General features: G+C 48.4%; 2 protein-coding genes across 2 annotated transcripts; both read right to left on the bottom strand.

Annotated features, from left to right (window-relative positions):
- Positions 1-2,036: 2,036 nt before the first annotated feature.
- LOC134400391 (C-C motif chemokine 19-like) lies at positions 2,037-11,126 on the bottom strand. The gene is made up of 4 exons (XM_063128722.1): positions 11,054-11,126; positions 7,912-8,035; positions 3,207-3,303; positions 2,037-2,274 (listed from the first exon to the last, which is right to left on the bottom strand). The coding sequence occupies exons 1-4, from the start codon at positions 11,112-11,114 to the stop codon at positions 2,251-2,253; spliced, it is 306 nt and encodes a 101-aa protein (XP_062984792.1). The 5' UTR covers positions 11,115-11,126; the 3' UTR covers positions 2,037-2,250.
- A 12,201-nt stretch (positions 11,127-23,327) lies between these two features.
- LOC134400105 (C-C motif chemokine 21b-like) lies at positions 23,328-27,930 on the bottom strand. The gene is made up of 4 exons (XM_063128391.1): positions 27,796-27,930; positions 26,757-26,886; positions 25,435-25,555; positions 23,328-23,978 (listed from the first exon to the last, which is right to left on the bottom strand). The coding sequence occupies exons 1-3, from the start codon at positions 27,860-27,862 to the stop codon at positions 25,438-25,440; spliced, it is 315 nt and encodes a 104-aa protein (XP_062984461.1). The 5' UTR covers positions 27,863-27,930; the 3' UTR covers positions 23,328-23,978; positions 25,435-25,437.
- Positions 27,931-71,090: the final 43,160 nt, after the last annotated feature.

Here is a 71,090-nt window from a genome sequence, read left to right on the forward strand (position 1 = left end):
AACCTATTGGCTGCATCTGCTGCCAACCAGTGCTACCATAGAGGCCACTCAGGCGGCCTGTGAGCCAGCCAGCCCAGCCCGAGGATTCAGCTGGGCCTGGGCAGGCAAGATGGTGCCCCGCCCAGCCGAAGCGAAGCCAGGGACGCTGGGATGGGGGTGGGGTGGCTCCACGTTTGGACTTCCACTTGGAATCCGCCCTCCCAAAGCCACTCTAGCCACCTGGAAGCTGCCCTCCTAGAGCCGGGAGGCTGCCACCAGAAGAAGAAGAAAAAGCATGTGGCGAGCTCGACCTTGGCTCAAGCCAGCCTCTGCCTTACTCCCGAGGAAAGGGCACCGGGTCACCTCGCCTCTCTCCTCAAACAGGCCACGATGTCCAGGCAGGCGAGCAAGCGGGACTCCCTCTCCCTTCCCCCAGGAAAGCGAGGGACTTGTGGACTCCTCGCAAGGCAAACTCTCGCAAGGCTTCCCGATGCTGCGCACGTGGATCAACGGGACTTGCATCCGAGAAAGCGTTGCACCGGGAGGCACCAGTGCGGCCCAATCCGCCTATGCCTCCTTACTCGGAAGCCTTATTCCCCCGAGTAAACGTGCGGAGGGGATCGGGACGCCAGGCTACATAGCGGGTTGCATTCACACGGAAGTAAGTCCTGGTGAATTCCAGACGGCTCGGTCCCAAATCGAAGTGAGCCAGTCCCAGCTCTCCACTCAGAGCACACGTTCGGACTTTCGTACAATTTGGGGTGTGTGTGTGCAAGTAGCTCGCCTTGCCTAGGGCGCAAAATAGTCTGGCACCGGCCCTGCAATCAGAGCATGAAAATACCGGGCTTGGTTGCTGGCTCGGTATCTCAAATGCTCAGACTTGGCAGGAGGCAGTTTCTCCCACGGTGGGAGAATTTCTGCAGGCGTTTTTATAAGGAAGGGGCTGAACGCACAGGCCTATTTGCAGTGTATGGTGATTTATATGGACTTTTTTTAAAAAAGAAAAATTGTAAACTGTGTGCACATGTGTAGTTGCAATGTGCTATATGTTTCATCAGACAAGACATTGTTATTATAATAATGTGTTGTTGTTTCCCTTTAAATTTATTTATTTATTACATTTATATACCGCCCCACAGCCGAAGCTCTCTGGGCGGTTCACAACAGCCAAAAATGGCAAACATTAAAAAGTATACAAAATTTAAGAACCATCAGAAACATAAAACAACAGTTTTATTTTAAGAAGGTCTTAAAATGAAAAGGTCGATACGCGTTGGGATTTTCACAATAATTTTTTTGTTCCAGTGTCCTGAGATGCTTCTCCCTTTTGTGTGTGGGGGGGTCTATACTGGATATTTTTGTACCTCCAGATGTTTTGAACTACAGCTGCTGCTTGGGACTGATGGAAACTGAAGTCCAAAAGTTCTGGAGGGCACCATGTTGGAGAAGGCTGGTTTAAAGTATTGATCTGCATTCTCCTCCTCCTCCTCTTGGCCAGAGCGTCATCTCTGATAGCCTCTTCCATGCTGGACTGAGCATTACTGACTTGTTTCCACCACACCAAATTTTTATTTACTTATTTATTTAATTCATACCCCCACTTTTCCATCAAAATAGGCACCCAAATCAGCTAACAATAACATACTGATTGAAAGCAATATATTAAAACGTAAACAAAAACAAACATTTGAAACACAATTAAAAACACACAATAAAAGAAATAAACAGCCGTCCATCAGCCAAACCACAGACCACCAGGCACATCCTCCGCAGCACAACTGCAGGAGTAGAAATGAAGAAAACAAACAGCCCTCGCAAAAGGTCATGAGCGTCCCTGAGACGGAAGGCCACCCGAAGCTCCCTTTCCTTGCAGGGGGGCAGATTGTGACATGATGCAGGAGGTTTGGAAGGAAAAGGAGGAAGGCAGCAATCGCAACCCTGCAGGGGGATTTATGATAAACTCCTGAAAAAATGAGAAGGAGTTTTGACGTTCTGGAAACTGGCACCTTTTCCTAGGAGCTGCCGGGAAAACCAGGATCAGCCAATCCAACCAGTCATTTTCAAACACAGACCACACAGGAGGGACATTACGGATGTCAAAGGGAAAAGATCCTGAAACGGCTCAGCCACGCGGGCAAACTGCTTGCATGTAAGAACGTAAGAGCTGCCTTGCTGGATGAGACCATTGGTCCATCTTGGGGAACCCACAAGTTGCAGGAAGCTGATTATCTGAGGCCCTTCTTCCAGGAGGCAAGCTGGTCAGCCGGCAGTTTAAGGGAAAGTCCCGGATGATTTCTAAGAGATTAGAAAAAGCAATGTCAATCAATCAGCAACTGCATCCTGCCACAGCTCAGCTGCCACCAAAGCCGACCACTGATACACTTCCCTAGATGACAGCCCCAGCCTATCACAAGGGCGCAGGGCAGGTTGCGACCAGATCCACCGTTTTAGGGTCAGAAGAAGTAGGTGGACCATCTCTAGTCCCCCCCCCCTCCATGCCCTGGTTGGGCTTCATGGCTCAACTGGGTCTAGTTTTGCCACGTCTCTCCCGAGTCCAAAACCAACACCGCAGTCGCTGTATTGCTCCAGGAGGGAGCCGTTCCGGAGTCAAGGTCAAGGAAGTCTCTGTCCTCCCCTCTCCGTTGGGCAAAAGCCAAATGGGCATGCAACGATCAAGGGGATCCCCAAAAAGCAGCATTGTGAGGGTGAATAACAGGAGGGTTGCAAAGAAAGAAAGAAAGAGCTTGAAGAGGAAGAACAAACGGTGTGATCCAGTGGGGAAAAGTACTGCCAGCACAGCCTTCCCCCAACCTGATGCCCTCCAGATGTCTTGGGCTGCAACTCCGATCACAGCCATCATGCTTGCTGGGAATGATGGAATTGCAGTCCTGGAGGGCATCGGGTTGGGGGCAGCGGTGCTAGATTGCCAAAGGGGGATGTAAATCTGCTGAGACAGATAGAGGAGGACTCTGGTCTATGAGCAGAATATGTGTCTTCATGGATCCAGGCTGCACTGAAGGGAGCTCCCTGCCATGGCAAACGGGTGGACTCAGGGCACTCTTGCTTCTCTGTCACAGTTGTAGCCCCCCCCCTTCTGCCAAGGAGCTCGGGGTGACACTCCTTTTTTTCCCTTCGCTCCCCCCCCCCCCAGAAACCTGTATGGGGCTTAGAGCACGCCGCACTCATGCCAGGGTTGAGGGAGCCCTGTGGGGTTTCTTCGCTCTCACCTTGTGGTGGTGCCGGCGGTCCAGCATCCTTTTCAGGTGCTTCACCCATCTAGCAGAGGGAGGGGCGCAGAGCTGCTTCCCTCGCACCGTGATTAAACTGGAACCAAAAAAAAAGAGGCAGAAATTAAGACCAGAGTAGCCCTGCTGCCTTTGCAGCCTCAGCCACCAATTCAGAGCAGCCTCCCCCAGCCTGGGGTCTTCCAGATGTTTTAGACTTCAACTCCCATCAGCCCCAGCCAGCAGGCTCAATGGTCAGGAATGCCAGGAAATGTAGTCCGAAACAGCTGGAGAGCTCAGCCAGGTCCAAGAAAGCTGCTCTAGGTAGGCAGAAAACATGGTACGTTCCAAGCACCTCCTGAAAAGAGCACGTCCCCCCACCCCACCCCACCCCCAAGGCCTTCCCTGACTTGTCAACCCTTGCAGGTCATTGTGCTCCACCTCACTCTGATCCTTGAATTGTTTAGTATTGTTATTGTAGTTTGAAATTGTTTTTAATAGTGTCAAAATGTTTTTAATACTGTTTTAATAGTATTTTTAAATGCAATTTTTAATATTTATATGTGAAGATATATATATATATATATATATATATATATATATATATATATATATAAAGCAGGGTATGCATATTATTAATAACTACATAGAATAGCAAGCTGGAAGGGGCCTTCAAGGCCATCGAGTCCAACCCCCTGCTCAATGCAGAAATCCACCCTAAAGCATCCCTGACAGATGGTTGTCCAGCTGCCTCTTGAATGCCTCTAGTGTGGGAGAGCCCACAACCTCCCTAGGTAACTGATTCCATTGTCGTACTGCTCTAACAAGTCAGGAAGTTTTTCCTGATGTCCAGCTGGAATCTGGCTTCCTTTAACTTGAGCCTGTTATTCCGTGTCCTGCACTCTGGGAGGATCGAGAAGAGATCTTGGCCCTCCTCTGTGTGACAGCCTTTTAAGTATTTGAAGAGTGCTCTCATGTCTCTCCTCAATCTTCTCTTCTCCAGGCTAAACATGCCCAGTTCTTTCAGTCTCTCTTCATAGGGCTTTGTTTCCAGACCCCTGATCCTCCTGCTTGCCCTCCTCTGAACACGCTCCAGCTTGTCTGCGTCCTTCTTGAATTGTGGAGCCCAGAACTGGACACAATACTCTAGATGAGGCCTAACCAGCCTAAAAATAGCATTTGCCTTTCTTGCAGCCATATCGCACTGTTGTCTCACATTCAGCTTGTGATCTACAACACCTCCAAGATCTTTCTTGTTTGTAGTATAATAAATAAACATGTGGTCATGCGCCCTGGAACTTTGGAGCATTGTTTCACTGTTCTCTGCATCAGGACCTCACTCATCTTTCCATTGCATGAAGCTAGGATAAACAGGGGCAGAGGAAGGGGGCATCTGGGGGTATGTTCTAATCCCCTGGCTGTGCAATCAATACCTTTGCAACCCTCCTTTCTTTGCACTGTGTTCTAAAGCAGGGACAGACCACTTGATGCCCTCCAGAAGCAGTCCAGGTGTTTGGGGCTACAACTCTCATGACCCCTGATCGTCAGCCATGCTGACTGGGGCTTATGGAAACTGCCATCCAAAACATCTGGAGGGCGCCTGGCTGGCTGCCTACCCCTCTTCTAAAGTCAGCAGTGGCTGAGTTGGTGCCAAAGGAGCAAAGATACCAAGTGTGTGTGTGGGGGGAGGGGGGACAATCTCTTTCATGTAGTGCCAAGATGCCTGAAGCCAAAAAGAGGAGCTTTGCAATGTCACAGAGCCGTTACTGAGTAGGATCTCTGGTGAAACGGTCCATGAAATTCAAACATTTGCTGATCCCTGAACCAACCTGACTTTTTTCAAAAAGGTATCACTTTACCTCCTTTGTCCCTCCCTTTCACAACTTAGCATCATGCCAGTGAAATCACTGTGCAGGGTCTTCTGGCCCCCCATAGGCCATGCTTTGGCTGCAAGCCACAGGCCACTGGACTTACTTTAGGTGCACAGAAGTTAATCAGATTATGTGCATGGATGGTAGCATGGAAGGGCAGTGAATTGTTCTGTTATGCTGAGGTGGGGGCATGGGGGCATTTTGCTCTTCCGCACTCGCACTCGCACTCGCACTCGCACTCGCACACTCTCTCTCTCTCTCTCTCTCTCTCTCTCTCACACACACACACACACACACACACACACACACACACACTCACTCACTCACTCACTCACTCACTCACTCACTCACTCTCACATGAAATTCTCCTGCTGTGGGTTTTTCAGAACAAAGAGTGAACTAAGGACCCCAGATTATTAAAAATAAATAAATCCAGGAACTGCAAGAATTATGGGGCATCCAGGTCAGAGGCTGCCACCAGAGGTTCCTGGTTAAATGTGATTTCCTTAAAAAAAAACCCAAAAAAACCCCACCTCTTTTGAAAGTTTTTAAACTGGATAGAAAAAAGACACAGCTTTAACTCCCCAAAGCCTCCAAATCTTCCTGAAACAGTCTTTCCTAACTTAGTACTCTCCAGATGAGGTGGACTACAACTCCCATGCTGGCTGAGAGATGCTGGGAGTTGTAGTCCAATACATCTGGAGGGTACCAGGTTGGGGAATGCAGCCCAAGACATTTTACTGCCTGAGGTGAAGAACAAGATGGAGCCCTCTCCCACACCATGTGCAAAAGCTGCATGGACTGGCACATGAAGGCTGTCTTGATGGCACAGCGTCCTCCTCAGCACCTGAGGGGAGCAGGCTAATTTCGGGGGCACGGAACAGGCTGTGCGGCACACAGGCCTCTCCTCAAACACCTTGCAGCCGTCTTGCAACATCTGCTGCCTGTGGCGAATGCTTCACTATTCCAAATGGTAGGGCCGGCCCTGCCGAGGACAATCTGAAAGTGAGACCACAAAGTGTGGCTTCATCTCATTTTTTAAAAAAATATCATTTCACTTTTTAAACACTATAGATGATCTCAGACAGCAGCAGACAACCAGACGGGGGAAAGAAAGTCGTGGTGCGAAAGCCTGGAGGGGCACTTGGACAAAGCGTAAGTCCCCAGGTACCCCCTCCCCCTCCCTGACAGTCTTGTGGAAATCAGTCGAACGTATCAGATCCCTGAAAATTCCCCGGTGCACACAAATGAATCCCTCACGTCAGGTGTGGCTACATTTTCTCGCCCTGCTGCAAGCCCAATCTAGCAGCAGCAGGCAGCCCGCGGAGAGCAGCGTCTTCACGCTCCAGGAGAAGCACACGGTGGTCCAGGCTGTTTACACGGCCAAGTGACTCCTGAAACAGTGCTGTCACAAAAGGGCCCACTCCAGGCCTCTTTCACGCCCGGCTGCTGTTCCAGCAGGAACCGCGGGCGTCTCGTGTTCACAGCTGCCATGAATTCAGCGCAACCCAGGAGAGGAATTGGAACTAAAGGGACGCAGCCACAGTGCCATGGCGTGGAAGGAGGGAGGAGGGAGGGAGGCCAGCAGCTCCTGAAACGGAGTGCAAAGGAGGCACATCGCAGAGAAGCGCAGGCCGGGCGGGCAGGCGCAAATTGTCTGCCGAGAAGCCAAGAGGGGGGGGGTGCATCTGAGGCACCAGATTTGCTCCATCCTTGCGTTAATGATGCGCCACTTGGCAAAGGCTGCTCAGTCCTGGGTCTTCTCCTCTGGGCTGCTCCCGTTGGATCTGATTGTGGCTCTTCCAGGCAGGATTTGGGGGGGGGGGCACTGGGCATGTGCTCATGTGACAGCTGCAAGCCGTGGAGAGGCTGTCCTGCTAGTCCCGCTGTTGTTCCCCCCGACCCCAGTTCACCCAGCAGACTGGAGGATTCGCTGGATTAGTAAGAGGACCCAGTCCCCAAACCCAGGGCGACTTTGCACTGGGACCTGCTTCCTATTTAGCCTCGTCTGCTCTGGATACACCCCCAGGGAGGTCCAGGCTGCCCAAGCAACAACATCCTCACCCGACACCCCTCCTCCTTGGCTGTTGCAGGTGTTTCTAGCCAGTGGCTTTGCTCCGCACCAGTGCCTGGTCATCCGGCTGCTGGTAACGCCAGGGCAGTGCCCCTTCCACCAGGCAGCGAGGGAAGGGAACGTGTTCAGTGCTGTGCTTCTGAAAGGCCGGAAGGGCCCAGGGTGGTCCAAAGGCCATGTAGACAGGGGGAGAGACATGTCTTCCTCCCTTCCCTCTGAGTGAGCCCGGCAAGGTATCCTACTGCTCCCACCAGGGAAACAGCCCTGGAGGCTTCCTGTGCCATGCAAAACTGTGCCAGACATGTCCATCCCGGAACTCTGACCTCAAACGCAGGCCTTCAGAGGTCTTCCCCTACTGCCCCTGCCAATTGCCACGTGGCTTTGTTCCCGAAAACATCACAGGTAGCTCAGGCAATCCGTTAGCAAGCCCACCGCCTTGTCCCTGTTAGTGCTCCTTCTCCGTATTACGTAGCACTGAAATGAAACAGGCCCTAACTTTATCATGAGGTTTTGGAACCATAGTTTAGGTGAACATTTGGAATGACCCTCTTGCCTGCCACCCACCCACCTACCCTTCTTCTGCACCAGCTTCTGGGAGTCCTATAGTACGAAGCCATCTACTCCACAATCCCCAAACCTTCATTTCTACATTTTGTCCTTCTCTGTATCCTTGCACAGTCCCTGGCTAAGGCAATCCCCCACTGAAAGCCCACATGGCTTCCCCACCTTTTGGGGGCCATGCAAAGTCGAGACCACAACCTACACCACAGCATGGACAGGGCAGCCTTCTTGGATACGCTGTTCCCGGTAATTGCGGACCAACTTGTGGGGGAAGGGAACTGGGCTGGTGCGCAAGCAGCAGTCCATGACCTGGTGATCGCCAGACACTGGGGGAGAAAAGGAGAAAGCCGTATTAAGGGAAGGAAGCAGCAGCTCGGGGTTCCCCCACTCTCAGCCTCCTCAGTGACCTGGGTGACAAGGGAGAATCGCTCTGCTGCGGAGGCAACTTCTCTGCAGTAGTGAAAAGAGTCCAGCCACAGCAGTCAGAATCGGTGGATGGTCCATCCTAGGTGGCCTTCTGGGAGATGGGAAAGATTGTGGGCTCTCCCACACTAGAGGGCTTCAAGAGGCAGCTGGACAACTGTCTGTCAGGGATGCTGTAGGGTGGATTCCTGCATTGAGCAAGGGGTTGGACTCGATGGCCTTGTAGGCCCCTTCCAACTCTACTATTCTACAATTCTATGATTGGAAGGATGCTTTGGAAGGATGCCCTGAGATGGACACTCCGGGGCTCCAGAAGTCTCCGTGGAGGGCACAGTCCCATGTACAACCTGCTCCATGCAGGGAAGAGAAGATCAAGTGCATGGGAGATTTGGTCTAGAACCCGAGAAGGCCTGCTTTGACTGGGCTGATTGAGGCAGACCGCGGTGGGGAGATTTCAGCAGTGAGGGAGCTTGTTGCAGGGTCTTCCCACGATGCTGACTGCAGAGGTGACTGCTTCAACATGGAGCGTCAGCACTCAACAACAACAGCCGTGCCCAGATGGTACATGTGGTCTAGGCATGGCACAGACAGCCCCAGTCTGGACTGCAGCTGGGGCACAGATCATGCAGGGAGGGAGAAGAAACTGCAGGTGGGCCAGAGCTCCCCAAAGGCACAGGGATGTAGATCAGTTGAGGAATTATCTTCAAGGATCTCGCTGTTCACTCCAAGCACGCTGCTGGTGGCTTTGCAATGGAACAAGAGATGGCAGAACAAGGACCAGCAGCAGGACATGAGATTACGCCACAGCAGCTTCCACACCACAGACGTTGATGCTCTAGAATTGGCTGGACTCAGAATGATCACAGCACTTCACAGAGCGCAATGTGACCCAGCCGGATCTGTCCCCACGGTGAAGATCCTCCTGTCACTCTTTCTAAGAGCACACCCAAGGGGTAAGTGCCAGCTGGATTGAGGCCCAAATGAGACACCGAGAAGAAAGAGGGGGGTGTCTGTCGGCAGGCTTGGGGAACCCCAAAGTTTGAAAATGGGGGTGGGGTGGGGGCTTAATAAAAACCTCACAGGGTAGCCTCCCCTCCCACCCTCGCACAAAAAGTCCATGCTCAGTGACTACAGAATGCAGAGGGGCAGTTGGAAGAAAGAAAAGGGAACGTCCAGAACATGGGATGAGGGGGTGAGGAGTGAGTGGCACACCTTGCTTGTTGGAGATGGCTGGCTAGGACCCTGAACAGGAGCACTTGTTTTATCATAGAATCATAGAATAGCAGAGTTGGAAGGGGCCTACAAGGCCATCGAGTCCAACCCCCTGCTCAATCCACCCTGGAGAACCTACTGCTGCACAGTTTTATTGCAGGTCCCACTTGTAATGTCTCCCCACAAACAAGTCCCGTTCAGCAAAAGGTCTTTTCTAATATTGGAAAAAAGGCAGGATACAAATCATCATCGTCTTCTTCCTTTTCATGGGGCCCGCCCCATTTTATAGCATTCTTTTGATCTCGGTTATGAGGGTCCGTGATTAAGAGCCTCTTCCCATAGCATTTCTTAATTGCACAGTGTCAGTTTCAGTGCCCATTTGGGGCAGGAGGCTCTAATTGTGCTATTACACTCTAAAAGCAACAGCAACGACAACAGCAACATTGCAGTCATACTTAAAACAGGCTCAATTGTCAGGAAATTCCTGAATCAGCAAAAGACAGCACAACCTGGCAAAGCCCATCGTGTCCATCTAGAAAACCACCATGAGCAAGGAGGTAATAATTATTATTATTAATAATAATAATAAGTAATAGTGCCTCCCCACTCCAGCAGTGCTCCAAGGTAACCAAGGAGCCATAATCTTCAACTTTTGCATTGAGGGGATGTGTGTTTTTTAAATTGTTCGTAACTGATCTGCAGTTATGAATCAGTGCTGAGGTGGCTAAGGCTGCAAATGACACCCAATTGTTCAGGGTGATTAAAAAGGCAGGAGCGGGAGATTTCAAAGAGTTCCAAAGGGATCTCTCCAAACTGGGTGAATGGGCAACAGAGTAGTCAGTGCATTGAGGACAGGGACTGTTGGACCAGATGCCTTTCTACACAAGGCTTTTATTATGCATTCATGATTGCTCACTGAAAGTATTTTGTGCGATCTTTACATGAAATTGTCATCCTCCAGAGCCTCTCCCACTCTTTCTAACCATTTCCCGGCTTTTTTTTTTTTTAGATCAAGGTAAGTATGTTATTATATAGAAATGGTGGAATGAGATGCTTATGTAATTGCACAATTCCACTGTACCGCAGCACCACCTAATGGTCATATAATGAAACAAACACAGAGAAAGAACACCCTCCAGAAAAGAAAAGAAAAAAACATGTAAAAGAGCCCAACTTAATCCCACAAAGAATCCGGAAGCAGAAGCCTCAGTAAAGGTGTGCATTAGAAGCGTCATGTGGAAAAGCCCTAGATAGCCCACAAGGGCCCCTCCAGCTCTATAGGTCTTTGGTCTGATCCAGCAGGGATCTTGTACTCAAGACCTACCATTTGGCAAAGAGGAAGCTAACTACTAGGGAACACTACCCAGGTTGAAGGTCTTCTCCAGCAAGTACAGGGGGGGGGGGGGGCTTACAGTATCCTAATTAGGTTTAGCCAATGACAAGCCAATGAAATTCAAAAAGATACAGCCTTGGGGAGGGACCTGCCTGATCAGTGATGGCCTAGTGGCCCCCCCTCTCCTGAACGTTAAGGGCAGGGCGAAAGCATGAGGCAGGCCAACCCCCCCCCCCTTTGGATCTGCAGCCTCCATCCTGGGAACGGCTCTGCTAGCCCATGGTTTCCCCCTTGCATGAAAGCATCCTGTGGGGCTATGGAGAATAGAAGGGCCAGGCTCTTGTTATGAAACTGAGTCGAGGCTGTTGCACCTTACCCTGCAAGACGCTCCAGAAGGAGAGAGAGACCAGGCAAAGGACCCCCAAGCAGTGTGCCATGCCCGCTGGACAGGTGTGCAGCTCAAGGTGGGAACCAAATGAGAGAAAGACGTCTAAGCAGCCACCCGGGACAAGCGATGCTGTAGCAGGAAGCCCGCTCCACCTCGCCTATTTATCACCAAGATCCTTCACTCTCATTTTCACTTTCTCCCTGTGAGTAACCAAGAAAATCCCAGGGAGTGGGGGAGGGTTCAGCTGCTGCAGGGATGCTCATGATCGAGCCCAGGTGCTTAGGCTAAAGGTCCTGGGACATTATCTTTATTAACTTTATTATCACTCTCATTATCATCATTATTGCTTCTTAGATGTCTGTCTCAGAAGGGGAAAAATGCTCAAGGCATCTTACAACACAACTCAAAACATAGAACTTTGGGCTTCCCTGGCTGTTGTTTTTAAATGGATACTGTTGGCTTTTTACTGTTGTTTTTATGTTTTTAAATTTTGTATCCTTTTTTAATGTTTACTGTTTTTAACTTTTGTAAACCGCCCAGGGAGCTTTGGCTATGGGGCGGTCTATAAATGTAACAAATAAATAAATAAATAAAACAATTTAAATACTATTTAAAACAGCTAAAAAAAACAATTAACAATGAAATACCATGACCCAATAAAGAATGTGTTCAGAGGAGGGCAGCCAGGATGATCAGGGGTCTGGAGACAAAGCCCTGTGAAGAGAGACTGAAAGAACTGGGGGCATGTTTAGCCTGGAGAAGAGAAGGCTGAGGGGAGACATGAGAGCACTCTTCAAATACTTAAAAGGTTGTCCCACAGAGGAGGGCCAGGATCTCTTCTTGATCCTCCCAGAGTGCAGGACACGGAATAACAGGCTCAAGTTAAAGGACGCCAGATTCCAGCTGGACATCAGGAAAAACTTTCTGACTGTTAGAACAGTACAACAATGGAGCCAGTTACCTAGGGAGGTCGTGGGCTCTCCCACACTCGAGGCCTTCAAGAGGCAGCTGGACAACCATCTGTCAGGGATGCTTTAGGGTGGATTCCTGCATTGAGCAGGGGGTTGGACTCGATGGCCTTGTAGGCCCCTTCCAACTCTGCTATTCTATGATTCTATGATTCTAATGACATGAAAGGCATAATTCTACCTGGAGGCTGACGGAGGGTATCCTATGCAGAGCAGGAGGAGTGAGGAGGTGATCTTGGCCTCCTGGCTTCTTCCGCTCTGCATCTTTGCTAGGTGGGCCTTTTTGTTCATGGCCCCACTTCCCTGCACCCTGCCCCACCCACAGAATCACCCCATTTCCCCTCTTCTCTGAGGTTGCTGTTGCAACCTTGGAGAAGCCACCAACTCAGTTCTCTCTGTACCAGCTGCGAGGGGGCAGAGGAAGGGAGGGGGCTCGGACGTCTGGCTCCGAGGTTGGAGCGCTGTCTCTGACCTCTCATCCCAGAATCAGAACTATCCTGTCGTCATCGCTGTCGTCGTCCCCCCTCCCACCCACAGATGCTCTCTTGGGGCTGTAGGATCACTCTCCTAGAAGCCTGCCAGATGCCATCAGATGCCTGGGAATAGAGGAATTAAGTCTTAACCCGGCATCAAAAAGATGACAAGGTCATACAAAGAGGCTGTGAAGGCAGTGGAAATGCCACCGCCCTGAGCTGTTGCCATTTGGAAAATGGCCAGCAAAAGGAGGACAGGCCAAGATGTGTGTTTTCCCAAGCTGCAGGCAAGCAGTCGCCCCAGGGGAGGGGGCAGCGTGGGCCTGCTGTTGCTGGGAGGGAACTGGTGTGGCTTTGAACGGCTGTCAGAGCGGATGGCTTCCGTCCTGTCTCCTCCTGCTCAGTTTGTAAACATTAGTCTGAGTATTTATAGTTTCCTCAGAAAGGAGCTGCCCCTGTTAAGGACGGACAATCCTGATGCTTGGGAACAGCCAGGGAAGCCCGAAGCAAATGAACGTATCACCACCCCAAGCATTTCCCTCCCCTGCCATTGTGTGCAAGCTGGTTTCCGTGTGACTTGGTAGCCTACAACGGAATCCTGGCAAGACGGAAGCCCTGTGGGTGAGTGGTTCCCGAGTCCAGGAGACAGGCTCCCTGCCTGTTCTGGTTGGGGTTGCGCTCCCTCTGAAAGATCAGGTTCATATTTTGGGGGAGCTGTTAGACCCATCACCGTCGCTGGAGGCTCAAGTGGCCACGGCGGCTTGGGGTGCCTTTTACCACCTTCGACTGATTCGCCAACTACGGCCTCTCCTGGACAGGGATCGCTCGGCCCGGTGGTGCAGGCCTTAGTAACCTCAAAGCTGGATTACTGCAACGCGCTCTATGTGGGGCTGCCCTTAAAGCTACTCCGGAAGCTCGAGCTAGTGCAGAACACTGCAGCTCAGCTGTTGGTGGGGAATTCTGGACATGACCCCAGGTTCCAGTATTGTGGGAGAGGGAGAAAAATGTCGTATTCTCCACATTCTCCACACCGTGCATGATTTTGTACACCTCTATCAGGCCTCCCCTCAGCATCGTTTTTTCCAAGCTAAACAATCCCAGCTGTTGTAACCTTCCCTGATGGGGAGATGCTCCAGCCCCTTGATAGTTTTAGTTACCCTTTTCTGCATTTTTTTCAGCGCGCATGTGTGTGTGTGTGTGTGTGTGTGTGTTGACCAGAACTGTACACAGTCTTCTAAGTGTGGTCGCACCATCGATTTGTATAAGGACAGTAGGATACTGGCAGTTTTATTCTCAATTCCTTTTCTTATAATGCCTAACACAGAGTTTGCCTTCTTTACAGCGGCTGCACACTGGGCGGACATTTTCATCGAGCTGTCCACCACAACCCCAAGATCTCTTTCTTGTTCAGTCACCGCCAGCTCAGATCCCATCAGGTTATACTTGAATTGGTTTGTTTGTTTGGTTGGGTTTTTTTGCCCCAACGTGCATCACCTTACACTTGCTTACACTGAACCGCATCTGCAATTTGGACACCCGCTCTCTCGGCTTGGAGAGAATAATAGAATCATAGAATCATAGAATAGCAGAGTTGGAAGGGGCCTACAAGGCCATCGAGTCCAACCCCCTGCTCAATGCAGGAATCCACCCTAAAGCATCCCTGACACATGGTTGTCCAGCTGCCTCTTGAAGGCCTCTAGTGTGGGAGAGATCCCTTTGGAGCTCCTCACAATCCCTATTTGTTTTAACACCTTAAATATTTTTTTGTCATCGGCAAACTTTGCAAGCTGTGCAACATAGCAACATTCTTTGTTTTTTCAACCTGCCCTTTCAACCTGTGTGACTCTCCATTGTGAAGTGGCCGCCATCTTCACCCTCTAAGCTTTATCACACCAGCGTTATACTGTGCAACCACTGCGAATTGCATGCAAAGGACTCAGAAGTTTTCCACCTTATAATCTGCTTTGATTGTGAAGGACTCCCATGCATCCTGCCTTAATTGTGCAATAAAGCCAAAAGATTTGCCGTATTTAGCCCCTACTTTTTGAGTGTATCTTCCGAGCCGCCACTGGGGTGCAGGAGCAGGATTTTAAAGAAATGCTTACATCTGTGTAAGTTTAAAGATAAAGACACCAAAATGAGCACAGTAATAGATATTAGGGAGAGCTTTAAGCATACCAAATTTGAATTGAATTGGGTCATCTGTTGATTTTTTAATGATTTTTTTTACATTTCCCCCCTTAAACTCACTTCCTGGTATGCAACGGATCTCTATTATTATTATTATTTATTTATATAGCACCATCAATGTACATGGTGCTGTACAGAGTAAAACAGTAAATAGCAAGACCCTGCCGCATAGGCTTACATTCTAATAAAATCATAATAAAACAATAAGGAGGGGAAGAGAATGCAAACAGGCACAGGGTAGGGTAAACAGGCACTGGGTAGGGTAAAACTAACAGTATAAAGTCAGAACAAAATCAAGTTTTAAAAGCTTTAGGAAAAAGAAAAGTTTTTAGCTGAGCTTTAAAAGCTGTGGTTGAACTTGTAGTTCTCAAATGTTCTGGAAGAGCGTTCCAGGCGTAAGGGGCAGCAGAAGAAAATGGACTTAGCCGAGCAAGGGAAGTAGAGACCCTTGGGCAGGCGAGAAACATGGCATCAGAGGAGCGAAGAGCACGAGCGGGGCAATAGTGTGAGATGAGAGAGGAGAGATAGGAAGGAGCTAGACAGTGAAAAGCTTTGTAGGTCAACAGGATAAGTTTATATTGGATTCTGAAGTGAATTGGAAGCCAATGAAGAGATTTCAGCAGTGGAGTAACATGGTCAGAGCGGCGAGCCAAGAAGATGATCTTAGCAGCAGAGTCGCCTGGTAGCAAAAACAACAACAACCGCGAAAGCTTTGTGCTACGGGGATAATCTGAGGGAAGCAGGTACGTGGGATGAAGCTCTCTGTCTACCCTGCAGGTGGGATGGGCACTGTGCTTTTCCATCTCAACCAGGTACATGTTTACATGCTCAGAAACATGTTTTAGTAAGGAAATGCTTAGGGTTAAACCATGGCCACTGTGTGAACAGAGTGCTGGACTAGATGGACCCTTGGTCTGATCCAGCATCAGGGCACTTCTTATATTCTTAATCAGTCCCCAAATGTTCATGAAAGGCACGCCTCACTGCTCTTGCCCCAAGTTTCTGGGCCAAAACAGACACGATATTAAATGTGTGAATGCATTTAAAGTGTCTTCCGCTAGCATCCTGCAGGGATGGAGCTTCTGAAAGTCCTGGCCTGCCAGCCTTCTTAAGGCCTCCCTCGCCTGCAGTTCTTTGCTGAGACAACTACTCTCCCTCATGAGAAACACCCCAGGGAGTGCAGTACACTGTCCAGGGTGCTGATAGTTCCTACCCTGCCATGACCCTGTTCTCCTGGACCTGCCTGTGTTTTGCCCAGCTTGACTCCTCTGCCTGACACCAAACCACTCACGAGTGCTTTGCGTTACAGGCGCCTTCCCCTGGTCATTAAGCCAAGCTCTCTCTCAGCCCTGGTAGCATCTCAAGGCCATTCCCCAACCAACATGACAGCCTTTTCAGTGGTGGTGGTGGTGCCTTCAGGCTTGCAATGCTCTTTTTGGTGCCAGGTGAAGATACAAAACTATTCCCCCAGACATTTTAAGAGCTATTTTATTTATTTATTAAAGCATTTGTATCCCACCCTATATCACTAGGAACTCAGGGTGGCGTACAGATAAAATTACACAACAATATCAAACAATAAATATACACAGCTAAAAACAAATTAAACCTTTAATCAAGCTAAAACCAGTATAAAGTTTAAAAGCAGTAAAAACCAAATAAAACAGTTAAAATGATGTGCTTAGCCATCAAAGGCTTTGTTAAAAAGCCACGTCCCTACTTGGTGCCGGAATGAAGTCAGTCACTGGTGCCAGTCGGGCCTTTTAGATCTCTGTGAAGGTTCATTTTTTGGCTGATAATCTTACTTTGGCTATTATATGCTGGCGTTTCTACCCCCAGCTGCTGATTTCACTTCATATTACTTAACTTTTGCTCTTATTATTCTTTCATTGTGATTTTATACTTTTTTGTTTTTGAATTCACTTGCACAACACCAAGATAACTTTCGTTACTGGTTGGTCTACAAGTACAAATAAATAAATAAATAAATAAATAAATAAATAAATAAATAAGCATGATGTTAGTAGCAGTGGTTATTGCTGTGTGGTGCCCATCTGTTCCATGAATTTCATTTCTTCTAATTCCTCTTTCGATCCATTTTGTTTCGGGTTAGTCTGGTTTTAAACCTCAACCAGACAGCTTCATGAATGTGTTGCGTTTCCCCCTCCAAAAAAACCCCTTTCCCTTTTGCCCTCGCTTTTTCTTTCAGTTTAACTTTCCTTTCTTCCTGCTTCCATCAGGTACATTGTCCCCCGTTGTTGGCTTCCTCTATTATTTCATATTAAGTTTAAAATTCTAATAATCAAGTTCCTTCATAGTCCTTTCTCTCCATTCACCCCAACCCTTCCATACAACAAGCACTCATCTTTTCATTAAATTTCCATTCCCATGTAGGCGGGCCATGCATCCTACTTTAGAGAGGACGGTCCTCTATCTGAAGGCAGCTGTCCAGTGCAAATTTGGTTTAAAGATAAAGAGCCGTCAGAGAGAGCTGCAGAGGCCTGGAAATTGCCCGGCCACAGTTATTAGCACCTGGACTGCAGACTGAGCCTTGGACCCACAAGCTCACCTGCTTAGAGACTTCCCCACTCCAGTGAGATGGATTTGCGTTTCTATTTAAATTACAGTAATTATTTCTAAATTTGCATCTATACTTATAAATTAGCACATGCAAATTCATTTGCCCTCCTTTTTGGTGATGCATTTCCTCTTTTTTGATGTTGTCCTGATTCAGAGCTTTGAATCCTAGAACAGTAGAGTTGGAGGGGGCCTCTAAGACCACTGAATCCAACCCCTCCCCCCCGCTCAATGCAGGAATCCACCCTAAAGCATCCCTGACAGATGGCTGTCCAGCTGCCTCTTGAAGGCCTCCAGTGTGGGAGAGCCCACAACCTCCCTAGGTAACTGATTCCATTGTTGTACTGCTCTAACAGTCAGGAAGTTTTTCCTGATGTCCATCTGGAACCTGGCTTCCTTTAACTTGAGCCTGTTTTTCCGTGTCCTGCACTCTGGGAGGGTCGAGAAGAGATCCTGGCCCTCCTGTGTGTGACACCAGCTGCCTCTGCTGTCCAGCTGCCTCTGGAATCATAATGGTGGGGGAAATAAGAACATCAAAAGAGCCCTGAGGCTGGATCAGACCAAGGCTCCATCTAGTTCAGCATTCTGTTCACACTGTGGCCGAACAGCTGCCTATGGGCAACTGACAAGCAGGGTGGCTTATTCCTCAGGCCACGTGTGCTGGTTGTATGCCAGGGGGATTAGCATAATTACCCTCGGCATTGCAGCTTGTCATGTTATGTGAACTCTGCCAAGGTGGCCTGTTGCCATGGTTAACAAGCCATCCCAGAGCAGTTCAAACAGTCCACGGATTCTTGCTAACCTCGGCAGCAAGCCACCACATCCGACTTCACACAGCACAACAAGCTGCACTGCTGAGGGTAATTTTGCTCAACAACCCCCCCTCCTAGCCACCATGGCTTATTAACCCCCCTGCAATTGTGCAAACCAGATCATTATGTAAATGGCCATGCTACTCCTTCACGCTTGTTCTCATCAACATCCTTTCTCTCTCAAAGCCCTTTATGCATGGAACTCTTGCCTTTAGATATCCAGCTGGCTCCTCTTTGTCTTCCATTCAGAAGTTATTTTAAAAACATCTCTTGAATTTCCTTCTGGATATCCTAATTAACATATTTTGTTATTTCCCCGTGTGTAGCTGGCTGCTGCTCTTTCTTCCAGTTGCTTTCAGGTAGTGCAAAGTTTGTTCCTTTTCTCTCCAAACCCTGCTTTTCCTTTTGTCTCACCGGGTTTTGAAAGTGTGAACCTGTAGGCAGAGTGGTGTCTGTGTGTGTGTGTGTGTGTGTGTGTGTGTGTGTGTGTGTGTAGTAACAAAGCTTTACTCATGTTACAACAAGCACAATAAAAACAATACCAAAACCAATCATACAGTAAAATTAGAAGAAAGGAAACTGTCCTTTCTTCTCTGTGCTGATGATCTGCTCCTCGTTTCACATACCCAGATTGGTTTACGCAGATTACTATCAGCGTTGGCTGATTATTCTCCCAAAACTTACTATCGATCAACTATGGGAAAACCAAAGTTATGGTCTTTGGACACAGATCTCCATTGCGCAAATGGAGTTTAAATACCCATGCTATCGAGCAAGTATCATCGTATCGCTATCTGGGTGTTCTTTTCTCAGCTTCAGGAAGCTGGGATGCCCATTTTAAATCCTTGAAATTAAAGACAAACCAGCAATTAAATGGACTATCGAACTTCTGGCACACAAGGGGAAGTTACCAAATCAACCCAATGCTAACCTTGTTGAAATCAAAACTTATACCTCAGTTTGTGTATGGAGGAGAATTATGGGCTGTGAAATCCTCATACAACATGGAAATGTTTCAAAATAAATTGTTAAGGACAATTCTGGGTGTGACAAGCTGCACTCCTGCTTCATTCTTATGCTCAGAAACCAGCGTAATAGTAGTCAAATCTATCACTGCCATCAGGGCCTTTAATTACTGGCTCAAGACTGATTTTTCCCCTCCAACCAGATTACCTAAATTGTGTCTTTCAGAGCAAATGAGAGCCAATTCATCAAATACATCATCCTGGTTTTAGAAATTGCTTCCTCAAATTCATTATTATGGTTTTTCTACTCAATACTTTACTACTCTGAATTTAGCTCACAGCAAAGAGGTCTTTAAGGAGAGGGTCTATAGTGTTTCTATTTATTTATATAATATCCCACCTAACAATAAAATCCAGATTTAAAACATATCAAAGCCAATTAAGAACACAGCAATAAAAGAAATCGATGGCACCCACCAATTAACACCACCACTATCGTCATCAGGAAGGCTCTCGTTTGGGGTCTGAACACACCTCTATGATTATTTTATTACATTGCATTGAATTTCTAGTTTATCCCACTCCAAGGCTTTGCAAGGGAGGCCACAGCAATGCTAAAAACAGCACTCAATAAAACCAATTTGTAAATCATCCATTAAAACTTTTTAATGTTGGATTGAAATTGCCCCAGATGTACTTCACCCCAGACATTGAACGGCATCCCAAATAAGAATTGCAGCATTTCTAGAAAATGCTCATGCTCAGACTTTGGTGAATCACCAACTGAAAGAATGCAGCTACCAAAACATACATCTTTGTGCAAAGCTATAGTCAGATGGGCACGTTTGCCTTGCCATGGAAGCTCATGCCACAGATAAATCTCTTCGCCTTTAACATGTCATTGGGCTCTTTGCTGCTCTTAGAACAACACCAGTTTGTGTTCCTGTTTTGCTGGTGTGAAATGCTGTTTCTGTATCCCCAGCCAGCTGGGGAGAGAAGTAGCCTTTTGTCCTTGCACGGGGAAATTTGATACAGGAAAGAGGAATTCCCCCTTCCTCTCTGCCGCTGATAATGTGTGACAAGGACTGTAAAGAAAGCAGTAAAACCCTCCTTTGCAAACAAGACTTACGTTTCTGGATCCTTTTATTATAGCCTGTTATCTCAGTCGTGGATCATTAACCAAAGTCCCTGGCTCAACTCTGAATGAAAAAAGTCCCTTCTTTTGTAGATATGCTAACCAACAAGCGGTTAATAGCAAATGAAAGACACAATTTATGTGCTGCACCCTGGAAGTATTTCCTGCAGATGCGCCTGAAATGATCAGCTCCTATTTGATGCCACAGCTTGCCTGTGCCTCCTTTTGTTTCACCTAAATCTACCTCCATACAATTAAAATGCTTTGTGATCTGGAATTAGGATCTAGAATTAGGAGGGAGCAGTGAAGTGGCCAAGTTTGCCGATGACAACAAATTATTTAAGGTTGTTAAACACAAAGGGATTGTGAAGAGCTCCAAAGGGATCTCTCCAAGCTGGGAGAGTGGGCGTCCAAATGGCAGATGCAGTTCAATGTGTAAGGTGATGCACATTGGGGGGGGGGGTACCCCAACTTCTAGTATAACCTGATGGGATCTGAGCTGACGGTGACCAAACAAGAAAGAGATCTTGGGATTGTGGTGGACAGCTCAATGAAAATCTCCATCCAGTGTGCAGCCGCTGTAAAGAAATGGGTTTCAGGCCTGGTTTTGGCATGAAAACAGCCTTGATCGCCTTGTATGATGACCTATGTCAGGAGAAAGACAGAGGGAGTGTGACTCTGTAGATTCTCTTTGATCTCTCAGCGGCTTTTGATACCATCGACTGTGGTATCTTCTGGAGCGTCTGGCTGAGTTGGGAGTGGGAGGTACTGTTCTACAGTGGTTCCGCTCCTACCTGGCTGGTCAGCTCCAGGAGGTGGTACTGGGGGAACATTGCTCGGCTCCGTGGACTCTCCAGTATGGGGTTCCGCAGGGGTCATGTTTTGTCCCCCATGCTGTTTAACATTTACATGAAACCATTGGGTGCGGTCATTTGGAGTTTTGGAGTGTGCTGTCATCAGTACGATGATGACACACAGCTCTATTTCTCCTTCTCATCTTCAACAGGTGAGGCTGTGGATGTGTTGAACCAGTGCCTGGCTGCGACAATAGATTGGATGAGGGCTAATAAACTGAAGCTCAATCCAGACAAGACTGAGATGCTGTTAGTGGATGGTTCTTCTGACCAGACAGTGGGTGTTCAACCTGTTCTTCGATTACTGCAATGCGCTCTACGTGGGGCTGCCTTTGAAGATGGTTCAGAAGCTTGTGCAAAATGCAGCGGCCAGATTGATAACCGGAACCAGAAGGTTTGAGCATATAAGACCGACTCTGGCCTGCTTGCATTGGCTTTCTGTACGTTTCCGAGCCCAATTCAAGGTGCTGGTTTTAACCTATAAAGCCTTACACGGCTTGGGACCCCAATACCTGATGGAACCCCTATCCCGACATGAACCTACTCATACACTACGCTCAACATCTAAGGTCCTCCTCCGGGTGCCTACCCCGAGGGAAGCTCAGAGGATGGCAACAAGGGAGAGGGCCTTTTAAGTGGTGGCCCCTCAATTATGGAATGATCTCCCCAACGAGGCTCACTTGGTGCCAACATTGTTATCTTTTCAGTGCCAGGTCAAGACATTTCTCTTCTCCCAGGCATTTAACAGCATATGCGGAGTTTTTTAACTGACCACAGAATAGTTGTTTTTAAATGGATATTGTCTGTTTATGTACGTATTTTATGCTTTTTATGTTTTTAAATTCTGTATATTTCTTTTTAATGTTCAGTTTTTAACTTTTGAAAACCGCCCAGAGAGCTTCGGCTATGGGGCGGTATATTAATAATAATAATAATAATAATAATAATAATAATAATAATAATGGCAAACCCCATTCATTATAAGAAAAGGAATTGAGAACAAAACTGCCAATACCCTTCTGCCCTTATACAAATCTATGGTGCGACCACACTTAGAATACTGTGTACAGTTCTGGTCACCACACCTAAAAAAGGATAGTGCAGGAAAAAAGTGCAGAAAAGGGCAACTAAAATAATTAAGGGGCTGGAGCATCGCCCCTATGAAGAAAGGTTACATCAACCGGGATTGTTTAGCTTGGAAAAAAGGAGGCTGAGGGGAGACGTGATGGAAGTGTACAAAATTATGCATGGTGTGGAGAATGAGGATAAGGAGACATTTCCCTCTCGAGCTCAAAATACTAGAACCCAACGGGGACATCATCCCATGAAGTTGATTGGTGGGAGATCCAGGACAAATAAAAGGAAGGACTTCTTCACACCTGCCTTGTTGGTCCCATGTCAATGGCTGGCTGGCCACCGTGTGAACAGAGTGCTGGACTGGATGGACTCTTCGTCTGAGCCAGCAGGGCTCTGTTGATGTTCTTATGTTCTTATGTCCTGCAATGTCCTGGATGCTTTAGGGTGGATTCCTGCATTGAGCAGGGGGTTGGACTCCATGGCCTTGTAGGCCCCTTCCAACTCTGCGATTCTGTGATTCTATGTTGTGAACAGTTATCCCCTCTTCATTCTGAAATCCTTTTGTTATTTGGAAACCATTCAAATTCGGCATTAAAGAACAGATGTCTAAAGGGCTGGGGGAAAGTGCATTTACTTTACTTCCACATCCATAAATACCAGCAATTACTTTGGCACTTGAAATAGGATTAGATGGCTGAGAGAGAAAATGAAGCAACCACTTGCATATTTTTAAAGAAATGTGTCCATTTTTAATTAAGCACATTGCAGTATAAAATGTCAGGGAAAGGGGGGGTTGACAGGAGATACAAGAAAGATGGTTTTTATTTTACATGTCTCTGTTACAATATTGCAAAGATCGACATTGCCAAAATCCACGCGCTTTTCCAATTTCTTCATGCCTGCGACCATCACTTGTTACCAGGAGATTGGTTAAGCCACGGGGGGGGGGGGGGGGAGTTGGGGGGGTTGGGAAGCATCCTTTTCTCTGACGGCTCTCCTGTGTTGGCTTTTGGTTACAGCACCTCAAGGGTTAACTGGGAAGGTGAACTTATTCTTCCATCCCAGTAAAAATGAAACACTCTCTCTCTCTCTCTCTCTCTCTCTCTCTCTCTCTCTCTCTCTCAATATAAGCTATTCTCGCAAATTCACACAAGGGTTTTCTAATGCAAAAAATAAAATAAAAAATCCCCGCTATCCGGGAACACCCCATAAAAAACGGAAGCTGCCATCTTGAAGAAGGTACCCAGTGATTAACTTTTCCTTTTTTTAAAAAAGTTTTCTTGAACTTTGCCTGCCAATGAATGCCACTCTTTGCCCTCAAAGCCCTGCTTAGCCTGTGAGGCTTAACTTAGGCTGTGGTTGCTCAGGGCTTAGGGGGATGCACTCTGTACATGCTCTGAGATATGTCCATTTCCTTATTGCTTCACATAATCTAGGGATCGGGTCAGGCATTAAAACCAGGCCCTGGGATTCAAACCTGGGTGCAATTAAGCTCTGAATATCCCCTTTGGTGGGAGTGTGATGATCAGGGCTCCAGAGGCTGCAGTGTCCCTCTGCGCAGGCTGGGCATGGCACACGAGGCACCCAGGGCCATGAGTCCTCTAACCCAGGAATCCAGGCGCTGATATTTCAAACCCAGGTCATCAAACAGAAAGGTAGAGGAAGCTCTCGGGGGCCGGGGGGGGCAACGTGTGTCAGAGTAATCTGAGAAAAGAGCGTACGCGGTCCCCTGCCACCCACCCATTGACAGAGAAGGAGGTAAATGCGGAGTGCGAGGCTGCCTTTATTCATAGTCACTGCAGAGGGGGTTCCTTTGGGAGTCTGCTCCATCTCACTTCAATGGCAGGGAAGGCTTTGCTGTCCTGGAAGGGAAGAGAAAGAAGACCGGTTTGAGAAACCAGCAGCAGTGACCTTACACGGCGAACTAGAGCAGCAGCCTTTTTTGATATGCGTGAACTTTGACAGACCACTTTCGAGTAAGGGGGTACTATCAAGCCAGGGTAGACAACTTGGTGTGCTCCAGACGTTTTGGACTACAAAACCCATAAGCCTTCGCCAGTGTGGCCAAGGGAATATGGGAGTGGGAGTGGGAGTACAAAACGCACTAGGTTGCCTACCTCTCCAAAGTGCAAAGGAGAGATGTACGTCACTCTGTGAACCGGATGCACCTCGGGGGACCTGCGGCCAGTCAAGGCCCTCCGGGGCCTCTCCTCTGAACGTCCCCCTTGGTGGCCTCCCGCAGATGTGACCTGCCATGAGCACTGTTCTCGCTCCTTAACAAACAGGCAGATAAACGTCTGTTTACGACCTCCATTAGCACAAATATTTGGGAATGCAATGGGTCTGCAGCCCAGTGGGCCAGCTGATGTTTTGCCTGCAGGGAATCCCAGCTTCGGTTCCCAGCAGCTCCTGTTGCAAAGGCCATCTGGCAGCCGGGCAGGGCCGGTGCCAGACTATTTTGTGCCCTAGGCAAGGTGAGCTACTTTCACCCCTCCCAAAAAATGCCAACTTTGATTTTTAAGAACAGATGTTTCCTGGAAAAAATAAGAAGCACAAAACTTGAAACTGCTAAATTTATTTTAAAGTGCAAGAAATACATCATGCCAATTATAGCAAACAAATTGGAAAGGAACATCTATGGGTCTAAAATGCATTATTTAATAGGAATATCACCTCCAAATCATCCCCCCCAACTTACACGTGTGCACACACACACACTCAGCATCACTCACTCCAAACAAATACACGCATGAACCCATGCATTCACTCAAAGACCCCATGCACCCCATGCACCTCTACATTCTCTCTCTCTTCCAGGCGCGTTCCGGAAGTCCAAATGTGGAGCCGCCCCACCCTCACCCCAGCGACCCTGGCTTCGCTTCAGCTGAGCGGGCACGGGATGCCATCTTGCCCGCCCAGCTCCCAGCCAACGCACGTGAGTGCTGCACTGCGCACGGCGCCCCTCTTAGCTTGGCGCTCTAGGCGGCCGCCTGAGTGGCCTCTATGGTGCAGAAGGACTTCTCCTCCACCCGAGAGAGAGACTGGCTTGAAGGAGATGTCTCCTCCCAAAGCCATCTTCACTTCACTCACTTACGAAACCCTTAACCAGGCTTCCCCAAGCTGAGCCATTGGCCATGCCGGCTGGGAATGATGGAACTTGAGGTCTGACACGTCTGGAGGGGCTCAGTTTGGGCAAGGCTGATGTCTCCGTCACCCCCAAGTCATTGAGGGCAGCTGACCTAAACGACTCCATCGCCCCAACCCCACTATGACATCACAAAACTCCCCACAAACACCCACCCACACGCACACACCTACCTCCTAGGCTTGAGATCTTCGTGCCTTCCGGGCCTCTCTTTGGTCCAGTGCGTTTTTGAGAGCCAAAGCCCATCTGGAGTTAGGAGGGTAACACAGCCCACGTCCCTTCTTGGTGATCAGCCTGAGCCAGAAGAGAAGAACTGTGAGAATTATTGGAAACCTCAATTAACCTGCTCTGCATACAATCTGCCATCCCGCTTGGCAGCCACAATAATTGAATGCACAGCCGTGTCCATGGAGTCCAGCTTTCAGCCTCAGCCCATCAGTTTTAGGAATCTCCATATTTAAGAAAAACAGGTTCCTGGTCCTCATTGTGGAAATGTTGACCACTAAAAGGTGACGTGCTCAGCTACCAGGGGGTTGGACTCGATGGCCTTGTAGGTCCCTTCCAACTCTGCTATTCTATGATTCTATATCCAATTCTCCCCAATATATTCCAGCCCAGCACCTCAGTCTGCATCACCCTGTAGTGTCTTTTCCTGCCTTCCTTTCCGCTAACACTTTATCTTAAGCAGGATAAAAAAAGAACATATCTGCTGATGCTAAATAAGGTTTGCAGATAATAAAAATAATAGCAATTTTTTTCATTGCATTTATGTCCCCCCTTTCCCCAATAGGACAGAGCCCCCAGAGCCCCCAAATAGCCTCCCCCCACTCCCCGCAAGCCTCCACAAGCCCTGGCCAGATCCAAGCCTGCTTGGCCCAAGCGAAGGAGGGGCGTCTCCACGAGGTGTCTCCACCAGCCTGTCCGGACTGAACATGTCTCAAACAGACGAGGGACAGATGGGGGCTTTGGGAGACCAGCTCCCAGCTCCGCCATGGATTCCCAGCATGGCTTTGAGCCGATCCATGCTTTTCTGCCTCAGGGCCTCATCAGTAAAATGGGAAGAGGCGTGAGCAGCCACTCAGGGCTGCTGTGGGGGTCACATCAGGGTGGTGAAAGCCATCAAGCCCAACTGGGATTTCCGTCCGTTGTGATGAACTGCTTGGGCAGCTGGTGAGGTGGAGTCCCGGCTCCTGGCTTGTGGCTAAGAGGTCCTGGTCTCCCCAGAGTGGAGGGGAGGCCCAATGCCTCCCCAAAGCCAGGGGGCTCTGCAAAGTTGGTGGGGAGCTGTAGCGGGAGTCCGCCCCAGAGGAACGCTCACCACCAGGTCAGCAAAGGCAAGCTGTGGGCCTGCCTGTCCCAGGGGAGGCAGCCTATGGGAGGAGGCTGCCTGCTCAGGGCTCCCAGGGACTGTGCCACCAGGGTCTCACTGGGACCAGGGAGAGAGCACGGCACCCCAAGGACACCTGTCCCCTTTCCAAGTTGGTCAGGTACTCACACAATGGCCGAGATGGGGCACCCCATGGCGGGCTCCTGGAGGACGTAGGACTGGAAGCGGCTCATCTTCCCCACCTCCAGGCGCACGTCTTTCACGGCCTCACAGCAGTCCACGGAGGAGCTCTTTCTTCCTGAAACGGGGGTGGGGGGGAAGAGTCGTTGAACTGGGGGTGGGGGTGGGGGGGTCTTTCTGTGTCCTTAGGAGGCCTTCCTTGACCTATCTGCAGTACCGTGTCCAGTTCTGGGCACCCAATGGAAATGACAATTGAAGGAGCCAAGAGAAGGGGAAAGGAAGGGGAGACCTGAGAGCTAACACAAAGAGAAAGAACAGTCTCAGGATGCTATAGACACATTTATTAGGGAATCGGAAGACCTCCTCATGCAAAAGGTGGGGCAGACGCCAATTTCGGTTGCTCCAGAGGGCAGAACTAGAACCGGTGGGTGGAAATCGCAGGGAAGCAGGTTTTTACTAAATATGAGGAGAAACTTCCCAACAGTGGGACAGACTGCCTCGGGAAGTGGGGCCGGGGGGGGGGGGGGCTCTCCTTTTCCAGAGGTGTTGAAGCAGAGGATGGACATACATCTCTTAGGGATGCTGTATCTGCATCCTGCATTGCAGATCCTGTACTAAGCAACGGGGTTGGACTACATGATCTCTAAGGAACCTTCCATCCCTATTCTATTATTTTACCACCTGGGATATAACAGCAATCTGTTCACAGGGTTCCTAAGCAAATGTCCTTGACTGTAGATAGTTTTGCATCTTCAAAGTGCCGTGGGGGGGGAAAACAAGCAAACAAACAAGAAGAACTCGCTGGAGGTACGACAGACAGCCTGGGCCCTGGAGCTGCCACTGCCGGGCCGTGCTGAAGGGAGGGGAGCGCCCTTTGGGCTCTGGCTAGGCCATTCCCGTTCAGCACACACCTGAGGTTGGCAGACAGAGCGTCCATCAATGCTGCCCTGGCACATCTTTTAAGAAACGAACAAAGCATTACAGAGAGAGGAGGGGAGAGAAAGAGCCCTGACAGGGACCACTGTACCTTGGGCTTGGAGGATGCAGAGAGCAGCAGCCAGGAGGCAGGAGGCGATCACTGAGCGGAGAGCCATGGTGGCCAGAAGGTTCTCTCTGAGTGGGCTGACAGGAGGCTGCAGAGAACTGGACTGGCTTCTCCCTTCCTTGCTGCCCCTATAAAAAGCCCTCTTGAAAGACTTTCACTTTCCTTTGCCTGGCCCTGGCAGCCGGCCAGCTCCTTCCTTTCTTCCTGTCAGGCCATGTTGTTGAGATGAGGGGGCGGGGGGGGGGGAGCAGGGGGGGAATATTTCTGGAATTCGACGGCTGCTTTGGGAAGACCCATCAGATAGTCAAATTGTGCAGCTGCCAATCTCTAACGCTTATTGGAACAGATAAAGCAGCAGCGGTTATGAACTCCTGGGTAGACTTCATTGTGATGGTCTGCTTCGTGTGCCTGTTTGTTTGTTTTTTAACGTAGATGACAGTAAATGAGACTTATTGTTCCAGCCCTGAATAAGTATGATCCAAATTTCAATGAATACCACCTCTCTGCTGGTGGTCACAATGCCCCAGTCTTCTCAAACTGGGGGGAGGTAAAGAGCGGGGTACCGCAGGGCTCAGTCCTGGGCCCAGTGCTCTTCAACATTTTTATTAATGATTTGGACAAGGCTTATCAAATTTGCAGATGACGCTTATCAAATTTGCAGATGACACAAAATTGGGTGGGATAGCTAATACCCTGGAAGACGGAAACAAACTTCAACGTGATCTTGATAGGCTGGAGTGCTGAATTGAAAACAATAGAATGACATTTAATAGGGATAAATGCCAAGTTCTACATTTAGGAAATAGAAACCAAATGCACAGATACAAGATGGGGGATACTTGGCTCAGCAATACTACAAACGAGAAGGATCTTGGAATTGAATATGAGCCAACAGTGCGATGTGGCTGCAAGAAAGGCAAATGCTATTTTGGGCTGCATTAATAGAAGTATAGCTTCCAAATCACGTGAGGTACTGGTTCCTCTCTATTCGGCCCTGGTTAGGCCTTATCTAGAGTATTGCGTCCAGTTCTGGGCTCCACAATTCAAGAAGGACGCAGACAAGCTGGAGCATGTTCAGAGGAGGGCAACCAGGATGATCAGGGGTCTGGAAACAAAGCCCTATGAGGAGAGACTGAAAGAACTGGGGGCATGTTTAGCCTGGAGAAGAGAAGATTGAGGGGAGAGATGATAGCACTCTTCAAATATTTAAAATGTTGTCACACAGAGGAGGGCCAGGATCTCTTCTCGATCCTCCCAGAGTGCAGGACATGGAATAACGGGCTCAAGTTAAAGGAAGTCAGATTCCAGCTGGACATCAGGAAAAACTTCCTGACTGTTAGAGCAGTACGACAATGGAACCAGTTACCTAGGGAGGTTGTGGGCTCTCCCACACTAGAGGCCTTCAAGAGGCAGCTGGACAACCACCTGTCAGGGATGCTTTAGGGTGGATTCCTGCATTGAGCAGGGGGTTGGACTCGATGGCCTTGTAGGCCACTTCCAACTCTGCTGTTCTATGATTCTATGATTCTTTAACATGGCTTTACAGCCAAAAGAGAGCAGGCCCAGAATATTTTGCTGCCTGGGTGGAAAGGAAGACAGCGGCCCTGGCCTCTGGCAGGTACAGAAGGTAGCCAGGTGGCCAGCTGGCTCGTACCGCAACGCAGGAGATGGGTCAGCTTCACCCACGACTCCCGAGAGAGCTAGCTTATGGGGTGCAGGAAAGGCTGCCTGGCACACGCACTGCTCTGTCCTGCCACACCTTGCAGCTTCGCTGCCTCTACTCTGTCTGGCTCCTGCTTGCTTCCAGATCAAAGAAATGCTGCAATTACGTTGGGCGGGGTGGGGGGGAGTCTGAAAGATCTTGCTAGGATCCCACCCCAATCCTGCAAGTCTGTGATTGTGGGAAGAGACAACTAGTGTGGGTCAAAGATGTTGGTCAAGTCTAGCCTGGCCACTTCTGTATCTGTGAATAGGAAGTGTGCTACTCACATCTAGGCCCCCATCTATACGACAATGGGATTGCTCCTCATTGAATATAAACCTGAATTTTCATAGATTCGAATCTACGCAAACGGCGTCACACTGCAGCAGTTATTAGCGTGCACATATGAGGATACAAAACACGAAAGCTTTATCTGCAGAGCTCCACAGATTCATATAAGAGGAAAACTGAGTGGGGAAAGGAACGAGGCAGCAGAGGAGGATGTGAGCAGGGGACTGAACAGGTCTCCCGTCTCTCGTCGCCTGTTCTCCCCCCCCCCCTTTGTTTTAATTTTAAAAGCTCCATCTGCTGACCTCCGCAGAGTCATATAATTGAGCATGAAATGGTGGGAAGGAACAAGGCAACCAGAGGATGCAATAGGTGGGAAGGCAGGAAATCGGCCAATCACTTTGTCCTGCCCTCGAAGTTATGCCCACATTTCAAAATGTGATTTAACTCCTCCAAGGACACATAACTTCAATGTGGTGCAAACTCGAAGGTTGATCCCAAAGTCGCAGTAAATCTCAACTACGAATATGCACATTATCATGTTAAAAACCCAGCGCTGCGGCACATGGGCGGCTGCGTCATGTGTCCTGAAAAGCAAATCTGCATATTTAGGTCAGGGTAAAGAAGCTGTATAGACATCCCCCACACACCCCGGTGAGGTAGCAGCCTGTTAGGCCTGGAGAGGAGGCAGAGAACCGACTTTGCTCTCTGCAGGAAATCCTATGGCAGCCTGTATGTATGTGTGCAAATAAACAGAAATGCCACAAGTCTCCAAGAACCTCCTTCTAAGGAGACTGAATCCTGGGTAAGCGCTGGAACCTCTGGATGTTTTCACCGCTCAGCAGGTGGGGGGTGGGTGCACATGCCTAACACTATTGTTCACCTTTGGGCAGGATGCCTTGTGACAATGTAGTTAGTGTGGAGTGCTAGCATGTTCAGCTCTCCCATTCCAAGATCTCCACCCTTAAACCATCTTTACAACTTTGAGTGGGTGCCTGGATACATCTAGAGCGTCTCTACATGATCGATTTACTGCACATTCAAGTTTGGTCACTCACAAAAGTTTGCGGGTCCTTTACATGATGCTGTCAATCTCCAGAATGTCTCCTGCACTTTCCCCCGGTAATCTCCCTTTTTAAAAAATGGATATAATGGAGTATTTAAATTATCACCCGATGCCCCCAGTGTGTAAAGCCAACATGGTGCTATAATTCCACCACTAGATGGCAATGTTTCACTGAACATAATAGTATTGCCGAGAGGGGAAGTTTTCAATTCATAACCAAATGGCTCCCATCTAAAGGACCCTGTTGTGAACGTGGAAAGACTCCAAAAGAGTAAACTCTATTAAGGGGGCAGGGTTTTTCCCCCATAATGTTGAGACACCTCTACTGTCTAGTGCACAGGTAGGCAACTGCAGGCAGCACATTCATGCGATGAACACCCAGCCATTTTAATGCACATTGCAGCTGCTAAGATATCAATTCGACGGTTGCTAACATATTGCATGGCAATTGAAAGAGTAAACACACACACACACGCACTAACTCTTAAAAGAGTGGAAGGCAGAGGCTGTTGCAGGGGAAATGAAAGCAGTAGGCAGAAGCCAGTGAAGAGCCTTGGGTTGAGTGCAAAGGATTCCAGTGGTCAGCCTTGGCATGAACAGTGTCTTTCTGTTTCTTTTATTCTGGGAAGTTGCTTCTGGCAGGCATCCCCATGGGTGGATCCCTGGAAACCCCTCGGCAGTCTTGTCTTGAGACCAAAAATCAACCTCATGAGGTCATCAAAGCTGATCTCCAGACCAAAAGTCAAGACCACCTAAAAGTGCCACCAATCCCTCAAGGGTTGATGTACACCAGCTTCCCTCAACCTGGTGCCTTCCAAATGTGTTGGACTACATTTCCCATCAACCCCAGCCTGCACAGCTGGCTGGGGTTGTTGGAGTTGGAGTGCAACACAACTGGAGGACACCAGGCTGAGGACTTACACAGCGCAGACCACGGTGAGCCTCACATAGGTGGGGTATGTGACACCAACTGTGAGCCAAGCGTGGGGAAACAAAGGAGACCCAGCCTCAAACAAGGCCACCAGTCAGACTCTGAATAGGAGCAATGATTGATGCTTCCACTCAGCTCCTAGTCCTAGAGCAGATAATGAAGCAGAACAATCCTGACTATACACAGAACGCCTTTCCCTCACCATTCAATAATGCCTGACCGTTTTTGGCTGGGCCTGATAGCAGGACACCAGGTTGGGGAAAGCTGCTTTAGACTGAGGCCTCATCTACACCAAGCAGGATATTTCACTATGAAAGCGCTATATAAAAGGCAGGAGCCACACCGAGCAGGCTGTAGTGGTATGAAAGCGATCTATGGTCTGTGTCAATGGGCCCCAACAGTTGTCAGTGCACTTCAATACCGCTATAAATCTAGGGTGACCTTATGAAAAGGAGGACAGGACTCCTGTATCTTTAACAGTTGCATTGAAAAGGGAATTTCAGCAGGTGTCCTTTGTATATATGGGGAACCTGGTGAAGAGAGCTCCGGCTATTGGGCAGTATAGAAATGTAATAAATAAATAAATAAATAAATAAATAAATAAATAAATAAATAAATAAATTCCCTCTTCATCACAACAGTTAAAGCTGCAGGTGCCCTGCCCTCTTTTAAATCTGGTCACTCTAGTATAGCTCCTGCAGCTTTAACTGCAGTGATGAAGAGGGAATTTCACCAGGTTCTCCATATATACGAATGACACCTGCTGAAATTCCCTTTTCAATACAACTGTTAAAGATACAGGAGCCCTGTCCTCCTTTTCATAGGGTCACCCTAAAAATCAGTTGTGTGGCTCCTGCCTTTTATTTACTGCTTTCATAGTGCAATATCCTGCTTGGTGTAGATTAAGCCTGACTGGCAGGAACTCTCCAAGGGCCTAGAGCCAGAGCAACAGTCAAAAGCATTGCCCTCACTCTGCTTTGGCTTCATAATGACTGCATGTAGCCAATCAGATTTGGCTATGGGATGATAACCAAAGTCAAATCAGAGTAAGGGTTTCCTGCCATAACTCTGTCATTTTGTCATACAAAATGGGGGGTGGGTGCTGAGCAAGGGTTGAGCATGCAGTCACTGCTACTACCAGAACTACGCATAGAATATCAAAAGGGTGTGTGGGGGGGGGTGTCAGTGGGACTTTTTTGGAAACTGTTCTTCCCTTCCCTTCCAAGCAAAAAAAAGTTTGACTAGGCCCTAGTTTTAAAATCCTCCATTTAAGTCCCTCCCAGGATTTTCAACGACCCTTTAGACCAGCCCTTCTTCCAACCTGGTACCCTGCAGAAATGTTGGACTGTTACTCCCATAATTCCCATCTCGAAGATAACAGGTTGGGGGATCCGCTGCTTTCCACATTCTGCGCCATTTCCATCTGCATACACATAGCAAAGAGATAAATAAGCAGAACAGCCCAAGTTCTAGAAGGTGGGGAGCAAGGAAAGATTAAGCGAGAGAGAGAGATGGAAAGATGATCCTCAAAAAAGCCATCTTTTCACCCTGCATAAATGTGCACAAAAATGTTTTTGAATTTCTTTATGCCTCTTTTCCATACCGTCAACTGGCTGTGCTACTTCTTCTTTGGCTGCTAGGCTCACTGACTCTACTACCCAAGCATTGTGGGGGGGCAAACTAGATCCAGTTACTGCTCTCCCCCATCGTGTCAAGTTGGGCCAAATGTCTGGTTTAGTTTTATCTTCCCATGTCTGTACTGCTTTTGCTCTGAGCCTGTTGTTGCTCCATCAAATTCCAAAAAGCTGGAATTGATCATAAAATCTCTGAGAGATGATTTCCCACATTCCTCAGAGTGAACTAATACATTTGCTCGCTGCTTTCCAGAATTCAGCAGCTGCCGGCCATTCCCGGGATGAATGTTCTAAAGCAGCAGTGGCCATAACGCCAACTGCCCCTGCTGCCAGGGACTTCTGCGAGGGTCTGAGAGGTGGTCCAAAGCATCTGGAGCTCTACCTTTTGCCCGCTCTTGTCTCTAAAGCAGACCCACACTTGGAAGGAGCGTCCTCATGCTCTCTGGGAGCCCAACATGTTACTCTATGAAGGGCGTATTGAAGGCCTGATCTACACCGAGCAGAATATTGCACTATGAAAGCAGTATATGAAAGGGAGGAGCCACACGGCTGATTGAAGTGCACGGACAACTGTTGGGGCCCATTGACACATATACCATAGACCGCTTTTATCCCGCCATATCCTGCTTGGTGCGGCTCCTGCCTTTAATAGACCGCTGAAAGTGCAATATCCTACTTGGTGTAGATTATAGGTCTTAGATCCAAATCAAGAAGGAAGATCTGATACTTGTTAATGTGCTGGGGGGGAAAAAAAATTTTTTACTTTTTTCCAACTTTTCTATACTTCATTTAGTTTCTGGACTTTCAAATACTGGTAAATAATTCTAATTCATTTGGGGAGGCAAGCCACTTCCCTCGACACTTTGAGTGCCCTTTGCGGTTCTGCAGGATTATGTCTGTCTGTATGCCAGTTTGAACTGAATATTCTGATACTCCATTTGGGGCTGAATTTCATACTTTCTCCTTAAACTTCTTCAAAACTGTGGAATCCATCTTGTGAACTAATCCATTGAGGCTGTAATCCTGAACTAACTTAACTTGGGAGTAAGCTCCATTCAACTCAGAAGGACTTACTTCTCTGAGTAAACAAATGTAAGTTTGAACAAGTGAGACATATATATTTTTTAAAAGCACTTTTTCTATTCCGTTGTTTACATATAATCACATCCCCTGTTATCTTGGATTTCCCCAAAGTGTTGAAGCCGGCAATGTTCAAATGGATCAAAGTCTAATATTTCCCCTGACTATTCCTATGTGGACAACTCCCTCTGTCTCACGTATGTTGTTCTGACAAGAAATATACCTGTACACAATGTCTGTTTTATTGACCAAAATGGCTTTCTGGCAAAGGTCATAGAATCATAGAACAGCAGAGTTGGAAGGGACCTATAAGGCCATCGAGTCCAACCCCCTGCTCAATGCAGGAATCCACCTCAAAGCATCCCTGACAGATGGTTGTCCAGCTGCCTCTTGAAGGCCTCTAGTGTGGGAGAGCCCACCACCTCCCTAGGTAACTGATTCCATTGTCTTCTGCTTAGAGCTCTATATTTCCCAATCCAGGGGTAACAAACAAATGTATTTACTGGTATAATTTATATCCCACCTGTAACACTCAATGCCGCTAACAATACATTCATCAAAGAAACTAAAATACAATAAAAATAAAAATAATACAATTATCAATACAAATCTGTTCTACTTCAAATCGCCCAGAGATCTACCAGTAGATCCCAGTCTACCTTCTCCCCATGCCTGCTTTAGGTACCCTGGACCAAAGCCATCCAGGGCTTTATATGTAATAACCAGCTGTTTAAAATGTCTTGGCAACTCATGCAGGGGGTTGGACTCGATGGCCTTTTAGGCCCCTTCCAATTCTACTATTCTATGATTCTGTCCTAAGACGAATGTGTTCACACAGCCATGTCCTTGTGAGCACTCGAGCTGCAAGTTCCAGAGGTGGCCAGAGACTCTCCAAAAGCAGCCCCATGTGGAGTGTGTTACTGCAGCCTGGCCTTGATGCAACCATGCCATGAGTCATGGTGTCTAGGTCTGATCTACCCAGAGACCCGGAGGCATGCTGTCGCTCTTGCGGCTGACTGCCAAAAGCAGTGACGGCTTAGGGTTTCGGAGGGACCTGAGCTGGCAAAGATAAGAGTCCAAAGCTGCTGCCCGCCTGGGTTGCTGTCTCTTTCTCTGGCCAGATCTACACCAAGCAGGATATTACACTTTGAAAGCAGTTTGAAAATGGTAGAGCGTGCCCAAGAGATTGCAAAAAGAGGCAACACACTGTAGATGGGATTTGCCATAATGATTCCCAGGGCCAAGCTACATTGAGGTAGGGTGAGGGGAGCCATGAACAGAAGCCTCCACAGCAGTTAACAGTGTATATTTTGGCTTGTAGGGTAAACAGCATCTGGATGCAATTTTAACCTGGAAAATGATCCAAGAGAAAGGGTTAAATCCCACTCACCCAGGACTAAAGGCCCAATTGAAATGGCCACAGCAGCTGCTAATAAACGCTTTGAAATTCCTGCTTGCAGATTTCCCATTGTGGCCATAGCTAGACCTAAGGTTTATCCCTGGATCGTCCAGGGGTCAAACCTGTTCATCTAGGTGACACACAGGGGATCCAGTGCTCAGGCAGGGGCGGACCCTGGAGGATCCCAGGATAAACCTTCGGTCTAGCTGTGGCCTGTGTCTCTCTCTCATCAGCCAAGTATGACCCTCCCTTTCTTTGTGGCAGACATGTTTGTGAGTTCGCCTGCACGAGCCCCCTGGCATTGTGCAAGGAGAGCATGGCTCCATCCCTTGGTTTCTTGAGTCATGTGGACGTCCAAGAGTCATGCTTTCCCAGTGGCCGTCTCTCGCCTGGCCTGTAGCCACCTCGCAAGCTTGCATCACCTCCATGAATTGAAAGTTCCTCTGCTAAATCTGCTCCGTGCTCATGACTCCTCTCTCTAAGCCAGGGAAGGGCAACCTGTGACCCTCCAGATGGTTTAGGCTGCAACTCCCACCAGTCCCAGCCAGCGTAGCCAGTGGTGTGGGGAGATGGGAACTGTAGGGCAAAGCATTCGGAGGGCCTCAAGCTGCCCACATCTGTTCTAAACACTCTCCAGCCACCATCTCATCTGCATCTGACTCCTCTGCCCAGGCTCCATTCCGGTCTCTTTCAACATCGACGCCACCTCTTCAGTTCCTCATCCTCCGTGCCTTCTGCCCTGTTACTCCCTGGGGCTGGAGCAAATACTTGAAAGGTTGTCACACAGAGGAGGGCCCGGATCGGCCCGGATCGCTTCTCGATCCTCCCAGAGTGCAGGACACAGAATAATGGGCTCAAGTTACAGGAAGTCAGATTCCAGCTGGACTGTTAAGTATATGAAAAGAAATACTTGCTTAGTCATTAAAATTGTGTGTGTATGGCTATCTCAGGGTTAAACAGAGAAAGTATATCTGTGAGCAATTACCTTGAGATAGAGGCTGTTCTGGGAACCTTGCCAAGATTCTAAGTTAGCCTCATCACAGCTGTATGTAATGTAGATAAGAATTGTGTAGATCTGTATATAGTTTCTCACTTGTGTAAAATGTTACTGATCACTGCTTACTGATCACTGCTCTACGATCACTGCTCTCTGTGTATGCCTCAGTGTGCTGATCTGAACTGATCTGAATTGGACTGCATAGAAGCCTGAAGGAAATAAACCAGCTCTGCTGTGTAAGACCTGCATGATGTGTGTTTGTTTCTGAGCACAAACAGAGTTCCAGAAGGAGAAAAGTTCTGGCAATAACCCAACAAAGGTTATGGGCCCAGTCCAGGCAGCCTAGTCCCAGTCCAGTCCAGGCAAGTCTACGCCAGCCTAACCCAGGCAGAAGAACCAGAACTTGATGGGAACGGTGCAGTATCAGAACCAGGAGTCTGCTAAAACAGAAAACTGTTGATGAAGGAAGACATCAAGCTAAAGCCAGTGCTGCAAAGTGAGGAACCCAACATGGACATCAGGAAAAACTTCCTGACTGTTAGAGCAGTGCGACGGTGGAATCAGTTACCTAGGGAGGTTGTGGGCTCTCCCACGCTAGAGGCCTTCAAGAGGCAGCTGGACAAGCATCTGTCAGGGATGCTTTAGGGTGGATTCCTGCATTGAGCAGGGGGTTGAACTCGATGGCCTTGTAGGCCCCTTCCAACTCTGCTGTTCTATGATTCTATGTTTCAGTTCCTCCTCCTCCTCCGTGCCTTCTGCCCTGTTTCTCCCTGGGGCTGGAGCAGCATCTATTCGTCTTACCGTTTATTCATTTTTCGAGTTGTTCTTCCGTTGCCATCATTACCCAAAACGACTTCCGTCCGCTGTCCTTGGGAGTCCCCCTCCCCCCTCCCGGGTCAGTTCTCACTTGACTTCTTTGCTAGTGCATTCTAGGCTCATCCTAACCACCTCTCCACGACTCCCTCCCTATCCCATCCGCCTGGAAAGTTTGCCCAATTTTAACGGTATGTGCCATTTTGTTCAGCTCTAGCCGCACCCCACCCACCCCGTCTCGCACAAGGACAAAAAGAAGCACGCAAAAATGGGGCAGGCCAATATTGGTTTAAGAGTCCTGACATGCTTTCAAGCCGAAGTCCTAGCTTCGGGAGAGTTCACTTTCATCAAAAGACAAGACGTCACGAGAACTCATATGTGCCCCCCAGAGAGCGAGAGCGAGAGCAGACCTCCTCTGATCTTAGCAACGAGAAGTCAGGCCCTCCCTCCAAGGCGCGCTGTTGCGCTCATGCCCTGCTTTTGGGCTTCCCCGGAGGCCTCGGGCAGGCAGAGGGCGCCAGGCGGAAGCGGCCCTTGCTCGGCTTCCAGAGGGCGCTGCCGACGCGCCGACGCTGCTTCGGGGGAAGAGTTTGAGCGCGGCGGAGAAGCGAGCGCGGGCCAGGGCGCCTGGCAGGGGGGCAACAGGCAGCCCCGGGCCGAGGGAGCGCGCCGCCGCCGCCGCCGCGCAAGTCTGCCCGCTTCCCAGCAGCCGGGTAGTTGCGGCAGCAATCTTGCCCAGGCAGCATGGCTCATCACCCAGCCGCTGGCTGGGAATGATGGGGTTGCAGTCCAACCCACCCGGGAGGCCGGGGCACGCTGGGAGTTGCAGCCCAAGACCTCCGGAGGGCGCCAGGCCGGGCAAGGCGGCGTTCGCGCCCTCGCCCTCGCCCTGTTCTTTGCACGGGGCCCCGAGAACACTGCGGGGAAGCCCCGGGGTGAAGTACCTGCCCCGCACCCCGGCCACTGCCCGCGTTCTCGGAGGCCGGCGGGCCTTTCCGTTTCGCTTTCTCCTCCGCGGCTCTAGGCCCGCAAGAGCCGGGAAATGGGGGCGCGGGGGGGGGGAGCGAGGAGAGGGGCCGAGCCGTGCCCGGAAAAGAGCGCCGCCGCCGGGGGTTTCCAAAGCGGGATCCGAGAGCGTCGCGCGCCCCGCGCCCGAGAGTCTCCACCGCGCGGGGCGCGGCGGCGGCCCGCTCTCCCCTACGCTCCCCCTGAGCCTCGCTTGCCCAGCGCCCCGTCTCTGGGAGGCCAGCGCTGCTCACGGGGCCGTTCTCTGAAAATGGGGTGGGGGTGTAGCCCCCCCCCCGTCCTGCCCCTTTGAACACCCGGAGAGAAGGGGACCGGGGCGCTGAGGCCCTCGCTCCTTGCCCCTGTCGGCTGGGTCCGTGCTACCCAAGAAGGGCGCCTCGAGGGCTCCACAGCGCGGGGGGGGGGGAGCGGGGGTCCCTAGGCTCCACAGCGCGGGGGGGGAGCGGGGGTCCCTAGGCTCCACAGCGCAGGGGGGGGGAGCGGGGGTCCCTAGGCTCCACAGCGCAGGGGCCTCCAAATGTCCGCGTAGAGAGCGCCAGCACCTGGGAGCCTCAGGGTGCAGCATCACAGGGACATCGGAAGCTGCCTTATACAGCGTTGGACCCTTGGCCCGTCTAGCTCAGTGTTGTCCACACTAACTGGCAGCCGTGGCTCTCCAGGGTTCCAGGCAAGAGGTGTTTGGAGCCACCGAGATAAAGCCGGGACTTCTGGCACTGAGCTGTGGTCCCACTGACATTTTCTTCTTATTTGCAAAAGGGTCTGGACAGCCGAGAATGGACATGGCTACAGATGCGCTCATTATTTTTACTTTTAAAAAGTATCGCTCTTTTCTACAACAAAATGGGGCTCATGCCCCCAAACCAGGGCAGCAGAAGCAAATTTCATTTTGTTCCTGGTCTCATGATTGAAATGAGTTTAACAGCTACTTTCCCCCCCTGCTTTGAGTCCGCGGTTTCCCCCTCTGCTTCCTTAGCGAGTCAAGCGCTGGGCACTTCCAGGTCTGTGCGCTGCTGTGCTCTTTCAGCTCATGTATCTTTCCACCTGTATTGCTACCGTATTATTTCTGCGTAAATACAACACACGCTGCTTTCCCCTTAGATCATATTAAACAATATAAGTGAAGTGTTACAGTTAGTTTTTGGAGAAGTTTGTGGTCAATGTTGGCATGGCAATAGGAAGCCGACAGTGTTCTGCTCAGGAAGCCTAGACGTGCCTACTCAGGAGTAAGAGCCATAGAATTGAATGGGACTGAGTCCTGGGCATGGGCAGTGGAGGCAGCCTTGCTCACCTCTGTGGGGTGTTTCGGCACCCTGTCTCCCTCGCCCTCCTGTCAGCGAGACTGCCCTTCCACACACAGGCCCCCCAACAAAAAACAGCATGGTCTGATATAGTGCAAGGACAGCAGTACATGGGACAGAGGAGCAGCTTTATTTTGCATGGTCGGGGGTGGGTGGGAACCGGACTTCCCTGCTCTAAAATAAGATGGAAAATGGAGAGGAAGAGGTGAGATGAGATGAGCTCAGGACAGGGATGACCTCATGTGAGTACTGTGAGGCAAAAACACACACCAGGCATGGCCACAGTGCGATAAATAGCTCATAGGATGGAGCTCTAAAGTGCAAAACTGCACATGCTGAGAGTAATTCATAAATCACGGTTGGCATAGAAGGTGGTAGTGGTGATTTGGGGGTTTTGCTCCAACATGTCAGGGATGCAGAAGTAGTTGTAACGATGGATGGGGGATGGTATGGGGTGTCTGGGGAGAACAGGAGAGAAATGTTAGTTGTGTGTTTCACAATGGAAATGTTACACATGGTTGTCTAAAGGATTAGAAACCCACCCACCCCCCCGTGTGAGACCATTAAATCCAGTTTCTAAAATTCCCTAGCTGCCCCACTGCCCCAACACCCAACCATCCCTCCATGTGCCCTTCCAGTCCTCCAATTTGCCCCAGCCCAGTCCAACTTGGATGGAGCTGCACACCAGCCTGCTACCTCCATTAGCAAAACAGATTTTTCTTTCCCACTTCCAGTACATCAGGGAATGATTTTGTTTCATCAAATACACATGCCGAATGCATCTTGCCCCCTGCATCCACCCCCAATGTGGCAACAGCTGATACGTTTAGCACAACTGGGACTTTTCTCAAGCTTTTCCCATCATGGTGTAAACTCCCAGCCATTGCGTGCATGAAAAAAGTATGTTTAAATGAGAAGGATTGCATGGCAAAAATAGCCTCTTCAAACGTAAACTTGAGAATTGAGGTTTAGGTCTTCCTGGATGAAGCAACAAAATACACACTTAGTTCTAGAACTTTTTGTCCAAAGAGTGTCTCCTTTTTTTCTTATTTAATTGGTGCAGTAGATGCTCTCAGTTCTGTATCATATGGTTATGGCCTAGATGACCTCTTAGAGTCCCTTCCAACTCAGTTGTTCTTTGGTGGAAATCTGATGTGGGAGCATTGAACTTTGGGACATCTGATGGAGTGCTTAATGTTGTCCCTCCACCTATTGTGGTGTAGTAGTTAGACTACTGGACTAAGAACTGAGAAGACTCCGGTTCAAATTCCTACTTGGCCATGAGGCTCACTGGGTCACCTTGAGCCAATCATTAAATCTCAACCTAATCTACCTCACCAGATTTCTGAGAGAATAAAATGGGGGGTGGGCAGAACCAGGTATACTACCTTTCTCGGGGGTAAAGATCAAATATAAATGTATTAAAATGTTGGTAAATTAACACAGATATTACCTAACACTAGTAAGCCTCCAGTGACCTCATTCTCAAGGGAAGTGAACCAAAGTAAGTATTGTTCCCCTGAAACTTCTCACCACTCAGAGAATTGGGGTGTGCATAATAATGCAGATTCCACATCTATTCAATTCTGCGTCCCTGTGTTAACGAACGTCCTCTCTAGACCCGAATATGAAAACGTAGATGTTCCAAGATACATCCATTAAAGGAGCTTTTAACTTTGGCAATAGCATGACTTGGCAGAAGTGACCCACTGATAAACACACACAAAGGTTTCTCCGTAAATGGAGAATTTAATTGAACAAAACACACAAGAATCAAAATAGATACAATGATTACTCTGTGGGAAATAGTGGTCAGATCTACACCAAGGAGGATATTGCACTATGAAAGCGGTATATAAAAGGCAGGAGCCACACCAAGGATATAGCAATATAAAAGTGGTATGAAAGCAGTCTATGGTCTGTGTCAATGGGCCGCAACAGTTGTCAGTGCACTTCAATACCGCTATAAAGCAGTCATGTGGCTCCTGCCTTTTATATACTGCTTTCATAGCGGAATATCCCGCATGGTGTAGATTAGGCCAGTGACTGGCAAAAGACATATACATACTATTCAATCACACAAAACCAGGTGGAGCAAGGAAATGCACACAAATGTGAAGTGGAGACTGTAAGCATCCATGCACTGGGTTTGACTGGTGGGGGGAATTAGCTTGGGAATGTCCTCGGCAGTTAGAATGTGGTGCAAGGACAGGTAGGCCGTAGCCATGCGTAGACCGTCCAGGTGGGCTTGTCTGGTGGCTCTGGGGGAGTGGCAGAGGTTGGGGCCCTAATGTTCCTGGGAGAGAGTAGGACTGGGGTTGTCTATGTCTGGTTCACACACTCAGTCCAATTCCCAACGTTTGTGTGAGATCCCTACTATTTCGTCTTCAAGGCCTCTATTCTTCACACTTGGCGGTGTTGAGACTGCAGCTCCCACTTGGGATGAAGAAACTAGCTTGGGATGAAGTGGGGTGAAGAGGAAGCCAGGAAGGAAGTTCCTAAAAAGGAAGCCTGGCCACAGTTCTTCCCACTAGATGACCAGAGGAAGATGGCACTGAAGAGACTGGGCTTCTGCCCACACAACGGTTCCAAAAGGAGACTGCATTGAAACACCCACAAGCAAACGCTTGGAAAGAGGGTGAGATCTTCTGTTAGCTGGAAGACCAACAGAATATCGGAAAGGGCATAAAGATACCTTTCCTCAGATCTCTTTACATCCTTGGCTAGATCTACACGACTGCTTTGTAGCAGCATTGAAGTGCACTGATAACTGTTGGGGCACCATCCACATTTCAAATACCGCTTTCATGGCGTTATTTCCTGCTTTTTATTCCACGTTCGTAATGATTGGCACAAGGTGTAGATCTGGCCCTTCTTGTGGATGAAGCTGGAGTATGGTGAAACTCCTGAGGTTTCAGGGAAGGAAAAGGAGTCCTTGAGAGGGACTACAGACCGGTTACCACCTCAGTTAAATGCTGGCTCGGGAATGCTGAGAGTTGTGGGACTTTTTTCTGCCTAAATATGCAAAGGATTATGCCCTGGGGAGCCAAAGATCGCTTCTATGGCCTAGCTTGAGCCAGACAAAATTTCAAGAAGTGATTGAGTTCTTTGACTTCACAAAAGAAAGCTCTTTACTAGGAAAAGCTTGTGGTTGCTGCCCCTTTTTAGAAACAGGGTACAGAAACAGAAGGTCTAAGAAGAAGTTGGGGACTTTTGAAGTTTCTTTGAAATCAGCAAAGACATCAGCAATTATGTTAGACAGGAGGCACTAAGATTTAGCATAAGGGGCTTAGGAGGAGCTAGACCACCAATAGATAACCAATTATAAACTCTCTCGGCGTTCCCTTCGGTCTCAGCTGATGAACTGTCTAAAATACTGCGCTCATCGAAGCCTTCCACTTGTTCCCGTGATCCGATTCCCTCTCGCGTCTTTATTAATCTTATCCCCGCTATTCTCCCGTCCTTGCTTCACATCATTAATTCTTCTCTGTCCTCTGGTTCATTTCCTTCTGCTTTTAAACATGCTACAGTCTCTCCCATTCTCAAAAAACCCACTCTTGATCGACTATCACTGTCTAACTACCGACCTGTCTCCCTCCTGCCCTTTGTCTCAAAGATCCTGGAACGTCTGGTCTACTCTCGTTGTCTTGACTTTCTCTCTAATAACTCTGCTCTGGATCCCTTTCAATCTGGCTTCCGTCCTTTGCATTCCACTGAAACAGCCCTTACCAAGATCACCAATGATCTCCTTACTGCCAAGTCTAAAGGCCATTATTCCATTCTTATTCTCCTTGATCTAACCGCAGCCTTTGACACGGTTGATCACGATCTTCTCTTAGATTCCCTCCATGACCTTGGACTCTGTGGCTCTGTCTATAACTGGTTCGCCTCCTATCTAGAGGGTCGCTCTTTCAGCGTGTCGGCTAACGGCAGCTCGTCCTCCTCTTTTCCCCTTTCAGTTGGGGTTCCGCAAGGCTCGGTGCTTGGCCCGTTGTTGTTCTCTCTATACATGCTGCCCTTGGGCAAGCTTATTCAATCTCACGGCCTCCAATATCACCTGTATGCCGATGATACACAATTATATCTTTCATCTCCGGAACTTTCTCCAGATGTTCACGATCGTATCTCAGCATGTCTTTCAGATATCTCAGCCTGGCTGCTTCATCGTCGTTTGAAACTTAACATGGCAAAGACTGAATTGCTTGTTTTTCCTCCTAAACCTTCTCCTCACCTCTCATTCTCTCTTACTGTCAACGATGTCACGCTTACTCCGGTCAAGGAAGCTCGTAGTCTTGGCTTTATATTTGACTCCTCGCTCTCCTTTACTCCTCACATCGAGGCTGCAGCTAAATCCTGTCGTTTCTTCCTATATAATATTGCCAGGATTCGACCATTTTTGTCTGTCTCTTCTGCCAAGACTCTCGTTCACGCACTGGTTATCTCTCGGCTGGACTACTGCAACCTTCTTCTCTCTGGCCTTCCTTCGTCTCACATCAGTCCGCTGGTCTCTGTCCACCACTCTGCCGCTAAGATCATCTTCCTGGCCCGCCGCTCTGACCATGTCACTCCACTTCTGAAATCTCTTCATTGGCTTCCAATTCACTCCAGAATCCAATATAAACTTCTCCTGCTGACCTTCAAGGCTCTTCACGGTCTAGCTCCTCCCTATCTCTCCTCTCTCATCTCACACTATCGCCCCGCCCGGGCTCTCCGCTCCTCTGATGCCATGCTTCTCGCCTGCCCAAGGACCTCCACTTCCCTTACTCGGCTTCGTCCTTTTTCTTCTGCTGCCCCTTACGCCTGGAACGCTCTTCCAGAACACTTGAGAACTACAAACTCAATCACTGCTTTTAAAACTCAGCTAAAAACTTTTCTTTTCCCTATAGCCTTCAAATATTGAGTTTGTTCTGACTCTATACTATTAGCTTTACCCTACCCGGTGCCTGTTTACACTTCCCTGTGCCTGTTTGCATTCTCCTTCCCTCTTTATTGTTAACTACAACTTATTAGATTGTAAGCCTATGCGGCAGGGTCTTGCTATGTACTGTGTTATCTGTACAGCACCATGTACATTGATGGTGCTATATAAATAAATAATAATAATAATAATAAATAATAAAACATAATAGTTGCCGGGTAGGAATACAGGCATTGAAAAATGGCATGGTATGCAAGGGTATTCCACAGAGCCTCACCCTTGGTGCCCTGTTCTGCTTTCATTCAAGATTCCTGGGGTCTTTTCTAACCCTGAACAAGAGGTCTTTGAAGTAAGACAGACCCTTTCCCAATGAATGTAGTAAGCACTACTCTTTTTCTGTTTCTGTATTAAGTTAAAAGGTATGTGTGCATGTTACGTTTTTCTAATAAAAGCATCCTATTCTGGCCACTTCCCCTGGCCCACACCAAATTTTAGTAGACAGGAACTGGGAACCGGTCATAATTTTTAAAAGGTGGCTTAAGGAAAAACCACCAGGAAACTCTATTTCCCTGCCCCTGTTGATGATTGAGTCATACCTGGATGAAAACCACGCCATGTCTGAAATATGCATAAATATCTTGTTGTAGATCGCAAGCTGAATATGAGCCAACAGTGCGATATGGATGCAGGAAAAGCAAATGCTATCTTGGGCTGCATTAATAGAAGTATAGCTTCCAAATCACGGGAGGTACTGGTTCCTCTCTATTCGGCCCTGGTTAGGCCTCATCTAGAGTATTGCGTCCAGTTCTGGGCTCCACAATTCAAGAAGGACGCAGACAAGCTGGAGCGTGTTCAGAGGAGGGCAACCAGGATGATCAGGGGTCTGGAAACAAAGCCCTGTGAGGAGAGACTGAAAGAACTGGGCATGTTTAGCCTGGAGAAGAGAAGATTGAGGGGAGACATGATAGCACTCTTCAAATACTTAAAAGGTTGTCACACAGAGGAGGGACAGGATCTCTTCTCAATCCTCCCAGAGTGCAGGACACGGAATAACGGGCTCAAGTTAAAGGAAGCCAGATTCCAGCTGGACATCAGGAAAAACTTCCTGACTGTTAGAGCAGTACGACAATGGAACCAGTTACCTATGGAGGTTGTGGGCTCTCCCACACTAGAAGCCTTCAAGAGGCAGCTGGACAACCATCTGTCAGGGATGCTTTAGGGTGGATTCCTGCATTGAGCAGGGGGTTGGACTCGATGGCCTTGTAGGCCCCTTCCAACTCTGCTATTCTATGATTCTATGATCTACAATCTAATCAATGCTTCCAGGATTCGATCATTTTTGTCTGTCTCTTCTGCCAAGACTCTTGTTCATGCATTGGTTATTTCTCGGTTGGACTACTGCAACCTTCTTCTCACTGGCCTTCCTTCTTCTCACATCAATCCATTGGTTTCTGTTCACCACTCTGCTGCTAAGATCATCTTCTTGGCTCGCCGCTCTGACCATGTTACTCCACTTCTGAAATGTCTTCATTGGCTTCCAATTAACTTCAGAATCCAATATAAACTTCTCCTGTTGACCTACAAAGCTTTTCACTGTCTAGCTCCTTCCTATCTCTCCTCTCTCATCTCACACTGTTGCCCCGCTCGTGCTCTTCGCTCCTCTGATGCCATGTTTCTCACCTGCCCAAGGGTCTCTCCTTCCCTTGCTCGGCTTCATCCATTTTCTTCCGCTGCCCCTTACGCCTGGAACGCTCTTCCAGAACATTTGAGAACTACAAGTTCAACCGCAGCTTTTAAAGCTCAGCTAAAAACTTTTCTTTTTCCTAAAGCTTTTAAAACTTGATTTTGCTCTGACTCTATACTGTTAGTTTTACCCTACCCAGTGCCTGTTTGGTGCATTCTCTTCCCCTCCTTATTGTTTTATTATGATTTTATTAGATTGTAAGCCTATGCGGCAGGGTCTTGCTATTTACTGTTTTACTCTGTACAGCACCATGTACATTGATGGTGCTATATAAATAAATAATAATAAATAATAATAATAATAATAAATCAGTCATGGAGCTCTTAATCAAGTGCTGCTGTGCTTGAGTAGTTCTGCTTATTTTAGACCTGAGTACATAGCTTAATGTATTGCTTTTCTTCTTGCGAGATCATCTGGCTAATCGTCCCATCACGACTTCCCACCCTGGACGTGCTCTGGCCTTGGGCTGAGTTTCTTCAGGTAAAAAAAACACCAACTGTTGCCAAATACTCATGGGGACTGGCTGTACTGGTTCTACTGCCAAGCACCTGGCCAACTCATGAAAAATGCTCATCGACTTATATTGGGCACCTTCCTAACCATAGTTTGTCCCTCTGTATTCATAAGAACATAAGAAGAGCCCTGCTGGATCAGACCAAGGGTCCATCTAGTCCAGCACTCTGTTCGCACAGTGGCACCCAGCTGCCGACCACAACCAGGGCATGAGTGCAACAGCTCCCTATGGCCCATGTTCCCCAGCAGCTAGTGTTCATAGGCTTACTGTCTCTCCTACTGGAGGTAGCATATGGCCATCAGGACTAGTAGCCATAGATAGCCTTCTCCTCCAAGAAATTATCCAACCCCCTTTTAAAAGTCATCCAAATTGGTGACTATCTCTATATCTTGTGGTAGCAAATTCCATAGTTCATGTGTTGTGTGAAGAACTCCTTCCTTTTATCTGTCCTGAATCTCCCACCAGTCAGCTTCATGGGATAAGACCCCCCTTGGGTTCCAGTATTATAAGAGAGGAGGTTATGAAAGGAAAATCTCTCCCTCTCCCCATTCTCCACACCATGCATAATGTTGTGCACCTCTATCATGTCTCCCCATAGCCTCCTTATTCCCCCAAAGCTAAACAACCCCAGCTGTTTTAACCTTCTTTCATAGGGGAGGTGCTTCAGCTCCTTGATCATTTTAGTTGCCCCTTTCTACACTTCTTCCAGTTCTACAATACCATTTTTCAGGTGTGGTGACCAGAACTCTACACAGTATTCTGAGAGTAGCCGCAGCATAGATTTGTGTAAAGGCAACATGATATAGGCAATTCTCTTCTCAATTCCTTTTCCAAGTATGCCTTTTTTTTCTTTTTCTTTTTTTTATAGCAGCCATGCACTGTGTTAACATTTCCTTCAAGCTGTCCATCACAAGCCAAAGATCTCTTTCTTGTTCCGTCACCACCAGTTTAGATCCAATCAAGTTATACTTGAAGTTGATTTTTTGACCCAATTTGCATCACTTTAGATTTGCTTACATTACTTACAAAGCATGTTCAGAGGAGGGCAACCAGGATGATCAGGGGTCTGGAAACGAAGCCCTATGAGGAGAGACTGAAAGAACTGGGCATGTCTAGCCTGGAGAAGAGAAGATTGAGGGGAGACATGAGAGCACTCTTCAAATACTTCAAAGGTTGTCACATAGAGGAGGGCCAGGATCTCTTCTCGATCCTCCCAGAGTGCAGGACACAGAATAACAGGCTCAAGTTAAAGGAAGCCAGATTCCGGCTGGACATCAGGAAAAACTTCCTGACTGTTAGAGCAGTACGACAATGGAACCAATTACCTATGGAGGTTGTGGGCTCTCCCCCACTAGAGGCCTTCAAGAGGCAGCTGGACAACCACCTGTCAGGGATGGTTTAGCGTGGATTCCTGCATTGAGCAGGGGGTTGGACTCGATGGCCTTTTAGGCCCCTTCCAACTCTGCTATTCTATGATTCTATGAACCACGTTGCCCATTTAGATGCCAACTCTTCCAGTTCGGAGAGTTCCTTTTGGACACAGCTTGGAAGTTCCTTTTCCAGGTTTAGAGATCCTGTTCCCAGCTCATGATTGCTCATTCACCATAGTTTGCAGGTCCTTTGCACGACTGCCTCTTCCTCCAGGGAATCTCTCGCTCTTCGCAACCATTATCGTGGGTTTTTTCCCCACAATGAGGAAAGTCTGGCATTTTTTCTGAACCACACTATAGAAGCCTTGTGTAAATGCACAATATTGCTATACTACAGTGCTATCTAGTGGTTGTATAATGAAACGTATAGAAAGGCAGAGGAAGAAAAGAAAAGAAAACACCAGAAAAAGCACATATAAAGGAGCTGATCCTGATCTTAGTTCTGCAAAGAATCTGGAAGCAGAAGCCCTGATAAAGGTGCAGGATAAAAGCCTCCTGTAGAAATGCCCTACGTCTTAAGTATTGACAGTGGGAGTGTGTCCCTGCTGGTGCTTCTGGACCTCTCAGCGGCTTCTGATACCATTGACCATGCTATCCTTCTGGAACGCCTGGGAGGTTTGGGAATCGGGGGCACTGTGCTTCAGTGGTTCTGGTCCTATCTCTCAGGGAGGTTCCAGATGGTGGTGCTTGGGGATAGCTGCTCCCCAAAGAAGGAGCTGCTGTGTGGTGAACCACAAGATGCCATCATTTTCCCAATGCTATTTAATATTTACATGAAACCTCTGGGAGAGATTACCTGGAGGCATGGGGCGGGGTGCTATCAGTATGCTGATGACACCCAAATATCTTTCTCTATTCCTTCAACAACAGCGTCAGCTAAGGATAGTGTGTCTCCCCTGAATGAATGCTTGGAGCTGGATGAGGAAAAACAAACTGAAGCTGAATCCAGACAAGACGGAGGTGCTTACTGTCAAAGGCCACAACCTGGGTTTGGAGGTGTGTCAACCAGTTCTGGATGGGGTGACCATATTACTACAGTAGCTTTAAAATCACTACACTGGCTGCTAATTAGTTTCCAGGCAAAGTATAAAGTGTTGGTTATGACGATTAAAGCTCTACATGGTTTGGGTCCAGGCTTCCTGCGGGATCGCCTTCTCCCGTACGATCCGCCCCGTACACTCAGGTCCTCTGGGAAGATTTTACTCCAGCCAACAAAAACAAGGCTGACAACTATTACCCAGAGGACCTTCAGTTCTGCCACTCCCAGACTGTGGAATGGCCTGCTGGGAGAGATCCACCAACACAATAGTCTTTCTGAATATAAAAAAGGAATAAAGACTGATCTCTTCTGGCAGGCCTAGTACCCAGTGGAATTTTAAGATGTCTGGCTGTTATTTTAATAATGTATTAGGGAGAGGCAGGTAAGAAATTTATTATTATTATTATTATTATTATTATTATTATTATTATTATTATTATTATGTCACCATTTTAGCTCCGTGTTTTTGCACTGCTTTCCTCATATGCCTAATATTGCATTCTATTCATTTCTATTAATTTATTACATTTCTATACAACCCAATAGCTGAAGCTCTCTGGTAAGTTCACAAATTAAAACCATAAATACAACAAGTTGACAAAACACAGTAGAAAACTTCTAAAAGACTGATACTACAGTATGAAATCAAAGCAAAAGTAAAGATCTGAAAATACTCTTGATGTGACGATGCCCCCGTGGTGTCTCTCTGCCTTGTGAGGTGCAGAGGACAGAAACAGAGGGGCACTTTGATGTTTTAGCAGCACCCAGATCCTGGAATCCACTTGCCCCGAGGAAACCTGACTCTCTTCATCTTTGACGGTCTCCAGATAGAGGGTGGAAATGGTTCCACTGGAGTACACGTTTTATGACAATGTTTGACAGGTTTTATGTTGCCCTGTGGTTTCTCTCGAGTTGTCTTTATTTTTGCAGTGGGGCTGCTTGAATGGTTGTTGAACTGGTTGTTCTTCTTGTTTGTTGTTTTATTGTGTTTTTAAATGGTTTGTTAGCTGGTTGGGTGGAAGATGTGGGGTAGAAATGATTTTATAAACCAACCAACCAACCAGGTATCGCTGCCCATCTGGTTCTAAGTTTGGTGATAATTGGAGTGTCAGAATAGGACTGGATTCCACCCCAGCTCATCTGTGAGGCTCACTGGACAATCTTGAACCAGATGCTATATCTCAGCCTAACCTACCTCACAGGGTTGTTGTGAGGACAAAATGAGGGATGGAAAGGAGATCCATTTGAATGCTACACTCCACTTTGGTTACACACGTCAGGTGATGGGATGTCAGAAGTGGGAGGACTGAGAACTGTAAGATGACCAGTCTGCATGAAGCACCAGAGTACCGAAATGAAGGTGCTGCTGACAAGAGGCTGGTAGATTAACTGACGTTCAGAGTCTTTGAAAACTGGGGCCACAGCTAGACCTAAGGTTTATCCTGGGATCATCCAGGGTTTGCCCCTGCCTGAGCAATGGATCCCCTGTGTGTCACCTAGATGAACAGGTTTGACCTCTGGATGATGCAGTGATAAACCTTAGGTCTAGCTATGGCCTGGGTCAGGATTCAGTCTCATACATCATTTTGGAAGAGGATCACAACAAAATTTCAGCACCTGCTGTGGCCTGTTTCTCAGTCTGCTGACCTAAATCGTCACGCATGGAACGAAGCCTGCCTTTGCTTCCTCGGTGAACAACTCCCTTTCCCCTTGAGCATCCAAGGCAGGTCCTGATTTGACCCCTTTCCCCATCCCTGGCTTCTGACCATGAAGGCATATCAGGAAGTCCTTTGCAACATCCAGTTCCCCATCAGTCTGCTGTATGGAAGGAAACCACCTGGCAGAAAGCCAGGAACAGAGATGAGCAAACATGGGTAGAAACAGGTTGGGAACTGGGGCTGGGACAGATTCCCCGTGTGGCCCTGCAGACACAAACAATTGAGAGATCCCGATATTTGGCCTTGAGACTGGCTTGAGAACTTGGGTGGGGAGGGGGGTGTTTGATTGCCTGCTGGAGAACGTGGATTGGCTCACTTGCCCGAGCCAACTGGAGCATGTCGGCTTAGGAGGCGCATCTGTGCTGGGCACCTGCTCTCTGTGTTCTGGTTGAGGGTGGGAGAGTTGACTCACAACAGAAGATAGGACCTAATGGGCTTTAGGTCCAAGACTATGGAAAGGATGCAGGACTGCCCAGATCCCCACATCCAGGTGGCACGACAGGTGTGGTGGTTTCATACTCACTTGGCGCTAAAACAGAAGGCACAGAGTTCTTTCTGGAAGCACTCAAGACTTTGCTTTGGATTGGCAAAGCTAGACTGGAGACTTCTGGACAATGTGACAGCCAGTAAAGAGATTGTAGGAAGGCTTTGTCTTTGCGGATGTAGCCTATTCCCAGATTACCCCCAGAAAACCAAAAGGTCTCCCCTGACACACTAGATAACTCAGCCCAAACTGTTCCTCTCCTGCTCCCTCGGCTTCTTTCCTTTTTTGCAAATTGTTGGGGCATGTTTCACCATCGGCATTGCTTTTACGTGCTTTCTAGAGCAGAGGGGGCCCCAAAAGACACGACACAGGCTCTGAACACCAGACCTCATGTCTGCCACCACTTATTATGGGGCGACACAGGCTCTGAACCCCAGACCCGGCCGAGGCTACTCCCTGTTCAAGCCAAGCACCACTGCTTGATACGCCTGAGGCAAGGGATAAAAACCACCTTCCTCCAAACTATGTGGAGAAAGGGGTTTAAAATGGAGAATGGATTTTAATATATATAATAATGCGCTGTGAGTTATATCTGCTTAGGTGAATGATTGTCAGAGTGTTATTATTATATTATTTATTATTATTATTATTTATTTATATAGCACCATCAATGTACATGGTGCTGTACAGAGTAAAACAGTAAATAGCAAGACCCTGCCGCATAGGCTTACAATCTAATAAAATCATAGTAAAACAATAAGGAGGGGAAGAGAATGCAAACAGGCACAGGGTAGGGTAAGCAGGCACAGGGTAGGGTAAAACTAACAGCGGGTGTTATATGTGTAAACTTAAGATGATAAATGCCAAACAGACACGTGGGATTTTTGTGGTAGTTTTAAAACAAACAATCAAAATTTATTTTTAAAAGTTCATAAGCTTTGTTTCAAATAACAACATTTAAAAACCTTTTTGAAACCTTCCATACAATCCTGTCACTCTCACATTCGCGCTTTCCTTTTTCTCACACAATCACTCTTGAACTTTCTTTATTATCAGTATTGATTAATATACTTCCACTACGGGCACTCTAAAGACACCACTCACTACACTGACTCTCAAATTCCCCAGAACTTAAGTACCATAAATACAGAGAGCACTACAGACTCTAAGAGTACCTAACCAGTCTCCCTGAAAAGCTTTCCTGAAAAGCACAAGAACAAGAACTCTCAATCCCATCAGTCCTTCCCTTATATATCACTCCTCCCCGCTCCCAAGACATTCTAACTCCGCCCACTCAGGCCAACATTCTACAAACCACAGACTTACACACCGCAGACATACATTTGGAATTGACTTGTGGGGTGTAACGCCACAGCCCCCCAAAAGACATTTGCTCTGCACCCCCTGACCTGACCCTGGGCGTTCTTGGCCTCTTTCCACGCATACCTGCCCTCTCATCTCCCTTACATCACATTTTAAGAAATGTTTAATCAGTAGGTAGTAATAAGAACCTCTTTTGTTGTTCTTCCAGTTTTGATCTTCGTCTTCTTGTTGCAGAGTTCAAGGCAGGCACATTATATAATCCCTGGTTTACACAGCAACTGACCTTTGCAGCATGCATCATAAGGAGCAGCTGTGATTCTCGTCCAGAGCCACAAATCAGAGCAGGACGGCACCTCAGGAGCTGCCTGGCCCTTAATGAATGGCCTTCAATTGAGTGACGCTCACAGCTGCTCTGCTGGCAGACACTGGGCCATAAAGCACCAGTCTGAAGCCAAGCGTGACTTGTTTGAGAAAGGTCACAGGCTGCGGAAGCCATGTTACAACAAGGGCTCCAGGTGGGAAGAAAATTGCCTCCTGCCCTTGTCAATCCCATCACTTGTTTGCAATTGCAGAGCAGAAACCAGGCAGGCAGGCAGTTACCTCCCTCCCCAAACTCCCTGATTCTCCCACTCACAGTGGACAGCAGAAAAGTCACTTTGGGAATACCCCTGATGTGCAACCTGAACGGGCTCTCCAGAACAATTCCCTCCCTAATGGACCCCATGGAGCAAGAACAAGGCTTGGTTTGATGCTTGTACCTCAGGCCCACTGCCCCGGCTCTGCTTAACCCACCGCTGCTGACTCCTCTGGGGGGGTTACAGAGGGATCTACAACCTGCCATGGTGAGCAAGTCTGATCCATCCTGAGCTCAGCATTCTGCCAACCAGTGATGGTGCCCAGACAGTTGTCTCCAAAGTATTTCCAGATGGGGCAAGATGTCAGTATCTGCCCCCTGGTAGTTAGCAAGCACCACATTGCACCCTTGGATTCCAGATTAACTAACTCAAAATAATCACTGCTGATTTGCTCTGTAATTTGACATATCCAGCATTGATTATATAATTGATCATCATGCCCTCCCAGCTGATGTGGCCCAGGGAAGTTGACCTACATGGAAGCACCGTGGACGTCATGATGGACCAGGAATTGAGATTTTCAACTTGCACAGTTCTGCTGCTCTGTTTCTTAAATATACATTCTTGCACAGCCAAGTCCAGTGCTGTTCTTAACTGGGACCAACTCAGAACCCATCAAGTTATACTTGAAGTTGGGATTTTTTTTGCTCCGGCATGCATCACTTTATACTTGCTTACACTGAACTACATCTGCCATTTAGATGCCCACTCTCCCAGTTTGGAGAGATCCTTTTGGGACTCCTTGCAATCCTTTTTTATTTTAACCACCCTAAATAATTTGATGCCATCAACAAGCTTGGCTGCTTCCCTGCTCATTCTTAATTCCAGATCTTTTATGAACATGTTGAAAAGCAGAGCACCCAATATGGACTCCATTCTCAGACCATAGGCCAGCAACGCTCCCAAGTTACATATGGACACCACTGGCTTCCTGGGGAAATGGCAGTATCGAAATGTGGAGATAGCAGTATCGAAACAGTGGCTCATGTACCCTATTTCTTCGATTCTAAGACACACTTTTTTCCCATATAAACATCTCTAAAAATGGGGTGCATCTTAGAATCACGGGTGGGTCTTAGGGTTGTTGTTTTTTCCTGTTGGTGGTACTGAAATTAGTGTGTGTCTTACAATCGATGGCATCTTACAATCGAAGAAATACGGTATTATTATTTTGTACTTTTTATAGAGACTTGAGGAAAGAGGTGATCACTCCACTACTGTTATCTATTCCAGGGCGGTCAGATATTGCTTCTGTCTTTCCTTCTTGCAGACCAAAATAAGCAGGTAACAGCAAGAACTGCAAGATTTTTAGCAGGTGCTATCAAAATAAGATCTGCCATCTTATCAGAGTCTTAATTTCTTACAGCTCCTTTGGCTGAACAGAAGTGTATTTGTTTTATTTACTTATTTATTTATTTATTACATTTTTATACCGCCCAATAGCTGAAGCTCTCTGGGCGGTTCACAAAAATTAAAACCACAAGAAAACACCCAACAGGTTAAAACACAATTACGAAATACAGTATAAAAAGTTTTATTTACTTATTCCTATTTTATGTGTAAAGACTTGTATTAATTCTGGAATTTGTATTTAATGTAATTTTTTAGAATGCAACTCGGGTAATTTTGGTCAAGTACAATCTTGCTTTTATTCTTTTGTACATCTCTTTTCAAATGCTAAGGCCTGTGGCTGATGCAAATAAAGGAATGCATTCATTCGTATGGACACCACTGGCTTCCTGGGGAAACTACACTCCATTGACAACCAGCCAGACAACCCCATCCTAGCTACCATGGATGTTGATCCCTTTACACCATCACCCCTCACAAACATGGGCTACAAGCCACCAGGAATGCCATCCCTGTTGGTATTCCAACTCATCTACCAAACTCTGCCACTAAGGCCACAGCTAGACCTAAGGTTTATCCTGGGATCATCCAGGGTTCGCCCCTGCCTGAGCAGTGGATCCCCTGTGTGTCACCTAGATGAACAGGTTTGACCCCTGGATGATCCAGGGATAAACCTTAGGTCTAGTTATGGCCTTAGTATTCATCCCCAGATACCTCTGCTTTAGGGGGAACATGCCCCACGTCTCCAGAATCTGTTTAAGATGGAGTGGCATATAAATGTTTTAAATAAATAAATCTCAGAACAATGGCACTGCCATAGGCTCTCACATGGCTCCAATGTATGCCAACAACTTCATGGCTAATTTAGAACAATGCTTGCTAAGTTCCTTGTTGCCCCCCAAATCTCTCTTCTACCTTGGATATCTTTATCGTCTGGAACCATGTACAGGAGGCACCAGAGAATTTCCATCAGGACTTCAACCTATCATTCTGAGCCTGGAGTTGTCCATGAAACAGATAAGCTTTCTAGACACTAAGAACTTTCTAGATAGCAACATGTTATAACACACACAAAAGAGATAATTCTTGAATAAAGGACCTTCAAAAATGACTCCTGTGTGAAACTGCTGAATTACAACTTAATCAAGACGTTCAGTTCTACCAGCTGTAGCTTCAATCCAGACAACATGTTTCTATTCCACTACATGTATTAAGTAGTTTACTTATGCCAGGAGGTTTTGTGTTAACATCAGCACTGCTTTGTGAATGGTCACTGTTCCAAATCTGTGCACATTTAATGTTTAGTGTAATTATCACCATCTGTACTTTTTGCATTTCATTTCCCTCTAACCTCATGGATAACAGAGAGAGGGGGGGAGAGGGAGAGAGGGAGAGGTGTGCATCTATCTCAGGGTAGTATTTTATGCATCTGATGAATTCACTTGTAGCCCATGAAAGCTTATGCCGTTATAAATTTATCACTAAGGTGCCACAACGCTCATAATCTCCTGCAACAGAACCAACAAATGCCACTACCTCTCATGTCCAGTGACTGTTGCTGGCAAGTCTTCCAGGAATTTCTCTAATGACCATTATGAGAGAATCCCTCCTGGACCAGGCCAGGGGTCTAGTATCTAGCTCACACATCCCATCCAAAGGATGGCCAACCAGATTCCCCCAGCATCCACAAGCAGGGCATGAAGGAAACAGCCCCGCCTGCACAGTTGCACCCTGAGTAACTAGAACTCCATGATATAGTGCCCCTGATCATGGGGGTTCCATTTTAATAGTCTCAGAGACAGAAAATTACTTCCTCCTCCACCCCACTCAACATCTACCATCACTGTCTATCCTGCCCTTTCTGTTGTGATCCATTTAGTTCACGGTTGGAATTTTGAAGCAACCGTGAAGCAAATCACGGTTGGGATTTTGGATGGTGGACATGGATGGAGACATGATAGCACTCTTCAAACTTCCTGACTGTTAGAGCAGTACAACAATGGAACCAGTTACCTAGGGAGGTTGTGGGCTCTCCCACACTCGAGGCCTTCAAGAGGCAGCAGGAAAACTACCTGTCAGGGATGCTTTAGGGTGGATTCCTGCCTTGAGCAGGGGGTTGGACTCGATGGCCTTGTAGGCCCCTTCCAACTCTGCTATTCTAAGATTCTATGTGTTTATGCTTTTATATCCAGGAGCAAATGCTTTTTCTCACAAGACAGCACATGATTAATCTTCATCTCATCACTCCCCCTTTGGGAATCTGATGAACCTGTTGCCCTCAGACCTTCCTTCCAAAAAAGCATTAACAGATTGACATGGGACACCCATCTCTTGCGAGTGCCCCATGTAGCAGCTATCCTGCCCCCTCTTTGATCCAGCAACATCATGCTCCCATGTGGAACCCACACACACACACATCTCATGAGGGCCAACCCAAGGCAAGACTTCACCTCAGCCATAAGGCAAAGGGAGGTCTTTGTTCCCTCACATCCAGGTCCTGAGATCAGCCTCCCTTCTCTGTGACCTCATGAGATCAACATATGACATAAATGGCCTAGCTACCAGGAAACAGCAGCAGATCAGCTACAACCAGGTGAAGGCTGGGAAGTTGGAGGGAAGTTCAGCTCAGGTGGACCTCAACCATCACGCTCAAGAGAGGTGGGCTGTTCCACAGGAAGCCAGGCATTTCCCCCTTGAGGTGAGATGCTTAGGGATCTCCCAGGCCTTTCCAAGGAGGAAAAATGACAATTGGGGAAAGTTGTTGTAATCTGTATTTTAAGGATAGTTCACATTGTATGTATGCCTGGACTCAGGTTTGGCAAGATTCCCTTGTCACCACCCATCTCACCTGAGAAGATGTGGACATCTGGAACACACATCCATTGCAGAAAATAATGTTCCACACACTATTTACATCAGGAGTCTGGAAACAAAGCCCTCTGAAGAGAGACTGAAAGAACTAGACATGTTTAGCCTTGAGACAAGAAGGCTGAGGGGAGACATGAGAGCACTCTTCAAATACTTGAAAGGTTGTCACACAGAGGAGGGACAGAATCTCTTCTCGATCATCCCAGAGTGCAGGACACGGATAACAGGCTCAAGTTACAGGAAGCCAGGACATCAGGAAAAACTTCCTGACTGTTAGAGCAGTTCAATGGCACCAATGACCTAGGGAGATGGTTGGCTCTCCCACACTAGAGGCCTTCAAGAGGCTGCTGGACAACCATCTGTCAGGGATGCTTTAAGGTGGATTCCTGCATTGAACAGGGGGTTGGACTCGATGGCCTTGGAGGCCCCTTCCAACTCAACTATTCTATGATTCTATGAACTTTTGGCTATCCAGGTGTTTTGGCCTTCAACTCCCACTGTCCCTCACCATTGGCTATGCTGGCTAGAGCTCATGGGAGTTGCAGGCCAAACATCTGGTGTGGGCCACAAACTGTCTATCCTTGATTTAAGCCTAAGGAGAGGCCTTGTGGGGCCTCTCCTGCATGGAAGGAAGCTGCCTGGCAGCTGTTACCCTCTCCCTTCCCCAAAGTAAGGCCTTTGGGGCTTGCGGGGAAGTGGGAGCATCAGAAGAGCTTTCAGACATTGTGGAGAAGTTGGGAAAGTGGATGGGTGAGGATCTCTGTGTAGGGGAAACACACACAGACACACACCCTTGCAGTTGCATGCCACAGGCCTAAAACGGGAAGCAGGAATGCACGTCACGTCCAATTTTCCGACTTCAGCTGAAAGCCTGGCATCCCGGAAAGTCGTCTGTAATCTCAAAGAGATAAAACGCAGACAAGTGGCCCTTTCCAACTCATCCCTGCGATGTGTCCTATGTTGTCACCGGAATGGAATTCAGTCAGTGTGGTCCAGGCTGGGAAACAGTGGCAGCTCGTCCCCTTGTCTCCTGCACTGCTCTCTGCTAGGGGCACAGCACCGTGTTTCTCTTTTTATTTTATTTCTCTCTCCCCTCCCCTCCCTCCCCCCCCATGTTCTTCTGCAATAGTGTTTTTATTGTACTAACTCGAGTGATACATTGGCCTGGTTCACACATAGCAAGAAGTCACTATGGGTGAATTCTCCTAGGGGGTTTCCTGCCACTGCTGCATGGACTGCTTTGAATATGCCATTAGCCACCCACAATTGTAAAACAGCCCTTGGGTTCTGTGTTGCTTGCCAATTATTTATTTATCACCCTAACAACTCACCCTCGCTGGTTCACATGTAACGAGTAACTACAGCACCCCTTCCGCTGCTTAAATATTCAAAATGGAGGTCACCACCATATCAAGAAGCCCTGTGGGACGTGGACCAGGCCAACTCCTTGGTGGCCTTGATGACAAGCCACTAGCTCACCATTAATTACCAGCCTCGCAGTGTTGTTGTGCAGATCAATGTGATGGCACTTGCCAGAACTTTTAATACGAACAGCCTGCCTTTGCCCTCGGGGGTGGGCCTGGCTCCAACATTTTAAAAACCAAACTAACTTGCGACGGGACCCAAGGTGCCATGATGCTGTGATGATCTTCCAACCTCCTGGTTTTGGATCTGGTTTTTAACCTGCTGCTGTTTCTAATTGTCCTGCTCTTATTTACAATTACGGTGCTTTACTGCTGTTGTAATTATTTTACTGTTCTTCCGATATTGCAAGCTGCTTCAGATAGAAAAGCAGGATAAAAATACTAAATCGCTCCCTCTAGTATCAGACCCAGGTGGGGAGTGCCGGCAGGATTGACGTTTAAACAGGGCCATTGAGAAATAAGAGGGAGGCAACAGAATGCATAAGGGGACCCAGATGTTGGCAGAAGTCCCCCCAAAAAAAACTTTTTTTAAGATGAAGGGGGCACAAAACAGCATCCACCCAATGAGGACTAAGGATGCTTTGGAATGTTAAGTATGGTAGGATGGAGCAGTGTCATCCTGGAAGAGGGCATAGTTCATTGGCTGGAGCCTTGACCTAGAACCCTCCTCCCAGGAGGTGAAGGTGCATGGCAGTAGCTGTGGTGGGGTCATAGAATCATAGAATAGCAGAGTTGGAAGGGGCCTGCAAGGCCATCAAGTCCAACCCCCTGCTCAATGTAGGAATCTACCCTAAAGCATCCCTGACAGATGGTTGTCCAGCTGCCTCATGAAGGCCTCTAGTGTGGGAGAGCCCACCACCTCCCTAGGTAACTGGTTCCATTGTCATACTGCTCTAACAGTCAGGAAGTTTTTCCTGATGTCCAGTCGGAATCTGGCTTCCTTTAACTTGAGCCCATTATTCCGTGTCCTGTGCTCTGGGAGGATCGAGAAGAGATCCTGGCCCTCCTCTGTGTGACAACCTTTTAAGGATTTGAAGAGTGCTCTCATGTCTCCCCTCCATCTTCTCTAGATGAGGCCTAACCAGGGCCGAATAGAGAGGAACCAGGACCTCATGGGCCCAACCTAGAAGGAGGCTCTACAAGGCATTGAGCAGCCCAGATTGCGTCTCTTCTCACTCGGGTGACCAGATGCTGCACAGCATCAGTCATTGCCTAGAGGAGGGAATTCCAAGCACGAGCAGCTTTTCTCCCCCTTTGCAGGACAAGCGGCACCTGCCAAGGTTCATTTCTGCACATCTCTTAAAGTCATTCAGATGGCCAGACCTCCTTTGCGCCTCTCAGTCTCAGCCTCACTGGTTAGAAGCCCCGGCCTCCCTGCGGCACTCTGGGTCACCCTGTGGTTTCTCTCCACCAATCATCCTACAACTGAAAAGGAAAGGCGACAAGGGAGCTATTCCTCTTTATGTGAGCCATGTCTGGACTCCAGGATCCCCTCTGCCTGCTGCTCACAGCGATCAGAGACCCTGCTTGCCTTCCGACATCTGGGCCTCTCCCCTGCCTGCCTGCCTGCCTGCCTGCCTGCCTGCCACTCTGTTTGTTTCCTTTCTGGCTTGTTTTAAAAGGAGGGAGGGGGAATGGAAGAAGGAAGGATTAATTAAAGCCCCGTGGATTTGGCTCAGACAGCACCTCAAGCGATCTAACCAGCCCCCTGGCCGTGCCCCCCTTTGTGCAGATTCACACAACTAGAAAACTTTTAACGAGCTGTAAATGGTTTAGGTTAATATCTGCCTCTCTCATGGACTGTTGGGAAGGAGGCTGTTTGTGCCTGGAACAGTACAGGTTTCTGCACAAGGGCAGTCCGAAAGCTGAATCCTGTGATCTGTATAAATTATATTTTTAAAAACACTCTCTTAGAAAATTTCCCCCTGCCCTAATCACTGGGTACCATATTCAGCACCTTCTCCTCTGGCAGCAGGCCGTGTCCATGTGGTTTCAAGCGTATCATCAGATTCTTGAGGGCTTGAAACTCGATTTAAAAAGAAAGATCCTGTGCATATAGGTCCACATTTACACCACTCCAGTAAAATGCTTAAGGTCTTGACTGCGCATTATGCAAAAGCATCGCGGTGCACCGTTGGAACTGCCAGGCCTCACTCAAGGCTTTCCTTTCCTTTCCTTTTTGATTTTTCAGCCATCCAGCCATGGACAACAGAGGCCCTGTGTCCTCCAGCCTACCAGGTAAGCCGGGCTGCTCCTCCACCCCACCACTGCATTCTGTGGGGGCAGGGCACAGGGGAAGGTCAGCAGAGGGAGGGGCAGAGGCAGGAGGTTAATGTGAGCATGAGGATGGGGGCAGGGGGGGCTGCTGCTTCAAAAGACAATGGGGGGGAGTGACATTCGGAGAAGTCCAAGCCTTAGGCCAGATTTCTTCCTGGTGTTTTCGACTCCGCAAGTCCCACCAGCCCCAGGGTGCATGGCCAATTAGCAGGGAACCTAGGGGTGGTAGTCCAAAACATCTGGAGGGCACCAGGTTAGGGAAAGCCTAATTGAAGGGAGGGGAGATTGAGGGGAGACATGATAGTGCTCTTCAAATACTTAAATGGTTGTCACACAGAGGAAGGCCAGGATCTCTTCTCGATCCTCCCAGAGTGCAGGACACGGAATAACAGGCTCAATTTAAAGGAAGCCTAGGGAGGTTGTGGGCTCTCCCACACTCGTGGCCTTCAAGAGACAGCTGGACAACCCTCTGTCAGGGATGCTTTAGGGTGGATTCCTGCATTAAGCAGGGGGTTGGACTCGATGGCCTTGTAGGCCCCTTCCAACTCTGCTATTTTATGATTCTATGAAAGGCACTCATTCAGATATATTTAAAATCTGGGGGAAAGTATTTCCTTTGGTTGGTTTCTGAAGGACGGGTCTTGTGCACCACTTGGAGAAGATCAAGCTTCTACTTCCCCACCTTCCAGCCACCATCTGTGCAAACTGGATAGTCTGGAAATTTGGGGTGCAGGAGAGCTGTGGCCAGAGGCTGGGTCTGCTACTCCACTGACCCATCTCCTTCTGCAACTCCTGGCCAAGAAGCAGGAAGGAGGCCCTGTTTGCCTAACCAGATTTCTGTGGAGGAGGTGGGGGGTCCCTTGGAGAGAGATCCCTGCACCCTGAAGCATGCATTATAAGCTCTGGCTTGCAAGGAGGTGGGAGGACCCTTGCTCAGTCCTCCCCTGAAACTGTAACCCTGAGCAAGATGGGGGAGGGAGAAGTAGCACCAAGGACAGCGCGGCTGGTAGGGCTGCCTTCTAGGAGCTTCTGAGAAGGAGAAGGCAGCCTGAGGAGACACGGAAGGGAGACATGATAGCACTCTTCAAATACTTCAAAGGTTGTCACCCAGAGGAGGGCCAGGATCTCTTCTCGTTCCTCCCAGATTGCAGGACACAGAATAACGGGCTCAAGTTAAAGGAAGCCAGATTCCGGCTGGACATCAGGAAAAACTTCTTGACTGTTAGAGCAGTATGACAATGGAATCAGTGACCTAGGGAGGTTGTGGGCTCTCCCACACTAGAGGCCTTCAAGAGGCAGCTGGACAACCCTCTGTCGGGGATGCTTTAGGGTGGATTCCTGCATTGAGCAGGGGGTTGGACTCGATGACCTTGTAGGCCCCCTCCAACTCTGCTATTCTATGATTCTATGACTCTTTTAGGCATCGACAGTGAGGTGGCCCAGCCGGTGCTGGCTCCTGGTTTTGCAGGGGCCTGTGGGGAAGACCCCTCAGTGGGCCCCTTCCTCCGTGAACCTGCCTCCTCACCATTGTTACCAGCTGCTATTGTGCCACTTCCTCCTCCTCCTCCTCCTCCTCTTCTTCCTCCTCCTCCTAGCTGCCACTTCCCTTCTTGATGGGCAGAGAGCCAGGGAGCCAGCGGGCAGCGGCCCCTGCTTCTCCTCCTCAGCCCCACCATGGTGATCTGGGCAAGAGCAAGAGGCTTGCCATGGGAATGAGAAGGAGCCAGTCCACGGGGCACTGGTTAGTGGGGCCCTGCGGGTGTGGGGGGCCCTCAGGAGGTGCCTCACCGGCCCGGCCCTTTGCACCCTCAATGGGCCCAGCCGCACTCTGGCTCATTCTCAGCAGAGATCAGAGATGGGGAAATGAGCACAGTTGCAAACACGGGCTACAGGATGCAGAATATCTGTGGCCTCGTGTGGCACTCAAGCTCAGGCCCTGGGGTGGACAGTCCCAGAATGATGCAGGGCAGGAACAGGCTGCTCGGGCCGCGCCCCCAGCAGGACTGGTGCGTGGTGACTCAGGGCGTTCCTTTTCGCACCCACCTGAAGAAAGGCTCAAGCACTCCCCTGGCCCCAATTCCTGAGCCCTCGGTGCCGCTGGCCCTCTCATGCCCGCCCACCCCTGTCGCTGCTCGGGGATGTGTGTGTTCCTCTGCAGCCAGCAGACCTGAGTTTATTTGCCACCCTCCCCACTGATCTCTCCCCTCTACATCAGAGCCCCGATGTTCCATGAGCGAGAACCCCAGTTGTGGAGATGAGGACCTCGACGAGGAGACTGTGTGAGTGCCTTCTAAGCCGAGCTCAGCTCCCCTGCCGGGGCGGGGCGCGAGGGGCCAGAGGACTCCAGGGAAATGGTGGCGCTGCTTCATTTGGCAGAGCAAAGGGGAACCAGTTCAACCAGTTGCCGCCCCCCTCTTTTCCCTGCCCTCCCACCAATGCAGCAATTCGGCTTTAAAAAAACCACACCCACCCAAAACCCCCTCCTTTTGTACGCATAGGACCTTGGAGCAAGACGCAGTGTTGAGGGCGCTCCAGCGTGCCAGGAGAGGAGGTCAGCTCAGCTGTTCCTTCCTCAGCTCTCCTTCCCCTGCCCTGAAAATTACCCCTTCCTGATTGGGCGATTTGGTTTAGACAAAAGGTCCCATTCTCGCCCATTCTCGCTTTATTCCCTAAGCCTAAATGGGGAGGAGGGGACACGGAGGGGAGGCTGCAGGCCAGACCGAAAGGTGCTGCCGGCTGCGTTTCGGCCAGAGGACGGACGTCTCCCTCCCCTGGCGTAAGGCAGCTTATAAAACTCTGATGCTGCTACTAATACTGATATGCATTAAAGAGAAATAAAATTCTCAGCACCAAAACGACACATTAAAATTAGCATAGTTCCTCTAAAAGGAAGGGAGATCAGGGAGTCCAAGCGCCTGTTGCCAATTTGAGATGTCCAGGCAATAGTGAGGGGGAAACGGATTCTGCACGTGATCAGAGGCACTCCTGTCATGATTTCTTTAAAGGACCATGGAAGCAGGCGTTAGAGCTCCCCACCCCCAACCCCCTGGTTTCTTCTGTGCCTGGGGGCTGCTGAATACCGGCTGTGAGGCAGCAATGACAGAGGAGAATTTCCTCCTGCTGCCCCACCTGTGGGCTGCCCTTGGGAAACTGTTTGGCCGCTCTACGGGACAGATGCTGAACTAGACCCCTGACCTAACTGGGCCCTCACTGCCACCACCTTGGGTCCTTACGCTGCCTTCCCTGATGGGCCAATCCTGCCCCATCCTTTTCGCAGGAACTTCATCTCAGCCTTGTATGCCACGTTGGGGCCTCTCCTGCCTGAAGTGACGAAGCTGCAGGGCCACCAGGAACCCCCTGCACACCTGATGGTCAACATGAAGGCCAAACTGAGGGAGCTGGGCTCAAGTGTCTCTGATGCCAGAATGAAGCTGCTGAGGTACAACATTTATCTGGTGAGTCGTACCATTGTCCGGCAGCGGCATGCCTGGGACTCAGTCTCACTGAGCCAGCCTCCAGAACTGCACTGGGAGTGTCCCAGAGCTAGAAGTCAGCAAGGCCTTAAATCAGTGGTTCCCAAAGTGGGCGGTACTGCCCCCTTGGAGGCGGTGGGATTGCGTAGGGGAGCATTAAGAGGCAAGGGGGCAGCAGGGGGGCGCTCGAGGTGGTCTTTTCCGAGAAGCGCCTCTCCAGAAGGTCTTAAAACCCAGGGACATTTTTATGGGAGAAGGTAGTTTGGTCCCAAGCCATATAGGGGAAGAATCCACACATCTATTAATACCATTTAAGAAGAGTCCTTTTAACGGTGAATTGAAATGTTTCAAAAGCACCAAAACCCTAATGAAGAGACATACCCTGCTTGGCTGCAAAACAGAGGCATTCGGTCTCTTTTCCCTCCCTCCCTCGTCAAGCCTGCAGCGGGTGCTTCGGATTTTGAATAAATATTCAATTAATTGTTACTGTTTTGAATTTTATTGTTATTATCTGCCTTAGTTGGTCGTTGAAAACCACTGTTCTGAATAATGATTTTTATAGTGTAGGGTAGGGGGCACTGGGCATGAGTTTGTGGAACCAAGGGGGCGGTTACCTGAGATAGTTTGGGAACCACTGTCTTACAACGAAGGCCTCGTGCTGATGCCATCCCTCCTCCCTGCAGAAGAAGAAGCTTGCCAGAGCCGTCCAGGAGAGGAGAGTCTTGAGAGAACAGCAGCCCAGGCAACAAGAAAGCATGGAGCAGGTAAGGGGCAGCTCTGGTCCTCTCCACAGCGCACCTGCAAGGCATGAAACCTCATCTCTCTCTCTCTCTCTCTCTCTCTCTCTCCCCTTTCACCAGCCCTACCCAGGCCAAATCCCAAAAGGGTCCGGGACAGAGATGGAGCCAGGGAAATCCAGCATGGGGACGGAGAAGAACATCCAGGTGAGTATGGAGCAGCTGGAAGCCTGGATCCGTATGGAGGACGGAGGAGAGCCACAGGGCCTTCCTGGAGCACCCATAAGATCCCACAAATGAGGCAGGGCAGTGGTACAATAAAAGCCTCAGCTGGGAATGGAAAATGTCTTTACCTGTCAGGGAGAGGGATGGGTGATACTGAAGGAAATGACAGAATGACCTTGTTTAATGAACAGAAACTGCCACATACTGTTTGAAGGGAAGGCAGCCTTTCATGCCCTCCTCCTCTATTGCAATTTAAATGCCAGAAGCAACAGGATTTCAATATATATATATATAATAAAAGGGTTGCACGCCCTTAACCTGTGGCTTCAAAATTAAGAATCAGATGTCATGAATTAACCCACAGAAGATTTGTTTGATTAACTGTTTGTGGCGAGCCTTCACAATTGAAGGTTAGGCCTCATCTAGAGTATTGCGTCCAGTTCTGGGCTCCACAATTCAAAAGGACGCAGACAAGCTGGAGCGTGTTCAGAGGAGGGCAGCCAGGATGATCAGGGGTCTGGAAACAAAGCCCTATGAAGAGAGACTGAAAGAACTGGGCAGGTTTAGCCTGGAGAAGAGAAGATTGAGGGGAGACATGAGAGCACTCTTCAAATCCTTAAAAGGTTGTCACACAGAGGAGGGCCAGGATCGCTTCTCGATCCTCCCAGAGTGCAGGACACGGAATAACGGGCTCAAGTTAAAGGAAGCCAGATTCCAGCTGGACAGCAGGAAAAACTTCCTGACTGTTAGAGCAGTATGACAATGGAATCAGTGACCTAGGGAGGTTGTGGGCTCTCCTACACTGGAGGCCTTCAAGAGGCAGCTGGACAACCATCTGTCAGGGATGCTTTAGGGTGGATTCCTGCATTGAGCAGGGGGTTGGACTCGATGGCCTTGTAGGCCCCTTCCAACTCTGCTATTCTATGATTCTATGATTGAAGCCACACGTCCAGAAGGAAGGGAAGATGGGCAGGTGCTCTTCAACCGTTCCGAGAAAGGTCCTATTTGGTTTGGTTTGAGCCGTTCTGTATGAATACGGAGTCAGAGGGTTTGGCCTTTTCTATGGGGCATCAAAGGGGTGTTGCAGCAATTAATGCAATAAAGCAATGCTGACGCTCCCTCGGAGCACAACTATAACTCTTGTCACAAGCAACCTTAGGCCACTGCTGCCGTTCTAGTGTGGAGCAACATGTTGCATGGTCACCCTTGGATGCTGAGTGCCTTACTCTTATCTACAAAATGCTTTCTGCTAATTAGAATTCACATAATGCTGTTAGGGGGTAAATTAACCATGAATAGCAATTATCCTTCACAGCCAGGAAATGCAGTCTGTCTCCACAAGAGCTGGCAGGCATTACAGAGCTGTTCAGCATGAGATCACCCCTCGCTTTAGAGCAGGAAAAAGATGAGTGAATGGACCAGGACGCACACGCAGACAGGGTTGACCAATCTCCTCTACCTGGACCCTGAATGCCATCCAAGCCTGCCCAGGCCTCATTCCAGCCTTGCATGACATGAGGACAATACTAGGGCAAGGCAAAGAAGGCCCTCTTCTCTTTAGGTGTAACTCATATTCAGTGACAGAAAACATGACTTAAACCGTGCTCCATGTGGTATGGTAAGGAGCCAAAGAAGAATATTTTCAAGTTTACAAAATGAATGAAAGTTTCACCATGCTGGATCAGACTCAACACAATATCTCCAGGCGAGCGTCCCATTTCCTGCACTGGCCAACCATTCCAGCTGTCAAGATCATTTTGCATCTTGATTCTGCCTTCTATGCTTTTAGATACCCCTTCCGGGAGCTAAATCCACAAATCCTCTTCCCTTCCTCATCTGCAAATTTGACAAGCAACCCCCTACTGCTTTGTCCAAGTCATTTGCAAAAATGACTTGGACAAAGCACAAGATCTTGACCAGCACAAGATCTAGGACAGAATCCTGCCACACTCCGCTTGAGGCCTCCCCCCAGGCTGCTGGAGAGCTATTCATGAGCACATCCTGAGTATGTTTGCCGTGGGTCTACTTGTGTTTTATTGATTTTAAAAAAAAAACTTCTTTGTGTTTATGATTGTATCTGTGATCTGTTTATTATATTGCAAGCTGATCTGGGGATCTTTGCATTGAAAAGCGACGTATCAAGTGCTTTAAACAAGTAACTAACCCGTCTCCCATCCTTTCTGCCATTTAGGAGTTCTCACCAACTGAGCTAGCAAGGATAAAACCACAAGAGAGACTTCATCGCCGGAGTGTGAGGCTGCAAGACCCTTGTTTTCCTACAAAGGGGGCGGAAAGCTCAGGGCGGGGGCCGTGGGTCAGAGCTGGGTGTGGGGTGAACACTGGCAGTGGTGAGCCTGGGGGGAAAAAAAGTCAGCCACTGAAAATGCTGTGTCAATCCAAAAACCATCTGTCAGGGATGCTTTTGGGTGGATTCCTGCATTGAGCAGGGGGTTGGACTCGATGGCCTTGTAGGCCCCTTCCAACTCTGCTATTCTATGATTCTATGGAGAGCCTGGGACAAATTGCATTTTCTTAGCCTCTCCCAACCTTTCAGAGTAGCTATCAGGAACGGATCAAGGCCATCTGGGGCCCTAAGCACAGCCCCATCATGGCACCCCCTGGGCCCTTCCATTGCTTAGCCGGCAAGACATTAAGACTCAATAAGTGTGCCGAAGGCGAAATAAGACATTAAAAACTCCGTTTTCTTCAAGGCCAGTTTCCCCCACGCCAGAACACGCAACTGTATTAAATATAAACTGTTTTTATTATATTTATTTTACACTAAATAGCAGTAAGTAATATAAGCCAATTACTTACTTATAACTAGAGAAACCTAAAAAAATATATAAATTTTCATCACTGTTTTATGCATTTTTAAAATAAAACTGTTATAAGGGGGAAATGCAAATACAAAAATTTATTGAAACTGTTTTTAATCTGGAATTCCTTAAAATTAGATGGATAGAGCTATGGTACCGGTACTCTGTGGTGCCCCCTTCTTCCCTCGGTGCCCTGAGCACGTGCTGACATTGCTTAAAGGTTAATGCAGGGCTGGCAGCTGTGAATAAAGTGTAGAGGAGCAACTAAAAAGTGTTCTAAGACATGGCTGATGACAATGAGCAGTAGGCTGAGTCCTGGGTTAGAGTCTGCTGGACATCCGGACTGAGAATCTCCCTGTGTAGCCTTTGGCTGTCTCTAGGCATTTCTTCGATACATGATATTTAACCTACATTGGAAGAAAAGGGTGGGGGGAACTGTTCAAAATTCCGGCTGGACATCAGGAAAAACTTCCTGACTGTTAAGAGCAGTATGACAATGAAACCAGTGACCCAGGGAGGTGGTGGGATCTCCCACACTAGAGGCATTCAAGAGGCAGCTGGACAACTATCTGTCAAGTATGCTGTAGGGTGGATTCCTGCATTGAGCAGGAGATTGGACTCAATGGCCTTAGAGGCCCCCTCCAACTCTAGTATTCTATGATTCTATGAAATGTGCATCCTGACCTTTTGCATTTATCTGTTTTGCCACTTTTAAGTGCATCGGAAAGCCACCGGGGGAGAGGCCAGTCATTGGGCAGAAAGGGACCCCTGGAGCGGACCACCCCATGTGGTTCCTCCAAATGCCATGTGGGAATAAGCCCTGGGAAGGCAGTTCCCCTGCCACTCCCGGGAAAGTCTGCCTTGATCCTTGTTCTGGAGTGAGGAAAACGCATTTTCCTTACTCGGGAATTCTTTCCAGGCATTTCTGATTGCCCAGGAAAATGCTACAGAGCAAAAAGCCACTGAGGAAGGTGATTCCAGGTTTCAGTGATGCTAGAAATGCTCAACAGGAGCATCTAATCTATCCTCCTGGAAGAATCTTCCTTTCCCCCCACACTTCCCCAGCTACCTATGACAGAGAGCTTCATCCCACCTACCTGCTTCCTTCAGATTATCCCCGTAGCACTAAGCTTTCGCCGTTGTTGTTGTTTTTGCTACCGGGAGGCAGCGATCCTTTGTATACTACGAAGTGAGTTGAAGGGGGGGGGAGTAAAAAACTATTTAAAAACAGATGATCCAATCCGATTCAAATTTGGTATGCTTAAAGCTCTCCCTAATATCTATTACTGTGCCAATTTTGGTGTCTTTATGTTTAAAGCTTACACAGATGTAAGCATTTCTTTAAAATCCTGCGCCCCAGCAGCGGCTCGGAAGATACGCTCAAAAAGTAGGGGCTAAATAGGGTGAGTCTTTTTGCTTTATTGCACAATTAAGGCAGGATGCCTGGGAGTACTTCACAATCAAAGCAGATGATAAGGTGGAAAACTTCTGAGTCCTTTGCATGCAATTCGCAGTGGTTGCACAGTATAACGCTGGTGTGATAAAGCTCTAGACTCAGACCCATCCATGTGTGTTTTGAGTGCAGTGATTTTGTTGCACGTGAGGAGAGGAGGCCTGGATCTGGTTGAGGAACCACCCTCTGCGTTTCTCACCCCAACCAGCTCCCCATCTCTCCTTTCGCCTCTCCAGGATCCACTGGAGGACCGTACCTGGATGCTCATTCCCCACCAGGGAACCGTACAGAGAAGTCCTGGCAGAACTGATAATATGTGTAAGTGCCCATAAGAGATACAGTGCGCCACACGGACAGGCAGCAACGTGCACAGTTCTCTCGGGGGCTGTTCAGACAACAGGCAAAGCCACGGTTAGGTCGCTAACCCTTTTGCAGTGAATGGTCAGTGTGTTTAGACCGTGGTGGTTATGTAGCCACCATGGTTAGGAATGGTTCACACGACACACTAAGCCATAATGTTTAGCTGAAAATGCTTGACCACTGTGGCTTCGTGTGCTGTCTGAACACTCACTCTCTCTCTCTCTCTCTCTCTCTCTCTCTCTCTCTCTCTCT

The sequence above is a fragment of the Elgaria multicarinata genome, chromosome 6 (genome assembly GCF_023053635.1).
Source record: "Elgaria multicarinata webbii isolate HBS135686 ecotype San Diego chromosome 6, rElgMul1.1.pri, whole genome shotgun sequence".
Taxonomy (NCBI): domain Eukaryota; kingdom Metazoa; phylum Chordata; class Lepidosauria; order Squamata; family Anguidae; genus Elgaria; species Elgaria multicarinata.

Coding starts and splice junctions, on each gene's coding strand:
- LOC134400391 (XM_063128722.1), bottom strand. CDS start 11,114: ATGGCACACTGCTTGGGGGTCCTTTGCCTGGTCTCTCTCTCCTTCTGG. Junction 8,036..11,053: donor CTTCTGGAGCGTCTTGCAGG/GTAAGGTGCAAC, acceptor TTTCTCCCCCAG/TGTCTGGCGATCACCAGGTC. Junction 2,275..3,206: donor ACCGCCGGCACCACCACAAG/GTGAGAGCGAAG, acceptor CTAATCTCTTAG/AAATCATCCGGGACTTTCCC.
- LOC134400105 (XM_063128391.1), bottom strand. CDS start 27,862: ATGGCTCTCCGCTCAGTGATCGCCTCCTGCCTCCTGGCTGCTGCTCTC. Junction 26,887..27,795: donor CTGCATCCTCCAAGCCCAAG/GTACAGTGGTCC, acceptor CCCCCGTTTCAG/GAAGAAAGAGCTCCTCCGTG. Junction 25,556..26,756: donor TGCCCCATCTCGGCCATTGT/GTGAGTACCTGA, acceptor CTTCTGGCTCAG/GCTGATCACCAAGAAGGGAC.